Source organism: Etheostoma spectabile, chromosome 18, assembly GCF_008692095.1.
Source record: "Etheostoma spectabile isolate EspeVRDwgs_2016 chromosome 18, UIUC_Espe_1.0, whole genome shotgun sequence".
Lineage (NCBI taxonomy): Eukaryota > Metazoa > Chordata > Actinopteri > Perciformes > Percidae > Etheostoma > Etheostoma spectabile.
This window is the reverse complement of record NC_045750.1, coordinates 18,867,227-18,931,545: the sequence shown is the minus strand read 5'-3', so window position 1 is coordinate 18,931,545 and position 64,319 is coordinate 18,867,227. Positions and strand designations below refer to the sequence as shown.

The 64,319-nt window shown below is 41.2% G+C and overlaps 1 long non-coding RNA gene across 1 annotated transcript; it reads left to right on the top strand.

The window, feature by feature from the left end:
- The first annotated feature begins 10,572 nt into the window (after window positions 1-10,572).
- Window positions 10,573-34,812, top strand: LOC116706711 (uncharacterized). Its single transcript, XR_004336299.1, has 3 exons — window positions 10,573-10,584; window positions 10,750-10,756; window positions 34,673-34,812. It is a non-coding gene; the product is annotated as an uncharacterized LOC116706711 (long non-coding RNA).
- The last annotated feature ends 29,507 nt before the right edge of the window (window positions 34,813-64,319 follow it).

Below are 64,319 nucleotides of genomic sequence, written 5' to 3'. Positions count from 1 at the left end.
ACACACACACACACACACACACACACACACACAACACACAGACACACACACACATACTCCGATCTGAAGCAGACATTAGCAGCATTTAATTATTTTTTTACTGTCACATGACAAAGCTCACTGCTTCCTGGTTGATACATGGTGATTTGGAGTGATTTCTTATTTCAGTTTTAACTCTGTAGAGAGAGAGAGAGAGAGAGAGAGAGAGAGAGAGAGAGAGAGAGAGAGAGAGAGAGAAGAGAGCGAGCGAGCGAGCGAGCGAGAGAGAGAGAGAGAGAGAGACCTTATTTAAATCTAACAAGACACAAAACTTTAACTTGTAACAGGACAGAAATTGCAACAAAGGTTTTTATTGATGTTTCCGGTCTGTTTTTTTAGTGAAATGTTGGATCAGAAGACTAACTGAATAAAACGTGTAGAACTTGATCTGAAACTTATTAATTAACTATAGCTCTATTTTACTATGGTTTGAGCATGATGTCATTTCTGTCTACATATTACCTATTTTAATCTCACTTCTGGTAAGTCATCCTGAAGTAGGCCTGTGGGCCGCAAGGCATCATATTTTTTGACCTTTTTCCACCACCACATCAATAAAGGCTTTTAAATATTTTCTTCATAAGAGTGCCTTGGTTTTCATGCTGTTCTGATACTGTTGGATTACACCTGCACTAGTCTTGTTCTGCCAGACCTTCATCCACAGTGATGCGGACGAAGGTCTGGCTAGCTACATGTAGTTTTAGTCGTGCCACAGAAAACTCAAATTGGACAGATAGCTAGCTGTCTGGATTAACCCTGCAGAGATCTGAGGAGCAAGTAACCATAGTCTTCAGAAATCCACCAGAGGTTAGAACGCCAACACAAAGACAGAGAAAGGGGACGGACATTGGGCCAAAAATTTGAGATATCCAGCTGAATTTACGGCAGTACCTGAGCAATCCCGGAAGAGGAACATCGTGGATATAGCCTACCCCAAATAGCACCTTTTAAGACTTTTTCCAACCCCCACCAAAAGAAGCACTCCTTTGCTCTGTGTACAAACACAATGGTTAATGTTTGAGCCAAAGACATTATTGGATGGCGAGACACTTTCTAATCTGGGGAAGGTCACCTTAAGTAAAGGGAAAGTCCCATTGCTTAATTATCGCTCTGCTGCATGACAGACTTTACCATGAAGATGGAGCCGCCAGGGGTCTTAACAACAAACACAGATAAACAAAAAACACAATTAAAAAGTCTAAAGTTAATTTCCCACTTTCGTGGATGACTTGAAATATCACTTAAAAATGAAAGCATAAAGCGAGGCTCATTATCCCTGTATACATACAGCATTTGATGCAGGTCACTAATTCATCTCCATTACCACCCGACAAGAAAACACGTGTAATTATGGCCATAAATATTGATTAATAAACTGTGTACATAAAAATGGACAGAAGCAGACACTTCAAGGTTTATTTACCTCTGCTCCTTTTTTTTGTTGGTTTGTTTGTTGGTTTGTTTGTTCGTCCTGCTTATTATGTAAATGTCAGCTAATCCTTTTTGCCCTTGATACACAGCCGAGTCCTGCATCACAGTGTATAGTTAATGATTGTTCAATTCATCTGGATTAATGTCAACTTTATCAAAAAACATCTGTGGTGGCAGAATGTAACTATGCACAAAATATAAGAAGTTGTATTTACTTAAAAATATTAACTTTGTTAAGTGTGTCAACTTGATTTAAGTATATTTTACAACAGTGAAAGACGAGGTAACTTCAAATTAATTAGGTTACTTAATTTATGTATTTAGCCAACATTACAAAAAAATGGTTAGATTTTGTTTAACAAATTAATTCAGTACGTAAAAGCATGGGGTATTAAGTACAAGCAGCTTGATGTGATTGAGTTAGTTTTAATCAACTGAGCTTAATTTGTCCAATTTAAAATACCTAGTGATGGTGAATAGAAAAATATGCTATACAAGAAAAATCACAAAAATCCAGCACTTTTATTGCAGTCAATGTACAAATTTATCATCTTAGAATTGTTAACTTTCGGTATGCAGCCCTACTTTATACATTGTTCATTAAATGGCCTATAAAATAAACAAGAACAATCATAATGTTGATGCTCCAAGTGCAACCTCCTTAACTTAAGTACAAATGCTGAGGTACATCCTTGAGTATTTTGATTTTACAAAGTGAGGGTTTTGCACACAAAACATGTAGTTTATAAATCTGATGTTTATTATAAAGTAAACTAGCAACAATATAACCGCCTACAAGTCCAGCTGAGATGATGAGACCAGTAAACACACCACTGGTTGGATCCTTTACTTTTTCTACAATGGGAGGATTGGACATTTTCCTGATGATACTTACAGACTTTTACTTCAAGGTGCTCTAAGCGATGTTGGGTGACATTACTTCTTGTTGACGTCTGAAGTATTTTCAAACAAAACAAGAATAGCTCGACCCTTCCTCCTCATCCCGTCCCCTCTCCCTCCCTTCCGTGCACTAATACACTAATGAACAAGCAGATAGTGAGGAGATGTTTTTTACAGTGTGTTCTGGGGACAGGCAGCTAGCAAGTAGTGAGGAGATGTTTTTTACAGTGTGTTCAGGGGACAGGCAGCTAGTAGATAGTGAGGAGATGTTTTTTACAGTGTGTTCAGGGGACAGAATGCTAGCAGATAGTGAGGAGATGTTTTTTACAATGTGTTCTGGGGACAGGCAGCTAGCAAGTAGTGAAATCTTTTTTACAGGGTATTCAGGGAAAGGCAGTTAGCAGGCAGTGAGGAGATGTTTTCTATAGTGTGTTCAAGGGACAGGCAGCTAGCAGATAGTGAGGAGATGTTTTTTACAGTGTGTTCAGGGGACCAGCAGCTAGCAGATAGTGAGGAGATGTTTTTTACAGTGTGTTCAGGGGACCAGCAGCTAGCAGATAGTGACGAGATGTTTTTACAGTGTGTTCTATGGACAGGCTGAGGAGATGTTTTTACAGTGTGTTCTATGGACAGACAGCTAGCAGATAGTGAGGAGAGGTTTTTACAGTGTGTTCTATGGACAGGCAGCTAGCAGATAGTGAGGAGATGTTGGCTGTGTGACAAAAATGTTGTAGCCTAAAAAAACTTGTGACATCGCTTAGAGCACCTTTAAGAACAATTTTCAATGCAGGAGGTTAACAGTTTTTTACAGTGTGGTATTAGTACTTTTACTTAAGTAAAGGATGTGAATACTTCTGCTGCTGACTGTCCATACAGTATGACACTACATCACACTACACCAGTATCAGCAGTGTAGAGAGACAGGATTTCAGAGGGTAAACACATACATCCTCCACTGATTTGAGCAATCATGAGTGTGTGTTCTTCTCTCTCAGCTGTGACCGCCACGGGGAGATTTTCCCCTCTTTGGAATGTGTTTCTTAAAAGTTTAGGACAAGCTGAAGCTGAGCAAACATCTTAGTGGATGCACATACTTAAAAGATCATTCCACTTTATTACAAATAAGGCCTTGTTTTTATAATGTTGGTCCTCTTTCAAATTATTCAATACCGGTACCAAAACCGTGACTTTGATATCGGTCCTTAGAGGATGCTTTGTTCAATACTAATTTTGTATACAAACAGAACTTACAACATTAAGGCACAATTTTTTTTATTTATGTTCAGCTCCATGCTGCATACTGATTGGCTCACTGACGCTGATGAGATTTTTTCCTTAGGAATTGGAATTGGGTATTGAATATTGTGGCATTTTTTAATACTCAACACGTAATTCAGTCGGTGCCTAAAAAGTTTCAAATTTGATACCTAGCTCTAGTCCCGGGTCGGGTCTCGAGTCCTTGGACCCTTTAGGTGGACCCTTTAGGAAATGCTTTCTACACTACATTTTAAGGGTTTCAATCAAGAAGACCTGTGTATTTATTTCAGTATTGTTCTTTGGTTTTTATTGTGAAAGGCAAAGGCACACTTCCTCCTTGTAATCTGTTTTTAAAGTTAGAGAAGAGATGAAGCCCAGCAGACACCATGTCATTCCCTTAACACCCTGACAATCATAGCAATTCTCTGGTTGATTAATGTGAGCTATCTAACTAAATTGGATGCTGTCTGATCCGGTTTAATTCCTGTACAATAACCCAGCTCTTTCTCTAATGAGAACCTGTTCACTGGGTCCACCTATTATTAATCAGAGATGGGAAGTAACAAAGTACAAATACTTTGTTACTGTACTTAACTAGACTATTTATTTTTGTGGCAACATTTTACTTTTACTCTTTACATTTTAACCTTAATATCGGTACTTTCTACTCCTTACATTTAAAAAAATTGACTCGTTACTTTAGTTTTGTAGAAAGGTCGTCTGTCAGGTGTGATTCTGAGTGCATATCGGAAAATAGCCACACGGAGAAAAAAGTGAGAGAAAAGAAAAAGAGACTAGCTGCAGAGGATAATCAGCTGAGATTGTGTGTGTGTGTGAGTCCTTGAGATCGGTAAGTTGTAGAACTTCTGTTGTTAGCTCCTTTAAGCCTGTAGTTGTACTGGTCTGTAGTTCTGGAACATTTAAAGTAAGTTAGCTAGTGATTCTGTTGTTTGTTTTCTTCACATGTTTGTTAGCTAGGCTGCACATGGCTGTTCATTCGGATTCATAATGGAGATTGTTGATTGCCCTTGCTCACGTTTGTATTATTGGTGCATTATTTACATGCTACAGTTACACTGCGTTAAGGTCATGTAATTAATAGTGGCTTTATTGTTATTGTTTGGCAGCATCCTATGCATTGTGTATGGCAGTCCCTTACAATGTATTTGTTTATTGCAGAACCCACACACACACACACACACACACACACAACCACACACACACAACCACACACACACACAACCACACACACACAGCCATAGCAGAGGCACCCACTGCCCGTTTGTACTGTTACTTGATTAATAAAGAGAGAAGTTATATCTGTTCAACTTGGAAACCAAAATCAGCTTTAAATAACATCCTAATCTAGTCGTCTCTAACAAGTTTCAAATTATTTCACTGGAGTTACCGTTATAATGTGCTGCGTAATTCTAAAAGTATGGGGAACTTCTCAATTAATGTCTGTTTAGTAATTCATATTTTATCCTTTATTTTCTTTCCAGAAGCTGTATTTGAGCACACACACATACATGTAGATTCCGTTACATGTTAAGGGGAAGATTAAAAAAGAGAAACTGGATCTATAAATTCTCACAGGATCACAACTGAATTCATATCTTGCTGCTCAGTCAGAATGTTATTAACCTGGAATCCCAGTCTCTGTCACAATAATCATATATGGGATGTTTTGGGCCTATTGGCAGACATCCAGTTAAAATGTAAGCAATGGCATATAAAGAGCCTTTTTTGTCATTCACACGGCTACTTTTACTTTCATACTTTAAGTAAATTTCCAAGCCTGTACTGTGTTACTTTTACTTGAATAAAGAAGTAAAATCAGTACTTCTACTTTTACCTGAGGAAGTGAGTACTTTTGCCATCTCTGTTATTAAGTCATCATTCTCTATTTCAGAGCTTTTCATACTGTCCATATTGTAATAAAATACTGATATAATAACAGACTACTTATTTATTCCATCTTTCTTTGCACTATGCTCCGTAATTAAAATAATAACAATTTATCATAAAAATAATTTACTCCTGCACACATTGCACTAGTTCCTCAACCTGTCTATAGTGTTTCCGTTTATAGAGTGTATATATTGTTTGTTTTCGTTGTTTGTATTGTATGAGCAAGCACATTGTGAGTAATGTATAATCCAAAGCAGAATTCCTTGTATGTGTCATGTCTGGCAAATAAAGCTGATTCAGATTCAGATTGTAACAAACCAAAACATGCTCACTGTTGCCATGGCGTGGCGTCTTCTAATTAAAGCTTTGGTGTTATCCTGGTGTGGAAGTGACACTAATCATTAGAGGCATTATGTTCAGCGCTGACAGTAATGGAGCAGCCGCTGTCTTGTCTTGTTGTTGCCTAATTGATTGGCTAACAGAGAAAAGTAGGCGTGTGTGACATGTCAAAGTTCACTCGGAGGCGGTTAGAGTGTGACATGTTTGCGTGTCAGCGTGCACCAGCTCTGTGCCATGTGGAGCACCTTTTCAAACCCATTTGGGCTCAACAATGACAGTGGAAGTGGCTGGACGAAGACAGAGTTGTCTCAACAACATGTTACTGCAACCTGTGGTATGGACCCGGGGTTCTAGGATTCCCAGTTTATAGATTTATATTTTATTTATACTCCTAGTTTTGAGATATTAGTCAATATCTAATTTTATGTCCAGTGTAACACTTCACTTTGTTGTGTATTAATTAGTAATGCTTATCAAAATAAATGGATGTATTTAGACAACCAAGGAAATGTAACCATGTCGTGCTACTAGCTAGCTAGACACTAGCTAGCACGCTACAAGCTAGGTTAGCCTTATTGTTTGTTGGATTACCGCAAATAAAACTCAATATCTTGCAAAACAAAGTCAAGATCTCGCAAATGAAACTCGATATCTCGCAAAACAAAGTAAATATCTTGCAAAAGTGTTTGTCCCCCAAGTATTTTTTCTTTCGTCGTCCCCCCCCCCACATACACAAACTCACACTCTGTGACACCCCTGGGGCTACGTAATGATCTACATGGTTAAAGGCCAATAATTCCACTACAGTCAGTGGAGTAAGTACATACTGTATATAGAGAATAAGTACACAACACAGATTTACAATTTGTTTGCCTTACCATAGAAATGTGTTCAGCATTCATCCAGTGTCCTCATCTGCAGGCAGCACTTAACTCCTCTCCCAGTGTTTCCTCCCTGCAGGCTCGGATTTCACGCCACAGACAGTCACACGCTGCAGAGATGTGTACAGAAGTTGGAAATACTTCTGTACACAGTTGTATCTTGTTCCCATGCATCTCTTAGGCTGTGTCAGTAAGTAGCGAACAAGCCGGCGCCCACAGCCGGGGGTGAGGGGGGCGGGCGGGCTGTGTGCAGGCTGGTCCTGGCATCCAGGAGGCAGAGTGGGGCGGGGGGTGGGGGGCGAGACCCTGGAGGAAAAACACCACCCAGAGCTTTAATAGAGGCAGCCCAGAGGCCCTGTCAAATGGGGGTTTTGGTTGTGCAAGCAGGCAATTTGCTTCTTTTTATAGATCGGTAATATGGAAAGGCTGTCCCAGTGGAAATCTCAAGTGTTGAAAACTCAACGGGTATTGTTGTGGGGCAGCTCAAAGCCATTTGCACCTGACACGGTTTTGTTGATACAATCACATTCCTGCTGGAGTCTGTCTGCGACTCCGCCGAAGTTTTTAAAATGCAAAGCGCTAGAGAAAGACTAATCATTCCACACAAAAAAAGTGTTTAAACTCACATGTGCCTTGAGTCACAATTATGAAAATTGGTTCATCAGGAGACAAGGAAGTACATCAGAAAACCACATTTCTCTGTGATCCAATTAGGAAACTCAAAGAGAGAAGTATGCATCTGTATATATTAAGCACATTTTCTGTCTGGAATGTTGCTCTAGTTTTATACTTTTGTGGGTATAGCAAAAGTTTAGTGTGTTGTGTCTTAGTTAATGGGTCACAGAATGTGTGATATTGCAACTTCAGGGAGATCAAGAAGTTATTAGTAGTTTTTGCCGCAGTACAGAAATAAAATATATAATTTTGCTGTAATTACCGAAAGATCAGCAGCTAGAAAAATGAGGCACAAACAGAACTAATGGAGCCTCAAATGACTTAACATTCTTGTTATTCATAACACATAACTCTAATAATTGAATCCACATTAAAGACAACCACATGTAAAGACAATCCTTTTTCGTTCCAGCGTGATATTTCCATGCAAATTAAAATCAATTAAAGTGCTAATTAATTGGCCCTGCTCACATAAAACACTGCTTTTATAGTCCATTTCACATTATACAAGGATCACAGCTCTTCGTTTGCTTTAAACGAAGACAACGGCTTCACACAAAAATCACTTTCAGCTTACAAATGTCACAATGCGCCAGTGTGTTGGCAGGACAACTGCTTCACTTCCTGTCACAGCTCTTGTCAGTGTGACAGCGGGGTTGTTCAAATCATTGTTGACAAATGAGGATAGCCAGACATCTACACTTAGGGAAACATTGGGTCAGTTTCACTCCACATCATTCATGTGTGGTGACGCGACTGGCTCCTCCACCATCACTGTGTTGTTTGATTATTCAGTAAAACTTAAAATGGGCTCCCTCTTAGGCTTGATTATACACCGGAACAGGCGCGTGCACGGCCAGCTGCAGTCATCAAGTACACATGTGTTGGAAACCGTTTCCTATAACAGAAATAGTGCAGTATTTAGTTTAATTTAGTGATGGTGGAATTCCCAGACGTTAATTTAATTTACTATGTAGTCCACAATAAAATACCAACAATGTACAGCTTATTTGAGTGTACATACAATAAATGGTGGAAGAGGTATACTGATCCTTTACTTCAGAAAAAGTACTAATACCACACTGTAAAAATACTCTGTTAAGAGTGTTTGAAAATTATAATGAAGTAAAAGTATGTAAGTATCATCCAGAAAGTGTAGTTAAAGTAATAAAAGTAAAGAACAATCCAAACAGTTGTGTGTTTGACGATCTAATCATCTCAGCTGGACTTGTAGGCCATTATATTGTTGCTAGTTTGCTTTATAATAAACAGATTTATAAACTACATGTGTTTTGTGTGCAGAAATCTTAATATGTAAAGTAACTAGTAACTAAAGCTGTCAGATTAATGTAGTGGAGTAAAAATTTCAATATTTTTCTCTAAATTGTAACAGAGTAGAAGTAGAAAGTTACATTCCAACACTGCATAACACTTCATCCAGTTTTATATTCACAACAAGAGGAATGGGCTGGTCCGGATTGACTTGCCATTCGGTTCGGATGCAGACCTTTGAAAAGTCCTGTCTTGAGTGTCTTTTAGTTCAACTAAACGCTGAACAAGTTCTCTTTAGGCGACCAACATTTTACAAATAACTGTACTACTAATAAACATAATTAAAAGGCTCCAAAGCACCACATTTTAGAGCAAACTCTATTTACGTATCAATTTATGGGGTCAGCCCTATGTTCCCATATCCCAATGGTCCCACCGCCCCATGGTCCCCCAGCCCCATGTTCCCACAGCCAAATGGTCCCACAGCCCAGTGGTACACTGCCCAATGGTACCATAGCCCATTGGTCCCAAAGCCCTAGGTTCCCAGAGGCTTATGGTCCCACAGCCCTATGGTCCCACAGCCCTAGGTTCCCAGAGGCTTATGGTCCCACAGCCCATGGTCCCACAGCCCTGTTCTACAGGGCTTAATGATGAAAAAAATCTTAGAAATGTGGGAACATGGTCACACTCCCTTAAGAGAAACAACCAAATCACACATCCTATTAGTTACAAAAATTTAAAGGTTATGTCATTTCCGTAACACCAAGCAACCCTACAGCGAGCACAAACCTAGCTCTACCTCACCTTAACACTCAGGGCACATAACCTTGTGTCCAGCCTCTGCTGCCTTTGCTGCATGTGCAACATCGTGACTCAAAGAAATTCAGTTTGCATTTTGTTGGAAGAATGCCATTGTGAAATAAAAAGACTTTTGAATATAATTCAACTTTAACCTTTTTTACTTTGACAATACAAATGGTGACATTTCCAAAAATGATTTGAGCGTTTTTTGGTAATGTATGTATCTTTTTCTATTTATTTCTATGGTTACTGATACAGTCATATTTATTGATTCAGTATTGATCATTATGGTGTTCCATGACACTGGAAATGTCAAGGAGTATTATGCAGCCGCTCATTCAGCTATAAATCTCTTTTTATGAAGTGATATAGGATTAACGGGGCTCCACAGGGCTTGCATCGCCCTGCAGGTACTGTACACATCAGACTGTCAGGCATCCTATGTATCACCCCGATCCAAATGTAGCAACAGTGTCGACTTACTGAACTGTCTCCTATAAATGAACTTCCTTGGGTGAGAGCTCGGTGTTCGGGGTACAGGCTGAAGGAGTCAGTTAGAGTTTCCGTGGCTTGAAAGAGAAGATGGTAGCCCCCTTGAATCTGAAGGATGCTCAGCAGAAAGGTGTTTTATTTCACTGTTTCTCCAGCTGCCTATGCTGCAATGCTGACAGCATTCAGTTTGGGCAATGTTTGGCCTGCGTCTCCCCCGGGCAGTCTGTCCAACGGCTGTCCGCTGCCCAGACATAGACTTCAGCCATGCTGCCGGTCTGGCACTTAAAACCCCTGAGAAATAGATGTCCTCTTTTTTTTTAAAATTTTTTTTTTTACAATTGACTCTTTAATCAGCTGGCTGCACAATGGGCTGGCAGTTTTAACTGCTGAAGCAGTTGTAAGTATGGGAAAATTCATTTCTATGTCCAGCTATGCTATCCAACATCTGATTGTTACTGCATTGTGCCACTGGAGAAGAAGTTCATTTAAAATGCTTACCTTGTTTGTAACAACACCCAAAGGCCATTTTGAAATAACATTGTCGTGAAGCACACATACCGGTATTAGTATACTTAACGGCATGCAAGTATTTCAAAGGTCCCATTTTAGAAAAAGTAAAATTTCCATGTCTTTTTGGATTAAAAAGCAGGTTGAGTGAAGATAAGATAAGATAAGAAAAACTGTATTGTCTTTCACAAGTGACGGAAATTTGTTTTTGACAGGGCAGGCTTAAAGGATATAATATACATAGCAGACAGGTATTTTCAGACAGGATGAGATACTTAACGTTTTTTTTAACATTAAAACATACAAACATGTTCTAGTAAATACCCAAAATACAAATACGAACCTGCAGCCCTTTTCCTTTCTTTCTTTCTGTGCCAGAAGGCATTGTGGCAGTGTTATGGATATGGTTTACTTTAAAACGTATGTATACTATCATCTGTACATGTAATTGATTGCTATTTGCAGTTCATTTGGAAATCACTCGCTGAGGAAGGTCTTTTGGCTGTGGTGAAGACAACCTGAATAAAGTTAAAGGGATACTTTGCTTATTTGAATCCAGCTCTGTGTCATCTTCATGTGGGCAGTGTGTGTGTGTGTGTGTGTGTGTGTGTAGATAAACAGTGTTTGGCTTCCCTCGGTGGCGCCAGTGCACGGAGCTCAGAGCAGCCGAGATTGGCAGACCTCCACGCTGCACTGCTGAGCTGAGCTCCGTCTCCTGCAGCCACGGCGCAAAGCCACACAACGTTCATCTACATACACTGCCCACATAAAGAAGACACAGAGCTGGATTCAAATAAAGCAAAGTTTCTTTTTAAATCAAAGACCAATTAACCGAGATCAGTAAATAAGTGCTCTATATTTGAGTCATCAAAAAAAAAAAAAGCTGGAACCAAGATTCAATATTATTATCATTAATATATAAATGAATACAGAGAGCCAAAGTAACGCAGCTTTCCGGTGGACCTCATGGGACCTTAATGCGGACAAAATGTGAATGGTAGTGAACGGAGAGAGGCAAATTATTTTTTGATCCAGTAGTAGAAGGGTGTGACTTCAGCCTTATGTTATTATTATTTCCTATTATGTAAGATTCACCGAAGACAATCCATTATATTTAAACATATGTTACACCAGAAATCAACAGAAAAATAAACTCTGGTAACATATTGTAGCTGTAGAATATTCTGATTGTCTTCTTCCTATCCAGACACAAGAAGCATGGAAGGTGCTTTGGGACATTTGGGAATAGTAAAATTACCATTAGCAGACACTTTAGGAAGCAAAAACATGTTAACATTGTATCTTAAAACATTGTCAATGAGCATAATTCAAGTATTTGGTGTAGTTTGTTGTGTAGTTTATTCTGTATCCAGCATAAAGTCAACGGGACTATCCAGTGTGCAGTGAATGCTTGGTGTCAGGATGCCTGCTCACGGCACATTCTAGCGTTTCACCTAACCTCATTAATATATCAGTTTGCTCTATTTCACCTTTGGCAGACTGGGGCACGAGAGAACAGATGTCGGAGTAAATGAGTATGCTGCGCAAATATTGACTGTTTTCACTACATTCTGTTAAGTGAGGAAGAAGTAATGGCTAAGCAGTGCGCTACTGCCAGAAATTCTGCAGAATTAGTCTTTATATTTGTGAAAATTGTGAATTATTTTTGCTTTTGTAAATAGGACATTATGATAAAATTAAGATTAATGCGATTATATAATACACATTGTTTCTTTAATGGGAACAATCATAAGAGAGAGATTAAAGCAATAGTACGTAGTTTCTGTGGCCCACATGAGGATTTCTTAAGTAATGACAAAAAATTTGTCGGCGCCTCCACATGACACAAGACTTCCGTGGTCGCGCAACACCCCCACCCCTCCTCCACACAGTTGCTAGTAGCCAAGGAGGACCCAAGGGGGTTAAAAAAACATGATGGATTCTTCAGAGAGTCGCCGGATGACACAATCTTCTAAACATAGCCACACTGATAAAAATCCAGAGAGCGTTGTGTGGAGCTGATCGTCTTAATTAGCTTTGTAGCAACTCATTTGGCAATGGCTTGAATGTAATGGATTCATCATTAATGTCAGAGAGGATAAGAATATGTAATGTTCTTGCGTGATGCCGAATGACTTCTCTCACACCTTTAAATAATAATAATAGACATTTGGCCATCAATTGTAAAAAAAAAAGATAATTCATGTTCCATTCCACCCCTTTTGGATACCTGGGTAACTCAGAAAATGATTACTAGGTGTAGTACAAAAAACTGAGGAGAGTTTTGAGACCAGATTTTAGTACTATAGAGCTGCACTCTTTTCTCATTCTCTCATCCTTAAGGGAAAACAATCTTCATCTTCTGACGAGTCAGAGAAAATGTGTAGAATCCTCAGCTGTTTCAGTCAGGCCCACAGCGGTCCACAGCAAGGCGGCCTACGAAGAAACTCGCAATCATTATAACATCAATCGCAACTCGCCGCTCGTGAACTCCGTCCTCATCAGCACCACCCGTTTGAACTGCAGTACATCAGCTCTGACTGAGGTGGAATATGGGACCAGGTAGTCATCCTTTAACACCGGCTGCAGCCTGTGTGTATATATTAATGAGACGCCACTGGCTAGCTCCAAGCTTTCTGGCTCATCTCTGTCATTAAAACACCCCATTTGCACTTTTGACTCCAGATTTAGTTCTTGTTGCCCTTTAGGGAAACAAAAGGGATTGTGTAAGATTTATAGTGGTCGACCCACACCTAGCCCCTTCGCATCTTTTCATCTTCTCTTTCAGATGGTTATTGTTTGGAGGATATGCTGAGTGGATCATGGCTTTGAAGCCCAAAACTGACAGCACTTAGACAAAATTTGACCTCTTCCAAATTCCTTTTGTGTTGGTGTTTTGGTCCGATTTATATGCCTAAAATGCATAGCAAATGCATAGTCTTTGCATTTTTGCCCATTTTGTTTAGCCTAGTTAACATTCAAATACATTCTTCAAATCATACTTCAAGAAATACAATGTAGAAATACAGGATTGTGTGTTATTATGAAGCAATATTCTATAAGGATTTTTCACAGGTGTTTTTACCTTTTTAACAGAAATGTCTGGTAAAGGAAAAGAGGATATGCTATAAATCTACAGAATTCTTTTCATTTTTGGACTATGAGAAATTCCTGTAAATTTAACAGAAAAAGTTCTGGTAATTTTCTGCTTGGACAATATTTGTTTTTCTTTCTTACAGTGTAGTTAGCTGTGGGGAAATATACGTATTTCTTTTCTGTGAGATGAGAAGATTGATATTACTCTCATGTTTGTGTGTCATGTACAAAGCTGGAGTCAGGACCCAGTAACCGAAGCTTAGCATGAAGACAGAAACCTGAAGTAAAGAGTCAGGCTCGGTCCAAAATTGAGGAACAAACCTCTAAAGCTCATTGATTAACCTGTTAATAACCTGTCATATTTATTGGATTTGTAAGGAAAGATGAAGATGACAGTTTGTGTTTTGACGGAGAGTTACAAGGGTTAGCTGGACCTGAGCAGTGTCTCCAGCTAATGCACGTTGATCAGTGTTTTAAGCCCCCAACGTTGCCTTCCAGGGCACGAGGATTAGGCAATGGTTATGGTTAGGTTTGGGTTAAAACGCAACGCTCCAGATGGGCAATGTGAGGGAAACAAGGGGGCCACTCGTGTGAATAAAACTTAACTTTAAAAAAACGTTTGGTTATATAAAAGCTGTTTAAAAGAAGGCCATGTATTAAAAGCAGGTTAAAAGAACCACTGGACAGGTCAAACAGCGGGAGAATAAAACTTTAAATAAAAGGTCACCTCCACTCCTGCCCTGGTTTCTCTCCTGGATACATTACCAAATAAATAATTTAAATAAAATATATATAAACAATATATATAAATAGCCCGGCGTCCCAACACAAAAGAAATTCCATATTAAAGACATTATTTAACCTCAAAAAATAAAATAAAACATTTAAACTGTCTAAAATACTGTCTGAACTACCTGCCCTTACAAAGTACACATACCATTCAGAACTAGTAAGAAGTGCTGTGTTCAAAAGTGCCTCAAAGTAAAAAGTGCCACACAATAAATAAAAATAAATCATTATCATGTATTATCATGTTAAAATCTGGAGGCAAGTAATTCAATGTGTAATACTAATAATAATAATAAATGTTATCCATAAAGAAGCCCAATCAAATGATTAAAATATAGACATGTGAGAAGGTGAGTTATTAAGGACCATCAAGGCCTCTTTGTAAAAATGTTATTAAAAAAACGTTAAAACATTTAACATAATAGGTAGGACACCCTCTGCAAGTAGAAATTAATCCTCGGAAAGAAAAAAATTATAAAATCCTTGAAGCATGCTATAGAATGCATAAATATGGATATATTACAATAATACATTTGTTATCAATCATGAATAGGGTTTAAAGCAAAAAAAAAGTTATAGAAAATAGAAAAAAAAGGAAAAAAACAGGAAAAGAAAAGAAAGCAACGGGGTTAAAAGGTTGTGTATGATGCACTGCAGAGGAGGTCCAGATAAGACTAAGGAAGAGGAAACGAACGGCCCTTAAAGACGGCGGCCCCGGCGCAGCGGCGGGCATACCCCGCCCCCGGAAACCAAACCCCCGGGATTAACAAAAACAGGCAGCCAAACTTGCTGGCAAACAATTACAATCCCAGTGTCCCAAAGGGGCCCCCCCAAACCGGTGGGGCCCGGGGGCCAAGAAAGCTTCCCTGTTGGGAAATTTTTTTGGTTTTCGGTTTAATTTTATCAAGGGGTTTCTTTTTTTTTTTGGTACCTTTTTCCTTTTAAAACCACCAATTTTAAGGCTCGTTTTTTTAGTTTCCCCTGGAAAATGTCCGGGAAAAAGCCCGGAGGCCGGGGATTTCAACGGACCGCGGGGGCTCAAGCCCAAGGAGGAAAAAGGGGAAAACGGTGGGCCGGCAGAAAAAGAAAAGGGGCTGTTGCGGAGGGTTTGCAGCCCCAAGGGTAAAGGGGGTAACCCTACAGACCCCGTTCCAACCCTCCTGCCTCCCAACCCTTCGCTCATGGACAAAAAAATAGCCATTTCAACCGAGTTCAGCAAAGGAAAAGGGGGAATTTAGAGGGCTTTTTGCGCTTCCCTCCGACCCGAGAAATGGTTTCCCTCACGATCCCGGACAAAAAACCCCTTTGGTTTAAAGGGGGTAGTATTTTCCCGGGGGCCCCAAAAAAAGAACAAGAAAAAAGGGTTTTAAGAGGGGGAAGGGGGAAAGGGGGATCTTGGTTTACCCTCAACAGCAATGGTTTTTTAAAAATGCTTTTTAAAACAGTGCAAATTTTTTCCCCAAAGGAATAGAGCCCTTTTTTAACTGTGTTTGGGGCCCCCAGAACCATTTTAACCCGCCCAAAAGAGTTCATGTTGGTTTCCATCACAGCGGTTTAAAGGCCCCCGTGTTATACAAAGGGGTATGGGTTCTCTCGGAAAGTCTCTGGTTTTCAAAAAAAGGCCCCAAAAAAAAAAGGGTGTTTTATCAGGGGGTGGGGGGATTTCAAAGGAAATTGGGGAAAACCGGTTTCCCCCTCATTTTTCAAAAATGGGGATTTTGGGTATTGGGGAGAGGAAAACCCCCGGACTTAGTTTATAAAAAACTAAAAGCCGCATTCAAAAGGGAGCCCCCCCCCCCCCACCCGGGTTTCCCCAGACCCCCTTTTTGTGATGCTTTTCCCGCATACAGGCCCGTGATCGAGCAAAACCCCAGGGAAGCAGGGGGGGGGCCTGGGAAGGGGGGGCCATGGAGGCACCCCGGGGTTTTGAGGCTTGATTTGGGGAAAGTTTAAAACCGAACATTTTTCTAACCCCGATAACAATTTATGAGTCGCCCGACTGTTAAACCCACATCAACCAAATGCCCCGGGAGTCCCGCCAAAAAAAGGCCCAAACACCACCCGGGGCCCAAACCAAAAAGGGTGGATGACTGGGGGGTCGGCCAAGGGGTTTTAAAAACGGAATCCGCCTTGGTTTGGGAAAAGGAGGCACGAGGACGCGAGACCACCTTTAACCGCGGGCCTCCGGTTGCGAAACGGAAAAAATACCCCCAAAAATCCCGATTGTTTTCCCCGGGGCCCGAAAAACCGGAGCAGTGGGGGAAACGGCCGGAAATAAAAAAAAAAAATTCCCCCCCGGGGGGGGGAAGTTTAACGGCCCTTTCTAAAAAGGGCTAAAAAATTCTTTGGGGGGGTTCGAGGGAAAACGCCACTTTTTTGCAGTGAAGGCGTTCCACCCAGGAAGGGATGGGACCCGGCCTTTACACAGCCCCCCCGTGTGGGAAAACTTGAGAAAAGTCAACCCGCGGAAGGGACCAGGTCTGACAACATACCGGGCGGGTTTTTAAAAGGAAAAGGTTTAGGTTTGTGGCTGGTTTTGTCCCGACATTTTTAAAAACCCGCTGGACCAAACCCCAGTGCCCGCCGTTTCCCTCGCCCCCTAAACCCGGGGGCCAAAAAAAAACCCAAAAGTCACCGGGTTTTAATGATTACCCGGTGTTGCCTGGGTCCCTCATTGGGAAATGTTTTTTAAAGGGGGGGAAAAACCACATTGGGCTCCCAAAAACTCCCCCAAATTGCCCCTTTGGTTTGCCACCGGGCGAAACAGATAGGAGGGGACCCCCGTTTAGAAAGGGGGACAACCACAGGGGAAAAAAACCCCAAAGGGGATTTCATTTCCCTTATTTGTTCCCCAAAAAAAAGTGTTTTAATACCATCTCCAAAAGCACCCGGGGGGGGAAAACTGGGGGAAAAATTTGGGGTTTAAAAACACCATCCCGGAACGGGGTGTTGGGGGCTTCCCCCACCAACAGCTCAGTTTGGTCCGGGTCGGAAGGGAAAATCCCTGGGCGTCACACCCTTTAGCCCCGGGGTCCCCAACAAAAAGGGCTGCGGGGGCCCGACCCCCGGGGGTTTCCAAAAGATGGGCTAACGGGGGACTGCCCGGGCCCAAAAGGGTTTTCCCCTAATTTTTTTTTTTTTAAAATCGTGAAATTTGCCGGGGGCGAAAAAGGGGGGGGGCGGGTAGGGGACAACGACCCGGCCCCCCGAGAGGGGGGGAGGGAGCTGGTTTTCTGGCCGTGCCGAAGGGGAAAACGAAAGAGTCGGGCGTCGATTTAGGAAGAAAACCCCTCACCCCGCTCCATGACCTCATAAAAAGCCCCCAAACTGTGGGGGTGGGCAGAAACCCCCAAATTCCCTTGGGGGGAATTAAGACAATTCACCTTTGGGCTGAAAACACTTAGCAAAGGTTTAAAAAGGCAAAGAAGCGTCGTACTTTCTACGGAGGATGGGGGGGAGCCCAAACCCGCCAAATTCCCCTCCCCCGACCCCCTCCCGAAGCCCCCATAGAGGATTCTGACAGCGGGTTTTTCGGGGTGGGGTTTTGGGGGGCGAGCCTCTGGGGGAAAAAAAGGAGGAGGGTTGGGGAGAACCGCCCGAAGGGGTCAAATTTGGGGGGCCCCCCTCCATTTAAGGGGCACTTCATCACAGCGCTGGTTCCCCAGCCCCAAAAATAATCAAAACCCCCAAACCCCACTGGAGGTAAAACCGTGGCCCCTTGGAAGAGGTTTCCCCAGCATCCCCGCAGGGTCCAAAAAGGTTTTGAAAAAAGCTTTTTCCCCCGGCCCCCCCAGAATGTTGGGAATTTTTGACCATAAACTGAACTCTGCACTTTTTGCAAGAAAGGGGGATTTAAATGTGGGGAAAATTTTTCCCTTTAGGGGTTTCCCCTCTTTTTTTCTTTTTTACTCTTCAATTTGCACATGTTCTCCCCTGCACTGGGTTTTTTCCCTTTTATCACTGCGCCCCTTCTGTAATATTTTTAAATAATGGGGGAAAAGTATTCCAGGGGAACCCCCAATATCTTTCAATATTTTAAGCGTAGAAAGCAATTTTGGTTTTGTAGCACTCTGTACAAGAAGAACGTGGAAGGGGAAAATTTTGAAAAACTTGACTAGGGGTCCCGGGGGAAAACCCCTGGTTAGGGTTATGGGGAGGGTTTTTTGGTTGGGGGGTTAGGGGGGGGTTTCCTAAAAGTCCCTGGTCGGGGCTTGCCCCGGGGGGAGCGTTGGGGGTTAAAACACCATTTTGGGCCTAAAGCAAAGGGGGCCCCAAAATTTTTAGAGAGGAAAACAGGGTTTGTTTGGTTCCCTTTCCCAAAAAAAGGCCCCCCTGGTACCCAAAACCCGGCCCGCACTTCCCCTTTTAACCATTTTTTAATGGTATTTCCCTTCCCTGGGTTTAAATTAAGAAACAGGGAAATGTTCATTTATCTTTTCCCGTTGTTTAAAGGAAAAATTTTAAACCCTTTTTTCCCTACAATTATCGAACTATAATGTTTGGTTTTTCTTTTAAAGATTTTAAAAATAAACATATATCAGGTTTTAAAAGGGTTTAGGGAGGCATAATTTAAAAGTCAAACAGATGAAGTAAAAGGTTTGGGTGCGGTTAAATTTTTTTTGACGGCCCGATTAAATGGGTTTTTAGTAAAAACAAATTTTAATGTCCCTTTTGTTTTTTCAGAAATCCTGATTTACCCGGGTTTTACAGTGACCATTCCCGGCCCTTAAATCTTTTTTAAAAGGTATTTATTCTAGAAAGGGGTGACCCTTTTCCAATCACCTCCTGTCAAAAGGGAAGTGAATTGGGCTAAATTTTCAAATATAGTTTTATTTATGTGGGACGTTGGGTGTGTGGCATGCGGCCACGGCCCCCTTGGGATTTTGGGGCGCCCCGAACAAAACCGCTGGCGAACCGGTTTTAAACGTAAACCCATAGTAAAGATGGATGGAAAAGTGGAGATGGCTATCAGCTACGACCTATAACTACAATGCCGACTACGTGGACAAACAAGACTGTCTCTGTGTCCATCTCCATATGCAATGGAGGGGCACCCGCTACCACTTCTCTGCTGGTCGTCTTGTCAATCAACTTTGACTGGACTTTTACCCAGGAGACCGAGGTTCATGTCCCGTTCTTGTCACTCTTGCCACTGAAACGTGCATTTTGTGACCCAACCCACCATTTTTTCCTAACCCTAACCGGCGCCATTCAGCCGGGTCACTCTTCTTGTGTGTACCAATCTGACGGCACATTCTGCTTCGTGATGAATCATGCACAAGTTTATGGGATTGCATTTAACTGGAATCGTACCTTGTACAGTTCAATGTGACAAATAAAATTGATTGATTGATGACTTGATGTAAGATGCATTCTGAAGTTTCTTGTACATGCATCACTTGGATTGAACGCACTCACCTTTGAGACCCTCCACTGCAAACACATAGCCAGTACCAACAGTATATCATTGTCACTTAAATGTAGAGAATGCAGTTGTAGCAGTTTAATTTAGCCCTTGGACCATGTTTATATTGCCATTAATATGCCAGTGGCATGCTATGACTCAGAAAGAGGTCAGTGTTGCATGCCCGCTTCCCAGAGCGACTGAATTAGCATGTGGAAATATTCCCCTTGGTAACTTGTGTGACTTTGGGTTTTGCCTGGTTGTCAAAGCAAGACTTTTGTTTGTTGTTCTGTGATGCAGATAAAGAGGTGTGTGTGTGTGGGGGGGGGGGGGGGTGCAGAGACGCTCACAGTCTGAAAGATGCAAGACTGAGTGTATATGAGATAAATTGGTCCATGTTGTTTTCAAATTAGTGAAATATCGAGAGCATTCATGAAGACGATAGAATAGAACACAAGTGATGTCCTTGGCGGACTGGTTACTGTGTAAACAACAGAGTTCTTAAATAGGTTGAGGGGGAGGTTTTCCAGAGGTGGGTGGCTATATCTTTAGTTGTCAGGGTTAGTGTTAGTATCTTATGTGGTCACACAACTCTACAGACCTTTTGACAAGCGGCACCTGATCGACCTTGCCATCCTGCAGGCTGCTCCAAACAGTGATCTGCAGAAGATGTCAACGTAGTTGTTCCTTTGCTTGCATACAGAATATAAAAGCCTTGCAGAGTTGTATACCGTCGATATGCTTGTAAAGATTATGCGTCCATTTGTATTCTTCATTTTTGTAATTTAGGTCTTGAAAGTAAATGTACCATACTGGACTTGAAGAATCCTCATTCTCTCTTCCAATCATTCTTTTATCCCTCTAAATTATCTGACCTGACACTTGTACAGATTTTTAATCAGGTAGTAGCTTCCTCCCTCTCTCTGTTAGCCCTATATGCAGATTTTTTTTTTGTTGTTTCTGCTTTTTACAAAGTGTAAGCTTTTGATTTTATACAACTGATCTTTTACCTCAGTAACCTGTGCATTACTTGTGGCCTCCGCCCAGGGACTAGATAGATGGATGCAAACTAGCTTTAAGCCATATCTGATATGAATATACTGTATATTTTTTATCGTCCCTACTAAGCAAGCAGTAAAATAAAAACATTTAGATTTGGACATATTGTCCAAAGAACTGGTTTGATTTAACCCTGTTTTAGAGGTGATGGAAAATGATTTTTTTGTTGAATCCTGACAATTTTGTTACTTCCTTTTTTCAAGCCTTTAATGGCTATCTAGTCACATATGTTAGCCTGACGTGGTCATACTCAGATTCTAGTCAGAATCTGAATCTGATACTGCTCCTTTGGGCTGTGATTGTGGGGCATGTTTCAACCAAACCAGGAAAGGAAATGCCTCTGCATCCAACTGGATAGACCTACAACCAATATGAGCAACGGAGTATATTAAATCAATGCATAGTTTTCATTAGAACTCAACTGCTAGCTACCATGGATGTTTGGAAAAGCAGTTTGGAAAACGCTAATGACGTTACATCCACGTTATACAGGCTTTACGGCAAACACACATCCCTTGGATCTATCATGAGATAATACCATTGATGTATTAGGAGAACACATGGTGAATTTCAACTATTAGCTATATCCATTATTACAGCTACAGGACCTCGGGAGAACCGTCATATGAGCGTGAGCAGTGGGCTGATGTAACTGATAGCAACTTGTTCTCACTCCCATCTGGACAGTGGCTGTCAGCGTCTGATGCAACGAAAAAGGCGTGTGTGTAGAACGCACTGGGGAGAGCAGCATCTAGACGCGGTTAAATGAGTAGTATGTAAGGGGGAAATTCCGCATAGGGAGGTTGGCCGGGAGGGTCAAACTCAGGACTTTCACCCAGGAGAGAGGGGTTTGTGTCCCGCGTGTGTCCTCAACCGTCCTGTTCCTGAGAGTCACAGAACCGTAAGCCCACCCACAACCTTTTCCTTAACCGAACAGCGTTAAAAGGGACGCCAATAGTACCAGCCAAGCGCGTGTCAAATGACTAATAATAATAATATTAATAATAATAATAACAATAATCTTTATTTGTTGAGCACTTTTCAAAAACAAGTTACAAAGTGCTTTAACAAGTGTAAAAACAATAATACCCAGTAAAAACAATAACACCCAAATGCAAAAAGACAAAAGCATGAAAACATTGAAAAGACTAAAATACAGATAAATATAAAATTAGTAAAAGACAATAAAATAAAAGGGATAAAATAAAGTCAAATAAGATCGGGAAAGGTTCTCCTGTAATAACGACGAAGGCTCCTGACCAAGGGTCCGTATTTTACAAGATGGGAGTGAGAGTGTGTTAGTGATAGCAACAGATTGCAGAGTTGAGGAATGAACAATTGAGTGGGTGAGAGACAAAAACCTCGATGGTCTTTTAAAAAACAATTAAACTAGAAAGGCGAAAGAGCCAAAAAAGTAATGCAAAAGAGAGAACATTTTAATAAGCAATCAAGCATTAAACAGAGATTAAACAGGTACAGGTAATGAGGGAAGCAACAGATGAGGAGGAGAGCTTAGATTTTATATTCAGTCAATAAATTAATATGATTAGATGAGTTAAGATGCTGAGCTTGGTGGCAAATTAACATATATCATTATTTAAACATTGATTGTGAAATTCTTAAAGAACTACATGAAAGTAGAAAAAGGAGAGAGGAGAAACTTTTTCATTAACAAAGTTATAAAGTAGAACTGCAAAACGTTTGCAGCCCGTTTTTTTAAGTGTCTGATAGAAGGTGGGGATTGAAACGGCACATTTGTGATTATGTGCAATCTGTCGGCGTTCCTGCGAAGCCTGTTCATCTTCCAGGGTCTGCAGCTAGGTCGCCCACTCCCCTTGAAAAAGCGGACCAACATGTTTTATTACTTCCCTATAGTAAATCCATATGGATTCACACCTTTCAATCCATTACAGCTCGCTGTCACCAAACATATCCAGTGTGAAATAGTGTGAAGCCTATAACTTCCCATGTTTCATGCATAAATCTCTTCACTCTGCCAATAAGCATTTCCAGAAGGAAGCAGGATTATTAACAGGGTTATTAAAGAATGTTATGGGATGACAGGAAGGAAAGAGGGTTTACAAAATACAAGGCTTCTACCAAGGCTGTTGTTCTAAAATGAGAAATATGCTTTATGACTTGTTTTATCTCTTTGTTTAAACTTGATTTGAATGAGACCACATTGGGGCTCTCAGTGCAGAATAGTAGTTGGGATACTAAGCTATGATTGGACAATTGCTAGTCTATATCCACGACGTTCCACTTCTGAGATTGCTCCGGTGCCGCTGGAAATTCGGCCGGATGTCCTTCTTTTCGGCCGAATGTCCCGTCCCCTTCCTCTTTCTCTGTGTTGGCGTTCTAACCTCCGGTGGATTTCTGAGGTCTATGGTTACCTGCTCCTCAGATCTCTGCAGGGTAAATCCAGACAGCTAGCTAGACTATCTGTCCAATCAGAGTTTTCTGTTGCACGACTAAAACTACTTTTGAACGTACAGATGTTACACCAAGACAAGTTCCTTCCCGAGGCTGTTCAGCAGAGGCACCGTGGCTCTGTCCGGCTCTTAGCACCGCCCAAGACGATTGTGATTGGTTTAAAGGTCCACTGTGTGTTAATTTCTCCCATCTAGCGTTGAGATCATATATCGCAATCAACTCTCTTGCATCACGCAATTTTAAGTACATATTACAGATATGGTCCCCTTCATGCTTTAAAAAGCCAGTCTCCTGCTCTTTTCAATGTCCGTTTTCTTTTTCTGGGTGAAGAAGAAGACTCCTGTTCCTGAAATTTGGATTTTAAATACATGTGGTTGTCCATGTTTCCTTCTTCTAACTTGCCAGGGCCGGGAATCTACGATACCCATTAGCAGCATCAGCAAAAACGCTAAAGGCGGAGCTGTATATCCTGTATGTTCCTTACCGGCTAACGTATTTAAAGAGCATGAATATGGGGGGTCTACCCCAGTTCATGTGAATGAAAATGTACAATTTCAAGCCAATAGGAATACTTGGAATTGATGGAGGTGGTAAATATTCATGACAAAGGTTTTGAAAGTATTGAACGGGCAACACCGATTTTGATAATAAAAACTAAACATGTTACACACTGGGCCTTTAAAGAAATGCTAATAAACCAGAGCACGTTTTTCTCCCATCCCAGAGAATGTGTGAACTAACCAGACCCTCTTCCGCAGCGCTGTGGAGGAAGGTCTGGCATTGTGAGACTAGAAAATTTCTGATGGTGGTGGGTGGCTGAAGATGAGGGCCCCACAACGACATCCCTGGTTTAAGCCTTAGCAAACCTTCTTGAAAAGCTGGGCTTCAACCACAAAACAGCAGACCTCTTATTTGTTACTCTCATGGTCTGTTTGACTGAGATCAGATATATAGTTTTGTTTTATTTCAAAGAAGGACCTGAGGGGAGCAGACAATGTGGAATCAAAAGATAGAAGCAATAAAAAAGTGACAGTATGATTTGTGACTAAGAGGATAAATATGAGGACGTAGATACCAGACACAGGATGAGATATAGATACTGATCACTTTATGATCCAAAAGATGCTCAGACAGGGCAAAGAAAGCTTGACCAGAGTCAGGATGGACAAGACACGGCACCACACGAGAATTTACAACAATTGGAAAACCCATACTTCATACAATGCTATCAGATAATTAAATCTCTAAACAATTGTGCTTCACATCTTCTTACATGTCGGATTCAACATGTGAAATCGAAACTGCCACTCCGGCCCTCGGACGAGGGGCAGACGCTTTATTTCCGGCCGTATCACAACATCAGAGGGTTACAAGAGAATAAGAGAAGCACTAATTCTCTCTTCTTGAGAGCTTTGCTTAATAATAGACACCATATAACAAAGGAAGTGTGAAACGCACACTTTATGGGTTGGAGCTGTTGTAAAGTTATATATGCCGTTAAATTGAAATCCTGTTCCCTTGACATAATAGATACAGCATCTGAAATCATAATAAGTCATTTCAACAGCTCATCAACTTTACAGTAGCCGCTGGCGTTTGCGCTGCTTGACATTTCGCTGGCTTGAGGGGTAATGTTGGACCTGTCAAAGCTGCTGAAACATGAATGGCATCCGGTGACAGCTATTAAAACACATCGGCTCCCGAGCATCTCTCTCCACACAGGTTTATGAAGATGAGGCGGAGAAAACGCATAGTATTTTTTTCATTTCTTTTTTTTAATGCTCCATCTTTTCCCCATGGTGGTTTTGCAAAATAATTGTTTTTCCACACCTTTGGGCTAGTCATCAGTGTAGCAGCCACATCACCACATGATATTCATGATAATCCCATTAGTCTCTCTGCCGCAGTGTCTCAGAGTACAAAACTTGTATGCAGAATGTGAAGCAGTGGATACAGTGGTTTTAAATGTGTTGATTGCCTCTTTGGTTTCTTGTCAGGGCTTGGTGATTTTTCTAGATTTACAGCATTTTTTTGTTCTATATCTGATGACTTCAGGCAACAGTGGAGCAAGCTTGAATCTAAGTCCTGCACAGGCATGCTGATCAGAGAACTGCTCCTCCTCCCTCTGTGGTGAAGACATGTTTCCAAAGCATATGTATGCAGGTCACATCCTTCCAACATGGCTTTCCCTGCCCGCTGTGCCTCATATACACAGTAAAAAGACTGTTTCCCTGCTATACAGTTTACGGCAGAGAAAATGTGTGGCCTCCATTAATGTACAACTAATTGAGGTACTAGTGGAAGCACTGCTGTGGTTCATTAATACTGCAACACAAGTGTCAGCACTGACCACTGCTGGAGGGAACATTTTACTTTGTAATAGGGCAGGGCAAAAGTGGATATTATATCCACATCCATATCGTCTTCAATTATGGATATGGTAATATCAGGATGTGACACGTGTTGCCTTTTCCTGGTTTTTAAGGCTGCTTTACAGTAAACTGATGTATGTTCCCGCTGTGTGAAGGAGAGATCTGTTGACTTTTGACTCTGTGCAATATATCCTGCATCCCATGTGCCATTATCATTACATCCGTGCATAATTTTTCATTTGGGCAATTTTCAAAGTGCAATTTAATAATTCATGTGTAATTTATTGTAAAATACTGTTTGCTATATTTTGTACATTTATCTATCTCTGTACACTTACCTATCTTTCTCTTATCTTTGCTGTTGCAAACCGCAATTTCCCCCCTGTGGGACTAATAAAGGTTTTTCTTATCTTATCTTATTTTGAACTTACCAGGCTGTTCTAGCTGTTCTATTGTTTGCCTTTCCCCGCATAGTCATTGTATCCACACTATTGATGATTATTGATTAAAACTCTAATTTTCTTAAATATTTTGTGAAAGCACCAATAGTCCACCATACAATATCGCTGATAAATTGACATTGATGTATTTGGTCAAAAACATTGTATCGATATTTGACTTTCTCCATATTGCCTGTCCCTTCTTTGTAATACCAAATCGGGCCCCTTGCATGTTTTGATCCATCATGCACATCAATTTAGGTTTATGATACATTTTAGCCTACTTAGTTTTTGTCGATTATTCTGAAATTTTTGGTGCATTTTGTTTGCAACGTTTTTGTAACTTTTATGTCTAAAAGTAAACTGAACATGTCTGGCCCTTAATGTTATTCTAATTTTCCAGTGTGGCCCTTAGTGAATTTGAGTTTGACCCCCCCTACGACATAACATAAAGGCCCTAGATGTTATCAGTTCTTCACCAAAATCTTTTATTCCATTTCACCTTGGTGTCAAGAATGTTTTCATCAGAATTTCTTCTCCGTCATGATCGGTGTTGTCATTTGTCGTCTTTCAGATCCTGATAAATATCTCTCTCAGCATTCTTTCCTTTCATGACCGACACTCAAGCATGAAAGGGAGAGCTGTGAGAGTGGCGCTTCAACTTTTTGCGTCTTCGACTCCCAGAATTTACACACATAGATGAGTTTTCATCCTCTCTCCTGTCTTTCGTTGCAACTCATAATCCATGGTTTAGAATACCACATATCCCATGCTGACATCTGTCACATACAATCATCCATCTTTTTGATGTCTCGCAATATTAAGCAGTTCAGACATGCCATCAGATTCCTGTCAACTTTATTTTTACCTGCACTTTGTCAACGCAAGAATTAGAGCGTATGCTCAAAACACTGTAGATCCTCGAGCCTTCCCACTTTCTTTTTGGATTTCATTCAGTTTTCCTAGCAAATAGCAAAATCTAGTCTGCTGAGGTAGTGTTCAAATGTAAATAGGGACACGTATTTGCAAGCCATGGAATCTGGGAGGGGGAGGGAGAGAAATCACCATAAAGAACAGTAGTGGAATGCCCTGGTGGCTTCCTTTCTGGCCTGTTATTGTAACGTCTCTGTGTACGTTCAAGTAGTGTCAGTCAAGCGACAGAAAACTCACATTGGACATGAAGTCTAGCTAGCTGTCTGGATTTAACGTGCAGAGATCTGAGGAGCAGGTAACCCTAGTCCTTTAGAATTTAGATTTAGATAAAATAGTGTATATAATAGATATATAATGAGTTTAAAATTACATGAGCGACATCCGGTGGCACCAGAACAATCCCGGAAGTGGAACATTTTGGATATAGACTATCTCAAGAATAACTTCAGTGTCAGACCTTTGTTTAAGATTTTCCTTTATATCTCTGCACTGGAAGGTGTCTAATAAAGCTCACATCAGGAAAATAATCTTCGAAAGAGCTCTGCTCCAGCGGTTACAGAGATATAATCCTTCCCTCAGAAGCAAGTAAAATGTTTCTTTAATGAAACAAGCACGGAAATGGTGGCGGTTCAATACATCTGTCCATTCAAGTCTTTGTTTACGAGCAAAAAAATCTCAACAGCTACAGGCCAGATTGCTCTGAAATCTGAGTTGGGTTTAAATGGTCCCCAAAGGACAATTCTTAAAGAGGTTTGTAATCCCCCGAGCTTTTCTATAGCATCACCATCAGGCTCAAATGTCAAAGTCTGAAAGGTAGATCCAAATGACATTACTGGGCACATTCATACTCCCCAGAAAATGAGCCTAGAAGGATTAACCTCAGTGGGATAAACCCTTAAACTTCAATCACCTCATGGCATTTCCAGTATCAACCCAAGGAAAAATGCTGCATAAAGCTCCATGACAATAACAATCATCACCTGCCAAGTCCAACTACCTTAATAACATAATAGGTGGCTAATCTAGCGATTTCTGATCTTCCACATCTCAGCTTAATAATTGGTTAAAAAAGTTAATGCAACTAAAACTGGTTTATAGACAATCACGGCGAAAAATATAGATTATAAAGACAGTAGCATTCATGTTTGCATTTGGGCGCCATCTTGGAAAACAGTCATGACCAGTCGAACAACGTGAAACCAGTAACCAGTAACACAGCTGGGGTTTGACTGGTACTCGGTACACATGTGCTATTAACCCCTAGGTTCATTTTTAGACGGAATTGTCCTTTAAGGCTAGAAGAGTAGATTGTGGTCATGGTTAAAAGGAACAACCATTATGTTATGGTAGTAGATAGTTCAGTTCAATTCAATTTTACTTATACACATAACAACAGTTATCTCAAGACAAAGATAGAGTAGACTACACTCTATAATTTTCAAGGACAGATGATATGCCTAGCCATCTACCACTGCGCCTGCTGCAAGGCAAAATAGAAGTTCTTAATTTTGAATGGGCCGCATTCCAATGGAAGTATGATCCTGTATCATATTCCACAGGCTGCTGCCATCCACTTACTGAAATATCATCACTCAGCTAAGTACAGTGGGATGTATTTTGATGTAGAAGAAGTGGTTAGCAATAGGGCATGATTATTATGGCAAAGTGTGCTTGATATTATCAAAACATTTTATTTATTGACCCCCACTTGGAGCTGATGTTGCTCATGGACAATTTCTGTGGTCGCTATGGTCCAGATTGTCCAGACTCAGAAAACCACTGCCATAAAAAACTATAGATGAATTTTGCAAGCAACTCTAATGACCAATATTTACATTTGTTGTTAGCCAAATTATGGCCGTAGTAATCATTGCAGAAGCAAATGAGTAATTAAGGTGACATAGTAAAATAGCACTAAATTGTATGTAGGGAGCCAGGTTGGGGTGGTAGACAGCTCAACCAAACACAGGACTTGCACTCGTGAGACTGGGGTTTGTGTGTCGTAGGAAACCAAGTGTATTGTAAATAACTGACTTTTGTGGATCTTTGTCCAGTTACCTCCTCATTCTAGTAGTTTTATGTGACTCATTTAAGCCAATCCCTGATGATTTCCTAACCCTACTATAAGTATTTTTCTTGCCTAAACTTTCTTAGTTCTACGTGTTTAAAACTGTGACTGTAAAGAAATAGAACGGTCACATGATTAAAGCGGCCAGCAAGGTCACATGTTACAGTCACATGTTTTAAATATCTCTATAGATATAGCTATATATATATATATATAGATAAAAAAAACTCCACTCCAACCCCCTTCATCTCTTCCTTCTTCTCCATCTCGTTTTGGGAATCATCCATCCATCCATCTTCATCCGCTTATCCGGTATCGGGTCGCGGGGGCAGCAGCTCCAGTAGGGGACCCCAAACTTCCCTTTCCCGAGCCACATCAACCAGCTCCGACTGGGGGATCCCGAGGCGTTCCCAGGCCAGGTTGGAGATATAATCTCTCCACCTAGTCCTGGGTCTTCCCCGAGGCCTCCTCCCAGTTGGACGTGCCTGGAACACCTCCCTAGGGAGGCGCCCAGGAGGCATCCTTACCAGATGCCCGAACCACCTCAACTGGCTCCTTTCGACGCGAAGGAGCAGCGGCTCTACTCCGAGCTCCTCTCGGATGACTGAGCTTCTCACCCTATCTCTAAGGGAGACGCCAGCCACTCTCCTTAGGAAACCCATTTCGGCCGCTTGTACCCTGGATCTTGTTCTTTCGGTCATGACCCAGCCTTCATGACCATAGGTGAGGGTAGGAACGAAAATTGCCCGGTAGATCGAGAGCTTTGCCTTCTGGCTCAGCTCTCTTTTCGTCACAATGGTGCGATAAACGGAAGGTAATACCGCACCGGCTGCTCCGATTCTCCGACCAATCTCACGCTCCATGGTCCCCTCACTCGCGAACAAGACCCCAAGGTACTTAAACTCCTTCACTTGGGGTAAGGACTCACTCCCCACCCGAAGAAAGCACTCCATCGGTTTCCTGCTGAGAACCATGGCCTCAGATTTAGAGGTGCTGATCCTCATCCCAGCCGCTTCACACTCGGCTGCGAACCGATCCAGTGAGTGCTGAAGGTCACAGACCGATGATGCCATCAGGACCACATCATCCGCAAAAAGCAGCGATGAGATCCCGAGCCCACCGAACTGCAACCCCTCCCCGCCCCGACTACGCCTCGATATCCTGTCCATAAATATTACAAACAGGATTGGTGACAAAGCGTTTTGGGAATCATGGGCAGTTTATATTCTGTCATGTAGCTATGAAGACGTGTTGTATTGTCACAGAGCAAGCAGCGCCGACAAGATGAAAAACCTGAACTTTTATCAGCTCAGCCGACACCACCAAATCGCCATGCAGAGTGGTGGCCGCTCTTTGTCTCCTTGGTGGCACGGTGGCCATCTTGTTCACAATGGAAATAATGGCAGCAGCAGTGGGAGCGCTGCTCACTTTCTATGAGTATCTTAAAGTGGCTGTACTCGACAGTTCTTTGTTTCAGTAGCCACATATTAGTGCACAGGAGTGCCTTTAGCGCACAACAGTACCAGACACTGAGGGCCATGACATGAACTGCTGTGTAAGGCAATCGCAGACCAATCATTTTTCAGTATTTCAAGTACAGCACATTTAAGAGATTAACTGCCACTGTAAAAACCTCACGCTACTTTTGCCTTTGGCAGGCAGTGGTGGGATTTTTTTCTTGGATATCTACACCAAGTGTGGATGAGTAGTTGTCCAATAAACTTAAAGACTGATCAAATACCTCACCAACAGCATCCTCATGAGGAGACAAGAAAGGATGGTTACACTTTATTTGAAGGTCCTGTATCTACATGCAATGTTTAGCCCCCTAGTGGAAGAAGGAGGAATGTACTCTGGAGTTCTTCACCTGGTGCTTTGATTTATTTCCTCAGCAGTCACAAGAAAATGCAGTATTGCAAGGATGACTATTACTTTTGAAATTATCATCACAAACTAATATCAAACAAAATAATAAAAAGGCTAAATCAAGCCCTGACTATTTGGGCCCTAGCAACTGCACTCTTTCCAGCCAAAGTCGTTCTCTCTAGAGGAGCCTCGGCCTCTTTCCTTTATAGCAGAAGCCCCTCCTACAAGACAAACCAAAGTTAATTGGAAATCAATCAAACACCATTGTGTTAATTCAGCATTCCCAAACATTTATGGCTTCATGAATACACGCTATATCAACAATAACATCAAAAATTAAATATTACGTGCTGAACAAGCTTCTCAAAACAGAACTCTATGCACTCTGTAAACCCCTCTGCACTGGCTGACACTTGGGCCATTCCAGATCTTCCCCTCTATAAATTACTCCAGACTCTATCACTTCCTGTTTGCCAATTAGACCGAGATCCCTGCTTGCAATGAGAACAGGTGAATGAAACTAAAATAAATTACTTGAAATTAATTGTGTATGTGTTGCATTTATCCAAACATGATTCCTAGTCTTTTGACAAGTACTGAAATAAAATGACAAAACATGTGTTCATTGATTCAAGCCCACATGCTAATGGTAATGCTCACACTAACCGTCCCTTACTACTGCACATACTAAGGTTAGCTTAGCATGATACCACATGCTACCCCCAGTTTAAATAAAGGCATGGGCTAGCGCCATGACACTACACAAGAGTGACATGACACTGGCGTGAACGTGTCATAAATAGGATGAATGTCATACACGTTTATGACACATTGCTTCTTTTAGTAAGTGCCATTTGGTTTTGTCATGACAAGTTATGGTTAGGTTTAGGGTTCATGTGTCATGACTGTGTCAGGAAAGTGTTGTGTGTTCATGATAGTGTCATGTCACTCTTATGTAGATACCATAAAGTAAAGTGTTACTGAAAGGATTTATTGGATGTTACTCGGGATTACCACGGATTATTTTAAAACGGCCATCTGTGTTCAATAATTACCTGTAAATTCTATCACATTTAGGTTTGAGCATGTATTTATGTACAGCAAGGGTGCAGTTTGAGCTTCCGAGGATTTAAGCGTTTATTTTAGCTCATAGCTTGCAGGTGACAAATGTCATCAGTGTCCACATACACATGTTGTGCTGTTTGTGCCTGAAATAGCCACCCACAACATACAAGTGCATATACTCTGCACTCCACAGTGGATTCATGTGATGCATGAAATTTGGAATAGAACACCTCTGCCTTTGGCAACAAAATCAAGCCAGATTTTTAAATAAAGTTCTTTTTTAGCTCAGGATGAAGGATCTTCTCCAGGATAAAGGATCAGGATGTCAACATGTTTAATATTTGTGGAACTTTGAAGTATATGATAGAGCAAAGCAATCGATGATATGACAACATATGACTGGGAAGTTGATTAAAAATGAAAATGTCACTCCTCTATTGATATTTATATCACTTGTCTCTTTTTAGAAATCAAAAAAGAAAACTTTCCATGAAGTACACAATACAGTGGGGGGGGGGGGGGGGGGGGGAGGTGGACTGGTAGCTGGAGGGATGCCAGTTCACCTCCTGGGCACTGCCACGGTGCTCGAGCAAGGCAACCCCCCCCCGCTCAGGGTGCCTGTTCAGCAGTTGCAGCCCCCTGACTTTGACCTCTCTCCATTAGTGCATGCACGTGTGTGTATTTCAGGCCTGTGTATAATGTGTAATATCCACAGATTGTAAATTGTGAATTTCCCACCTGGCAAAGACGGCAGTTACCCGAACTCTCAGAGGTTCACAGTGGGGCAAGTAGTTTGTGGTCATGTAGTAATTAAAATTTTTAGTATAAAAGTAAAAGTTTTCAATAAGACACTAGTATCACTATCTAATTGTGATTACAAAAAGCCAAAATGTTAGAAAAAAGTGACAATGTGGTCTTATATAATCTCCCAAAATCGACATCTCAGGCTGACCAAAGTTGTGAGAGCACATATTAGGCTATTTGAAATGAAAAAAAACTAAAATACAATTGAGAATCAAATTCGAAGCAACAATTTCTGTTTTTGCTTACATGGTGTGTGTATAATCAAACTGATTACAAATGGCTGACTACTGAACAGTGTGCATAGTAAAAAAGGGTGGGATTGAGTGGCCATCCCCCAGGGCCCACTAATGGGTTAATATGTCATATTTCTAAATAATCAGTGTCTACTAATAGGATTCATAACCACTGCTGCATGATTATTGGTAATAAGACAATACAAAGATCATTATAAAACAGTGGCAATAACCATGTTCCTTTTATTGCTGACTGCTGGAACAAATCATAATTTTACTCACAGTTGGATCATTTTGCAGATGTGTTTGGAATTAATAAGTGCCGCAGAATAGGTAAAACTACAGGATTCACTTTGGAATTCCCCGCTCTTCACGCACTTATGAATGCATTACTTATACTTATCATTACTACCCACTTTGTGGTAAAATGATGGAATCTGCTATACTGTATAGCTGTAGTTATTAAAGCTCTCACACAGTGGTTCGTGTTGCTGCGAGGCATTTGGAGTGTGTCTGAGAACCAGCTTTCAGCCGCTTCTCCCAAAGCACTTCCTTTGTTTGTTTGTGCTGCAGCAGGTCCACCTATGGAAACCGGCAGCTGCCTGAAGGAGGGGAGCTGTTTATGGAACATTTGCTACAGGCCGGGAAGGAGGGGCTCAGTACTCACAGGACTTCCCTCCCCAGTTCTCCCAGCAGGGAGAAATGGACACAGCTCCGACGGGCTCAAATCCATGTATTTGTACTCAAGGCATGTGTGCGTGTGTGTGTGTGTGTGTGTGTGTGTGTATTTGTGTTGCTTTATTGTGAACATGACATTGTAAATATCTGTAAAAATCCCATGTGGATTACGTAAAGACTTAAAGGTTGAAATTTCCAGTGTTATACGTCCTATTTGCGTCATGTTTCTAAGAATGATATTAATATGCTAATATATTTATGAGTGTAAAAAAGTTTCATGCAAATATTGTTCAATTTTCGGCCGACCGACCCAATCAGAGGTTACTCACATTGGGACGTTCAGTCAAAATCAAGCACGGTTCAGGCTGAACCGGTCTCTCCCGGTGATCATGCTGGGAGCATGTTCCTTGAGGAAGAAAAGTTCATGCTGATTAAACAACTGGACTTTGGGGTCAAGTGTTGTCGTATCCAGCCCATGTCCCAGATGTGAAAGCCCCCTTACTGGACTACTGAAGATAATAATATCACATTACATTTTTTTTTTGAATTGTTACCTTCCACCAGAATTTTGTGATTTCCTTGTCATCAATATAGATGTTTTTTACCATAAATTGGTGCCTAAAAATGTATCAGAATGCAGGTATATAAGTCTTTTATCCTCAAAATTTCCTGGGGGAGGACCCCCAGAAACACCCTGCTTTGTGTTCCCCCAAAGGCCAATTCTGAGAGGAAAAATCCTTAAGTATAATCACAGACAGCCATAAAAACATATTTAGATTGCAGTTATAGAGTTAAAGCAGATAAAATTTACGGAGAATCAGACAAACAAATATGTGCAGTGTCAACAGAGAGAAACCGACTTACAGTGACAACAAAGAACAACATACTGTAGAGAATGACAGTACAGCATACACACAGCATAAATAGGCAGTATGTGTCAATTTGTTATAAACGTGTGCTCTTTTAAAAGTAGTAAACATTGTTTGCCAATTACTTACATTAAATGTTTAAAAATCAGTTACATAAGGTACTGCTTATATCATTTCACCATCTGTACACAAATGTAACTAGTGAATGCTACAGTGCCAGGGCTGAACTTTTGCCCCAGTCCACCCTTGCGTTGTATAGTGTGTTTTCTTTTGGTAATGTTTTTTTTTTAATATAAATATGTAGTCTTGTATAACTACACTTCTTCTTAGCACTGTGCCAGCACTGGAGTCTGACTGAACCCATTGTAACCTCGAGCCAAGGCAAAATAAATGTTTAATCCCAATCATCTTGGCCAATGCTAAGCCTAGGATACAACAACACTCCACTATTCAAAATAGGGACAGGAGGGAACTCGTTTTGGTGGAACATTTGCAGGTGGAAAGGTGAGCCCTGGCATTAAAACGGTTATATCCTCACAAAAGAAAATGCCACACAACAATAAAAGACAATGGGAAACTCCCATCAATATCAAACTTTTTCCTTAACCGGTGGGCAAACATGCAGGAAAGTCCCTGTTAGACAGCAAATGCTCTATTCTACACATATTCTTTGTAAATCTTTACAACCATTCACAGAAACAACTAAGCAGTCTTGCTCATATCTTCAGCCAAACTTTACAGTATGACCAGCTTGCAGTGTTGTTGTTTTTTTGTATACATACAGTTAAGCATTTCAATAGATTAAAGAAATCATCATAATTGAAAACTGAAGATACAAGTTTTCCATATGTTAATTACCATGCTGTAGCCACCTTGCGGCAGTGAAAAAAATGCCATGTGTTATTAATATCTCTGCAAGCATGTAAATACTTGTTTGTACAGATCTGGTGTTGTTGATCCGTAAAGCATGCCTCCACACAGCTGTTCAGGATCTACTGAATTAGCAGCACAGCAACACAGCCAGTGAGTCACGTACTAGACCACATTTAAAAAAAAAATAACACACCTTGCCTTTCCTGTTACATTATGTGTCAGAGCAAAGTCAGTAAGAAAGGGATTTCACTGTAGAGACACATCATGCATGTATCATCCACTGTGAAGTAGGAATGCTGGTCCACACTGGAGTAAAATACATAGTCAGACTTTCTGCAGCTTTACACCTTAGGAAAAGCTGACGTCATGTATTTCATGTTACTCAGATGTACTGTGGGGCATAAACAGGGCACGGCCGTCTGCTCATGATGACAGGCTGTGTGATGCACTACTGATTACAGTGCTTTAAAACACACATACACACAAATACAAACACACACACACACATCTGATGTGCAGCATTTTACCAAGCACTATCATTGTACATGGTTCTACTCTAGTCTAAATTCAAAGACTTAAATAATGAAACTAAGGTAATTCTTTAAGATTTTGGATGATATTTTATCTTCTTTGAAGTTAGAAAAAGGGTTAGGTTTGTCGAATAATCATAAGAAATTTGACCACATGGCAGCAAGCTAATAACACAGTTTATGTTTTATCAGAAAGTACATATTAATTCACAGTTGAGTTGACACATACCTCCACAAGTTGAAGCCATTTTCCAAATCTGTGGGAAATGTCAATGAACAGATTACATCCAACTGAAACAGGGCTTTTCATCTAATTATATAAAGAAGAACACTCTGGAGATACCAGGTTTTTGTCTGACTGACGCAATGATAACATACAGCTAAGACAAATGTATAAAATAACCCATAATGATCACTGAATTTGATCGCCAATGGTGCCACTCTTTCTTACACAAATAGCACTTAATCGCTGTGATTAGGCCAAGATTCTTTCATTATACACCCTGCTGTCCATTATGCGGGAATCAGCAGAAGAAGACCACTGATGTTCGTTAGCCCGCTGTCCAACATCAGAGGCTTTGTCTCGCTTCGTTCAATAATCCACCCTCGCCATGTGCACTGAGAAAATAATTGCATTTTGATGTTCCATTATTACTAAGTTTGTGCAAAAATAATAATAAAAAAAACATCAGGGCAAATCAGGTTGAAAAAAACATGATCAAATAAGTGGAAGGGCGTGCGGAGAAGACGTTGCAAAGATGAGTGTGACACTTGGGAGTATCAGTAAATCATCCTTCAGAGGCCCCAGTGAGGTCTGCTGATCCAGGAACTCCAGTCTCAAATCCCATTGGTCACGTGCCACTTATTTTACAGAGGATTATCACTAACCTCTGCGTACTGGACAAATTCCCCACCCGGCTCCCTCGTTGTCTCCACCTAATTATCCCCAAGTTTAATTGGCTAAATAAATCACTGCTTTGCTTTAACAACTTTGGTGTTGGCCACATGTCTTGAACTAAATAAGCAAATAAGGATATTGACTCCCGAGGTCTTCTGGACATATTGGAGAAACAGCAGGGTTAGCTATGTTGGGACACTGTGGTTTTGTCTAAAGTTTCAGCCAGCTATCATTCCCAAACCCCGAAGTCCCCATCCAGCTTGCAAAAAGCCAAATCAGGGCATGCTAAGATTGTGTTTGGCCAAGTGGAGAACTCATTGCATTGAGGTACAGTAATGCTATTTTGTTAAGGAATTTATAGTGTTGTAATAGTGTTTTAGAGATTAATCTGGGTTCCTCTATGCTGTGCAAAGGGCAACCATGATACATTTAGCTGTTAGCATTTCTTTTTGTTCTTTTCTACACAACAGTCTTGGGTGACGCTAAGCGCAGTGTCCTTTTTCAGAACCAAGTTGTAACAAACTGGAATGCTCCTTTAAATCGGGTCCTAAAATAAGTGCAACGCTCACAGCCTTTCAATTTTACGTGATCATTTGATTTGATAGCCTTTGCTGACAACATTCTTGGATCTTGGATGTAACAGGGGTGAGAAATGGAAGACTCTGTTCGGCACTGAGCACAAATCAAGTGGTAAATATGTTGTCAAGCATGAACCTGGTGTTCAAGGGCAAGATTGGAGGCACAAATCTTGTCTCATTTCTCTGCTGCAGTGGTGTAAACTCTGTGAATTACCCGTACCGGCAGATCTGGCGCTTGTGTTCTGAGAACATCTCTGAAATACCTTTCTAGATCTGTCACAGATGAAACCTGTGTTTAATAAAGGCAGTGTGCTGTCATCTCATAACCAAAGAGAGGTTTTTCACACCATAATGGCTTATTCAGGGGGATTTTCCTGCTTGTATGCATCTGCTTAAGAATCTTGTCCTATGCAGAGTATATGTTAGGGAGTAAATTGCTTTGACACACACTTTACCAACTGTTTCTTTTTGATAGAAACCAATGAATAAAAATCCAAAGCTGTCTGCTGTCCAGAAGAGAACGGCAAAGAACGGAAGAGGCTCTTTTAATCCTTGTAATGGGTTATTGACTTTGACCCCCGGGGGAATATATTTGCAGACACAGGATGACAATTTTTAACTTACACTAGAGTTAGAGCAACAATCCACATGGATCCACAGCTCTGTTTTCTCAACTTTACTCTCATTTGTTTAGGAGAGGACTAAAGAATGTACCCATTAAATGGTAATAATAGAGCATACTGCTGTTTCTACCGCCACTACTGCCTCTACTGCTTGCTAAGTGTTAGAAGACGCATTCAGAGTAATTGACAATAAACTGTGAGGGCCCATGCAAGCCATAATTCTCTCACATCCAGTCTGCTTTAACTCATACATACTGTATATAACATATTGCTCTGGATCTAATTTCTCTCAGAAAAAAAGTCTGAAAAAGTTTCAGCTGTTTCAGCAAGCCAATGGAGAAGTCATCTATAAACTATAGAACTAAAATGATCCATACTATTTTAAAGAAACGTTCTGTAAGCGTTGAGATCATATATCGCAATCAACTCTCTTTCTCTCTCTCGCCACGCAGTTCAAAGTACATAATATAGCTCAGCTTAAATTTTTTCCGGGAGACCTAACTATTAATAGATGCACTTCTAAATCAATTCAGCTGTTATCCTAATAAATGTATATGTCATCATGCTGTGCATAACTCGCATATCTGCAACTAGTCTCTCCTGATTGAAAGGTATCGCAGTGTAAATCCTTTCAGGAATGCTCATCAATGCTCTACCTAACTTGAATCAGCCGTTGGATGCGTTCCCCTTCCTGCTCAACCAATCAGAATCGTACACAAATCACAGAGTCACAATCCTGCTTTAAATAATTGTTTCTCTCTTTGCGATTCAGCTGTTGTTGCAGGCAAAGAGTGCTACCCTCCACCCCCCCTTCCACCTCCAGTCATCTACTCCTTTGTTGCCACTACCAGTGTCTAGATTCTATCTGATGGTTCTCTATCCCTATATATAGATATATGAAAGATTCGCATAGCGATGGAGTCTAATTGCTAACAACTTTGTACATTTTATTTGAGCTGTAAAAAATACCTTTTTTGCATATCTGCAAGCATGTCTCTCCTGATTGAATGCAGCTAAGGTAGCATGTACAAAAGGCCGTCTGCCAGCCGTGGTTGTTGGAGTGCAGGTCAGAGAGTGGCGCGGACGCACGCTTCACACCATAAGCTGGCACGCGGGCAGAAAGGAGAGAGAAAGAAAGAGAGACTGCAGCGGTCCGGTGGATAATTAACTAGTTGGGATTTGGTGTGTGCGTCCAAAGCAGCTCCAATGCTCACTCTTTTTTCTGATGACACCGGTCTCTTGCTCTTTTAAATCTCCTTTTACTTTTTCTGGGCAGAAAAGAAGTAAAAATATTATTGTGAATTAGAAGTAAAATTAGTGTGTGGTACTCCATGTTTCCTTCTTCAGACTGGCAGGGGCCAGTGAACGACGATACCCGTTAGCAGCATTAGCAGCACCTGTGAGTCGAAAACAAGAAAGGCGGAGCAGTATGAGGTGGAGAGAGATAGAGTCTGAAGAGAGGGAGCGCCCAGCAACGTTAGAACAAAGCCGGGACTGAGAGAAATTAAACGTGTTTTCGCCGATTCATCAGCAGAAGTGTAACTGTAGCAAGCATCTCACTATCACTGACGTCATCCACATTCATACACAGACCAAACAAATGATATATCCAGCTACAAAAAGATTGGAAGTCGTAAGTAGAACAGAAGTGCAATGAGGCGTCTAAACAGCCGCTTCCAAGAGATTGCCAGGAGAGTGTGTGATGTGTGACGTGATGATGGTACCATTACCAGAGCAGCCATTCAGCTGAAGGCCGTAGAAATATTAACCATTAATTTAATATAAAATGTATACATAATGGGTTGTCAGCGCAATACGGTACATCTAACTGGTGCCTGCAGCAGGAAGAGACAGCGGAACAGGAGCAGGTATTACAGTCCCCATCATACATCTATGAATGGAAGTGGATGGCTAGCATACACAATGCTCATTGAGCAGAAATAGAAATAGTTTCAAAGCCCTTCCTTAGACAAGATTCATTTATCTGTATTGCCATGCAACTAAGTTGCTATGAATTTCATGAAGTGACAGTCAATACCTGTTAAAAACACATATAGACACATATAGACAACCCCGCCCCCAGAAAGTTAGCACACTTCTATGGTGGTTGTGGAATCGTATTTATATGGATTATATATCAAGTCTTATCAGGAATTGTACAAGCAACGACATCAGCATGATGTAGCCAGTTTGGTGTCTACATCAACTCGTTCTCTCTCCCAACGCGTCCAAGATGGACGCTTGGTCCAACAGATACAACGCAAAAATCCCCCCTTCAGCGTCTAAATGGAAAATACCAGGCAGAGCAGCCGGTCGACCGCGGCGCTGTAAGATGATCTAGTAAGAGAGACAACGGTAGTGAGTATTAGGAAAGACCCAAAATGGTGAAAAGGTTGAGGTGGTGAATGGGTCAAAAAACACAGGACTTTCACCCAGGAGGCCGGGGTTCATGTGTCACTGAAACATACATGTTGCATGCCCACCCACCATCTTTTCCTAAACTTTACTTCTTGTACCGCAAGTCAGTTAAATTTACGTCCCGACCCAGAAAAGTGACGACAAGAATCCAGACCAAGAGCGTCTAAATATGACGCTAAAGGAGACTTTTTGTGGCAACAACAAACGCCAAAGGCCCCTGACCATGCGTCACTTCTTGACGCGATGAGAGTGAGAATGTGTTGTCTACCTACCTTGTTCTTTGTCATGTTGGCCATTTACCCGCTGGAGACCTAGGAGGGGTCTACGATGGGCCATAACACACCAAATTGTAGTCGTATGTTTCTGTTTTCAAGTTTTTATTCATGTATAACTCATCCATAACTGGTGAAACAGAAACAGATAATGATTGTTTGACGACATAATGACATGTCTTCATGAGTTTTGAACACTTACAGAACGTTTTAAACCTGCTAACAAAGATTTCATTAAAGGAACGTAATAGCTTCATAACACACATTTTCATTTTTGTGGAATTACACATGTTTAATCACAATGATGTAATACTGTTTCATGAAGCATTCAGATAAGGTTAATCAGTGTTGGGTAAGTTACTTTTAAAAAGTAACCAGTTACAGTTACTAGTTACTTTTTCCAAAAGTATCTAAATTTGATACTCAGTTACAAATTATAAAAGTAACTAGTTACTTCAGAAAGTAATTTTTGTGTTACTTTCAGGTAAATTTTTAAATGCTCAAATGTGACCCCACCTCCCCCCCACTTTAACGGAACATAAAATACATGTGCATGTTCAATTGTTTATGATAAATCTGAATATTATAATGAAATGGACACTTAATTCAATACATTAGTAACAGAAACAATGTACACTTGACTAAACTATTTTAATATTGCTGTGGGAGAAAGGGAGATTAGCCTCCAATCAGATGCCATGTACGTAGATATTATGTCTAGTGGATCCATACAAATAACAACGTAGATATTTTGGAACTTTTGATATTTATTTCCCCTCAACAGGCCGCAACTGGGCAACACTAAATAATGCTTGTTAAGCACTATAGCAAAAATAAATAACAAATATATACACTCTTTGTAGTGCAAATAACGTAAGTGGCCTAATGTTTATACTTTTGCGCTGGTGTGTGCGTCAAGCCGGCTTATATGTGTGTGTGTGTGTGTGTGTGTGTGTGTGGGGGTGGGTGATAGAGCGAGGGAGAGAGTGACAGTGATTATCTTTGGAGCGAGTAGCCACTCTAGAGTCATAGTGTTTGTTTTCTGACCACGGTGGGAAATCTTTAGCAAGAAAAGTCCCCCCCCCCCCCCTTTATTTCATAATGCCATAACTGTCTCTCGTTGACTGACTCACTAGTGTTGTTCATTGTGTCTTTGACTATGCGTGCTTATGAACAACCGCCCAACTCTACCTCCGATTGGCTTACCATGAAATTTGACTCAACCTCAGCCAATCGTCAGCATCAGGGTAGCAGCTGTCGCCATGGTCCCGCTACACGTTCTGTGATGCCATGTTCAACTGCTACACTGCGGTGCCCTGCTACGTCCTGCTACGTCCTGCTACGTCCTGCTACGTCCTGCTGTGCCTTGTAATGCCGCACAGCGTCCTGCTATGCCATGAACTACTACAAAGAACTGCTACAAACTACTAATTTTTCTATTTTTGTTATTGACACTCTTCATTCTAACCCCAACTGGCCCGTCAGACACCGCCTACCAAGAGCCTGGGTCTGACCGAGGTTTCTGCCTAAAAGGAAGTTTTTCCTCGCCACTGTCGCACTGTTGCTTGCTCTGGAGGAAACCACTAGAACTGTTGGGTCCTTGTAAATTCTGGAGTGTGGTCTATCTGTAAAGTGTCTTGAGATAACTCTTGTTATGAATTGATACTATAAATAAAACTGAATTGAAATTGAATTGAATTTATGCGCTTGTCTCGTGCACGGCCACCAACCAAGGAAGAAAAAAAGTCTCTCGGTTCAGAGATCTAGTTGGTCTGATGAAAAAAAAAAACTTCAATTATAGTAATGCGCCACATATTTTGGCAGTAACGGTAAAGGCGTTATTAAGATGGAAAGAGTAATCAATTATTTTCACAATTTTTGTTAGTGAAAAAAGCAACATGGTTAGTAACGCTGTTATTTGGAACACCGTTATTCCCATCACTGTTATTAATACACCAGTCATGGATGCTTCATAGGAGATTTGTTAAGTGGTTGACATGTACATTAACCCCTAAAAAAGCTATAACTGTTGGTTCAAGTCCACATACGGACCAAAGTATGGCGGTGGACTTGTAGCTGGAGAGATGCCAGTTCACCTCCTGGGCACTGCCAAGGTTCTCTTGAGCAAGGCACCGAACCCCCAACCCCAGTGCCCCATGGGCAGTTCCCTCACTCTGACAGCTCCATTAGTGCATGTGTGTGTGTAATTCAAGCATGTGTGTAATGTGTAATTTCCCCTTACAGGAATAATAAAGTATACATTATTATTATTATTATTATTGACTGCATTATAGTGTGGTACATAGCATTTTCTTAGTGTTTATATACTGCTAATGAATGCTAAATGGAGAGGTTGAAATAAAAATTTAGGACCTTTCTTAAATATTATAACACCTTGTGTGATTTTTTTGTAAATGTAACATGTTGACTCATCCTCATGTACTTAAAATCCCCAAATTCCCCAAATCAAAACTGAGTACATGACCTTGTTATGAGATCAAAACCATGCCAATGATAGATTGGAAATAGATGATATATTGATATAAAAGAATCCAGGAAAAAACCTTAGCCCAAAACATCACTTCATAATTCTGATTATTGCAGAATTATGTCTGTGTAAGGGGATAAATTAGCAGGATTGTGAGTATCTCTGAGTTTAACTTAAAATGAAGGGATATCATTCTGAATATAATAAGCAAACGATAAGTAAAACCCTCTTTTGTGAGGATTCCAAAAATACATCTCTACACTCTAAAGTCTCCAAGATGATGATTCTAGTTTGGCACGTGCTGCCCACAGCTGAAAGACAGAACGCCCATATGAAAATAAATCATCTGCGGACCGCCATCAGCTGGCTATTTTCTGTAAGTTGAATAGCATTCATGATTCTATTAATTGCGACAGTCACAATCCCATGTCAAAGTTTGTTTTAATTATAAAAAACAGGTGTTGCAGAGCAACAGACAGATAACAGAACCATCAACCGCATTTGCAAAACAATGAGCATAATGCAACAGATTTGTCCGTCTTTTAAAAAGACTGCATAATTTTGCTTCCGTTGAATAATTCTCCATAATTACTCACGCACTAATGCTCACCAAGAATAGAGCCGTGTGCACCAAACCGTCAGCGAGAAAGTATATCTGCTGTAATTGGCGTCCAGTCTTTTTAACCCCAAATCTGAAAGGCCAAATGTATTTACATCTGCACTGTTTTTCCAAATTGTGATTTGGATGCCACATTGTTGACAAAGTGCAGGAAATGATATCAAATCAAGCTAATGAAAGAGAAACCATTCACACTGAAGAGAGGTGGAAAAGGTGGCAGTTTGGTGGCTGCTTTCTCTTCTCTTTTCTTTTTATTCTTGCAGCAATTGAAGGTTTAGTTGGAGTGAAAGTGGATCGAAACGCCGTATGACCTGAAAGCCATTCATTACATACTTGAAAAATGCATTCATTCAATTGTTAGTTAAAATGTCAATGTTTTTTTCCCCTTAAAGCAGCAAAAGAGAAACTTAGAATTTATTTTTCTTGTCATGGGAAAAGATGGATTTGGGTTCTATTTGGCCTGGAGAACCTGCTTAAGCCATGGTCAAGCTCCAGTCAGTTCTAGGCAGCCCCACAGGGCCCACACGGTCTGGCTGAGGGCTTTTGAGCCTCGGCGTTGTCAATTTCTGATTCCTGTCTGGGAAAAGTAGAAGCAGACATCCCTTCCCCCCCTTCCCCTGTTCTCTCTTTGAGCAGGTGCCAACACCTGAAGGTAAACAACATCCAGGAGGGCAGCAGGGTCAGAGCAGCGTCTGGACTCAGCCTCTCCCCACAGACCCAGCCTGTCAGAGCCTGGATCTGGAGCAGAGCTGCCGCCGCACCACGGCTTGACATCACGTCAAGCGCCGGGGCAGGGACTGTCATGGAGAAAAGGGTGCTGCCTCCTATATATCCAGCTTACTTTTTTAGCATGCAGAGCCCATGCCGCAGGGCTCATGTTGTGGAGGCCCCTCCAAGTCAAAGGCCGACTGCGGCTTTGCGAGGCTAAACGGCTCGCCAAATGAACCCATAATCCCTCGTTTAAAAATGCATGGGCTAGGGAAGAGGACAGGGGGCCTGTGTATGGTTCATAGGGTGGTACCCGGGCATGTCAAGGTTGGGGACAACCGGAAAGCTCATATCAGCGGTCTCATCTGTAGCCCTGCAGGTACCCTCCCACACTAGCAGACTGCTGTGGGGGCATGCAGGGCTGTGTTCCTGCTGCAGAGTGGATAAACAAAATACACTGTCAAAATAGTCAGTATCAGTGTCAGAGTTATGGCAATCCATAAAACATATGAGAAATGAATTGAGTTGTGGGCAGCAAGAAAGTGAACAGGCACGGGCATCGTCATCGGAATAGAAATCACACAAATGTTTTACTATCAGCTATTCATCCAATCTACATCTACATCGCCTGCAAATCTTTCCTCTCTTCTTATTTCTAACCACTCCAGTCAGACACACACATTCTGACCTACTAAAAGATGTTATTTATTACATCACTTTAAGATAAGATAAGATAAGATAGACTTCATTGATCCCACAATGGGGAAACTCCCTTGTTACAGAAGCTCAAATGCACCACAAATACTGATTAAATAGAAGTTGAATAGATTGTTTTTATCTTACACTGCATTTATCTATTTTACTTAGTACATTCAAAGCTTATTTTAAACTATTTTGTCCTCAAAATATTTAATGTCATATGCTGAGTTAGGTCACTTCCCTTCCAGGGAACTAAAACATGTACCCTCAACAATTAAGCCTTCTTAATAAAAGCAATACATTATGATAACCATGGGAACAGTATTGTAAACAACAACAAATACTGATTAGCCAGCCCAGGTACCAGCCCATTATCCTTAACTATGATTGGCTGCCTGGTCAAACCTCTGTTTGATGAGTAATTCTGACAATCATTTATAGGAACATGGAGGTTTCTGGCGATTTCTGAGGACTATGGTTAACTGCTCCTCAGATCTCTGCAGGGTAAATCCAGACAGTTAGCTAGACTATCTGTCCAATCTGAGTTTTCTGTTGACGACTAAAACTACTTTTTAACGAACACACGTTCCACCAAAACAAGTTCCTTCCCAACTCTATTTTGCAGAGGTACCGTCGCTGCGTCGGGGGAGTTGCACCTCTTAAGATAATTGCAATTATTTTAAGAAAATGCCACTAAAACAGAGTATGTTTTTCTTCAAAACCGGACACAGTCACTTAGTCTGGACTAGCCAGACTAAGTGGTAGTCAAATTACAGTGTTGATTTCAGCTCACATTCAACTTACAAAATCCCCGACACCAGAGAGAGAATAGAAAGGAGTGTGAAGCCGTCTACAAACCATTTAAAGTTTTGAGAGACAGATCTACAGTAAATATTTAGAGCTCTTCAGTGTGCTTGCATAACTGCAGTGTGAAATCAAATGTATACACTGTAACAAAAACATTTTTTTTGAGAAAAAACGTATGAAGTGTAAAATGTACAGTATTTGTTGTCATACTTACCTGAAGCCAGCTGGAACGGAGCCTCCTGGCGGTGAGTTAACTTCTCTATTATGAAATGGGACATAACTGCATTATCCATTGAAAATGTTCATAAATGTCTTTACTTTGGTAAACAGCTCTCGACTTGCTCTTCTCTGTTCCGCTCAGTCAAGAATGAAATGCAAAACAAAACGGTCACAGACAGTTTCTTTTCAGAGCAGTGACTACACAACTCCAACCCACACACACAAAAACACATACAATATACACACATTTATGCAGTATGTCAGCAACTTGTGTCTCCTGGTGTTGCGCAACAAGCAACAAAAATATTTAACATCCACCTACTGAAGCATGTACATCAAATTCAAATTTATTACAATAATTTGTGAAGGTAAAGGTTATTTTATTGTAACATACACATACATTTAGCAAAATGAATTCTCTCCATTTAACTCATCCCTCAAGGGAGCAGTAGGCAGCCAATCACAGTGCCTGGGGACCAACTCCAGTTCAGAGCCTTGATCAGGGGCACTGACTGGAGAACCTAGCACGTTTTCTTGATGGTGGGGGATACTGGAGCACCCACAAAACATGGGGAAAACATACAAACGACTTGGATCCAAACCCAGAACCTTGTTGCTGTGAGGCCACGGTGCTGACCAATGGGCCACCATGTCTAGATGCTGCACACTCATTACACTTGATAGCTGTGCTAAAACAAAATAATCAATGAAGCTCCATACCTATTTTTACAGAGGTGTTATGTCTTGTTATTCCAACATTGCCTTTTCTAAGAGTGTGTAGGCATTAATCTTTTCAAAGCAGTTAGTTTTAGCTTGCACATTTCCTTTTTTTCACTTTGTTTTGCAAGTAATTGGTTTTAAACCAAAGTGATATTTTGACCTGATGGCGGAGCTAGGGGTTAAATCAGACAATCATCAACTTAGGATAGGATTCTTTTTCTTGAGAAAATGAATGTAGTTATATAGTTGATATTGTAGCCTGGCCCAAGGTGGTGGATCGCCAAACATCATGTCTAATACCTGTGTGGTTGGATGTGTGAACCAAAATGGTAGACCACATTGTTGATTTTCTGGAGACTTATACAAAATGCCTTAGACTGACACTGTGTTAGCGGTGAAACAAATCAAACTGCAGGTTTAGAGCTCCCCTTTTATTGAACCCTGCCCAGACCCGGAGGTTTCACATGTCTTCTAGAAGAAAGTGAAACAGCAGAGTTTCTAATCTCCCAGCTAGGTGGCCGGTAGCATGGTCTGATGGAGATCAGGGCTGCTTGTGTATCAGCTTTAACATAGAGGATCGGACAAGCAACTCAGCCTGACCTTTTCACATCCCTAGTGGGGCAATTGTCCTGGTAAACACTAACATGGCAAGGATTATGTTTGAACAAGAGCTTAACAGCTCAGGAGGCCTGCAGGACCGTACTTGATGACTTATTAGAACTAGAACGGGGCCTAGAGAAAAGAATAGCTTTGCCCACCATCCATACAGCTACAGATGGCTCCCAGGCTCACCCTGTTCCCATGGTACTTGATTAGTTTGTCATGTTGTAATACAGACGTGTGGGAATGCTGACAGCTAAAGTGTGTTAATGAGACAACTGGCTGTATCAAATGGGGTTTGGTTATCTTTTCAGTGAGAGTTTGCCCCTAGCTTTGGTTTGTTCAGACGCTTGAACCTTTTTCTCATCTGGCTTCATTTGGACAGACTAAAACAGTTTGAACTCAGTGAATGGGCTAATACTGAAGCTCTTTCACTCCTCTTTTGCTCTAGCCTTCAACATTTAGACAACACATCTACAGTCCCTGACAAAAGTCTTGTCGCTTATCTATTTTGTACAAACACCTGCTATTAACCTGACTTTTAATTAATCAATTGGTGTAAGAAATAGCTCATATGAAAAGCTAAAACCCTCCCAAATGATGTTCAATGCACTGAAATAAATTAGTTTCACTAAAAAAAGATTTATTATTTAAACAAGACAGAAAGGTTAAATTTTGGCAAGACAAAAGTCTTGTCGCCTATACATAAATTGAACAGATTTACTACAAATACTAAAATATGTCAGCAAATTAAATAGTGGTGCTGTAAGATTCAAATTTAGTATCTTGTATGACTTCCATGAGCTTGAAGGACTGCATCCATGCGGTTTGGCAAGGATTCATACAATGTATTGATGAAGTCATCAGGAATAGCTAGGAAAGCAGTCCTGCATGCCTCCCAGAGTTCATCAATATTCTTTGGTTTGGTCTTCCATGCTTCCTCTTTCATCCTACCCCACATATGCTCAATGATGTTCATGTCTGGTGACTGGGCCGGCCAATCCTGGAGCATCTTGATCTTCTTCGCCTTGAGGAACTTTGAAGTGGAGATGGAAGTATGCGATGGAGCACCATCCTGCTGGAGAATGTGGCCTCTTTTATGGTTGGGAATATAAGAGGTAGCTAAGATTTCTTGGTATTTGAGACTATTGATGTTGCCTTCCACCCTGCAGATCTCTCGCACACCCCCATACTGGATGTTACCCCAGACCATGATTTTTCCGCCACCAAACTTCACTGTTTTCTGGGTGAATCTTGGATCCATGTGGGCTACAGTAGGTCTCCTGCAATATTTGCGGCAACTGTGGTGTAATTCAACAGAAGATTCATCTGAAAAATCCACTTTCTTCCACTTCTCCAGCGTCCATGCTTTTAGCAGGCTGTGGGCCTTGGCAAATGCCACACGGTTTTTCAATTGTCTTTTGTTTAGTGCTGGCTTATGGGCACTGATTCAACCATGGAGGCCATTTCGAGACAGAATATGACACACGGTTCTGGTTGACACAGGGACTTCAGGGGACCAGGTCTGGTGGAGCTCTGCTGCAGTGGAAAATGGGCTGGCCTTGGATTTTCGAGCCAACAAACGGTCCTCTCGAGCAGTTGTCTTGCGGGGTCTGCCTGACCTGGGCTTGTCAAAAACATCTCCAGTGTCTTCAAATGTTTTTTTAATCCTCTGTACTTGACGCTGAGACACATTGAAGGTGTCTGCCACATCAGCAGTGGATCTGGTCTTCAGCCTCTTGATAATCCAAACTTTAGTCTCAGGGTGAATCTTAGGCATGTTTGCAGAGGTCTAGTTGCAGTTGATGTGAAGGTCTAGTGTACTGGGGTTGTTTTTATACACACCTGAGACCTAATTTATCCATTATTAGTCCCAGGTGAAGCTCATATGACAAGGCGACAACACTTATGTCTTTGCAAAAATTGACTTAATGGGCTTTACCAAGCTGTGAATATTAGAATACTTTTTGACAGTTTCTTTTTGCACTGAAACATTATTACAAAAGCTGTTTTAAAATGAGCCATTTCTTGTAAATAAATCTTGATTAGAAATATATTTTAGCGGCACTTCAGGTCAATTTGTACACAAGCGACAAGACTTTTGTCAGGGACTGTAGCTTTGCACATTGTGGCCTGAAAAGTCCACAGTGCCCTGCCATGCCATGAACTACTACAAACTGCAATTTTTTTTAGTCACTGTTCCATTTTCTTTTATTGTGAATGTTGTTGTCACTCTTCATTTCAACCCTAACCGGCAGACACCGCCTACCAAGAGCCTGGGTCTGTCCTAGGTTTCTTCCTTAAAGGAAGTTTTTCCTCGCCACTGTTGCACTGTTGCTTTCTCTGGAAGGAACTACTAGAACTGTTGGGTCCTTGTAATTATAGAGTGTGGTCTAGACCTACTCTATCTGTAAAGTGTCTCAAGATAACTCTTGTTATGAATTGATACTCTAAATAAAATTGAATGGAATTGAAAAGGTTAAGAGACGGTGAACAGTATTACCTAAACTGTCCGTTATTAACATTCATCACAATTTACATTGGTTCAATCTTGACCTAACCACTGTAGGTTTTTCTTGTACAATTATGGACTCTTATATCAACATTACACATATTGTGACCTTGAGTTTTCCCTCCAAATAGAGTGCAACATCATCATACAACAGAGCTGAGTCCCAAGTGCTCTCCTTTGAACAATGTCCAAAGGACTTTTCTTGTACCCAATTTTCCAATTTCCTCTCTAACTAATCTATTCACAAATACTGTCACTGAAACACTCTTAGGCTGTGGTTGCGTAACCATATTTCATTTTAGATTTATTGATTAGCTTGTGAGTCTTTGCATAGTTCCTTTTCAGTAATCAAATTACTTGAGTTTCCGTGGAATTGTTTCAGGATATTTGTTTCTGACTCTGTTCTGGATTAACCCGCTTTGTGAGAAGGTTACTTCCTGTTCTGCCATGAAGTAAGAAGCAGGAGAGAACGGGTAAAGAAGAAAAAAAAGAAATTGAGGCATTTTCAGAGTGTTGGGATCTTCCTCACCTAATGAAATCTTTCCCCAAAATACAAGGTTTCATGGGCATAAAAGAACACAATTTGTCATGTGATAGCAGCTGCTGCTTGAAAGGCTTAGCATAACACAGGGGGAACTTGGTGTAATTCCCAGTCTTGACTGATGCGTATAGTCAGCTATTTCTTAGAGCATGTTTAAAAGGTATGAACACCAGAGAGGGTAAATGGCCTGAAATAAGTCCATTATGCTTAACTAAGGTTACAGACTGTGATCAGATTTGTTTTGACGTCTCTTCAATGGCCAGACGGAGCTGGGGGGGTGAGGGCACAGACAGGTATTCTGCCTCATCAGCTCCATCACATATCTATGTGTTTCTCTGCCGAACAGCTGTCATGACTCTTCACGGCAGCTTCACGGCTCCAAGCACAGCCTGAAGATCATGACTTTTACCCTAATTTTAGTCTTGCACAGCCAGACCTTCATTTACGGTGCTGTGGAGGAGGGTCTGGGTAGTCCACACAGCATTCCTGGATGGGAGAAAAACATGCTCTGGTTTTGTGCTCTGGTTTCTTTAAACCATTCCAAGCCCGGGGCCCGAGCCATAGTCTCAGGAAGGACTTTTTTGGGAACATTTTAAAAGCCCAAAAAGTATTTTAAAAACTAAATTGGACGAAGCTAGCTTTTCGGTTTACCCGAGTCTGGGGAAAGCAGAACCAAGTCCCCGAATCCACCCAAGGGTTTAGAAACCCCAAAACGGACAGGGAGGGGAGGACACGGGCGAAAAAGGCCACCCGGGTAATTTTTTCCGGGCCCCCTAAAACCCCAAGTGGTACTCAAAATTAAAAGACGGGGTCTAACTGTTTCACAACAGGTGGGGTTGTTTGGTTTTTTTGCTTCACTTTTTAAATGTTTGGGGACTCGCGTAAAGCCCTTTGGGTAAAATTTATACACCTTGAGAGGGTCGGGTGTACTTTTAACGCTGCGGCTTTAAACGAAACGTAGGGCATGGGAAGGGGGTGGGGGGGGTTAAAAAAATGTAATTTCAGTGAACGCAGGACAAATGCCAACCCCCCTCCCCCCTTCCCCTACTCCTCCCTTATCTCTTACTTCTCATTTACACCCCGCGGTTGACTCTGCTTCCCCGTGCTTTCCAAAAGACCTGAAGGGGGATTTTTGTGTCAGTTTTTACGAGTGGGAGTGAAGGTGGGTTGAAATTTTATCCAAATTACAGGGCGGGCCAGACCCGTTCCGCGCTTTCGGTGGCCCTTTCCACTTGGACACAAAAAAAGTTTTTTTCTTACTTTCCCGCATTTGATTTTTTAAATTAAAATGCATGCCGTTCCCTTCATGATTTACCCAAAACCAAAAAACCAAATAAAAAAATTTATCCGCTTTGAAAAACTGATAAATTCTTTAAATTTCTGTTTGTGTCTCATATCAAAGCCCAAGGCATTCTTGTGCACTTTGGCCGAACCCTGTTTGGGCAGTATGAATGGTGTGATGGGGTTAAATTAAGTTTCGGGGGTTTTTTGGGTGGATGGGGGGAGGGGGTTTGTTTAATTTGGGAAACAAACCAAAAATTAAAGCAAAAAAACACCCTCCATATGGGGCTGTGCCGTGGAAAAAAAGAAATTTGAAAAATCGGGATTTTTTCAATCTCCTTTCATGTGTTATGACGTGTGACAAAAAAATATAGAGTAAGGAAAACCAACAATGCTTTACTTTAAAACAGTGAAATCACAATTCCCCCACGTTCCGTCATTGAGACGCAGCCACCACAGCACATAAACAGCTTAACTTTAATATGTGGATAAGCTTCTGACAATAGTCCCCTTTTTGTATAAATACAACTGTATTCCAATAGCCTTTTTCCCGGACCAAAAAAAAATCACATGGATTCCGAAGTGCCGGTGACAAGTCCCGACTTTCTATGGCAAAAAAAAAAAGGACCGGGGTTTTTTTTTGGGGTTTTTGGGTGGGGGTCTGAGGTAAAAGGGCCGATCTTTGCTGCGCCCTGAAGTCTCCATTTGGTTGGGAAACGCATAGATTTACGGGAGGCGGCCCGGCCCCAACGGGCTGGTTTGTTAGGTAAAGGGACTCTCGTGTGTAGAAGTGCCCCGGCACTGCACCCGACTTCTCTCAACACAGAAAACCACAACCGGTGCGCATGGCACAGTCACCTTGGGGGCTCAGCATCCAGCTACACACTGATTTTTACAGAGGAAAAAGGAAAAGATAGTAAAGGGAAATCCACACAATCAAAAGTCCTTTCACCCAGTACAACTGGGAAAATGCCCCTTTTTAATTTTCAAAGAAAAACTCATGCGTCCATTTTATTTTTATTTCAGGAAAAGAAATTTAACAACATTTTTGAAATGCCCAAATGGTAATTTTCAACTGAGTCCTATATACCCAAGCATGTTTTTTGGGAAAACCGAGCAAGCGGAGGAAACCCCGCAAAAAGGGGAAAAAACATTAAACCCCCCCAAAAAGCCCACGAATGGACGGGGACAGTCGCATCCCAAATTGCGGAGGCGAAGTGTAAAACTGACCACCATTTCATTTTAATTAGTCTTTACACAAACAGGAAAAAACATCCTAACCCAGACAAAAATGATTAAAAAGTCGACATTTTTGATCATGGGTCTCGTCTATACCGACAAATCTCCAAAAAAGTCATGTTTGTTTGCAAAAAAAAAAAAAACACTGGTTTATTTTTCCAGTAAAAAAGTTGGGGAAATAAAAATTTTCCAATAGCCTTTACTCTAACTAATAGGACCCAAATATATTCTTAGTTGAAGCTGCACTAAGCATTATTTAATATAATAACAATAAATCAAATGACTGTCTGTAAGGAGAAAGGTTGCTTGTGGTGATGAATACACAGAGAATTATGACAAACTCCGCAGTTCCATTTCTGGTTTCCAGGTGACAGATTTGTAACTGGCTGGTGAACAAAATGGAGAGCCAGGTGCTTATCTGAGTATTTGGAGGAGACCAAAGCAAAGCTAAAATCAGAGTTAATATTGGACTTCAGAAACACATCTTCAAATGACTGCTGATGTTGCTACTTGTCTGCTGGACATGTGAATGGGTACTAACTAACTGGTCGCTAACATCTTCACTGTAATCACTTTATAAGGGCATCATTTTGATTTTAATAATTGCCAATTGTGATTCTTCTTTTATGTTCCAGTTCTTATCAATGCTTGATTCCGATTCTTTGAGGGGTGAAGTTGAAACAGGTTCCCTGCTTATTTCACAGATAAGAAGGTGACCTTTTTGATTTAATGGTGACTTCCAGTTTTACCAAGTCTTTTCAAAGTAAAGAAAAGCCACACTTCAGAGCGCTGCTTACTGTGCTCCATGGCTGCAATGCAAACAGCGCCTGGAAGTACGTCGGCCGCGACAGAAACGAAAACGTGTGCATGTTAAATTTGGAACCGACAATCAAAATTGAAACTAAATTTTCCAAACGATTCCAGTAAAAAAAAGGCCCGTTGTGTAGATAAATACATATAGATCTTCTTCTTCTTCTTCATTCCATTGGAATCGTAATATTTCAAACGGTTCCTAGTTGGAACCCGTTCTTAATGTCCAATCCTCATAATATGTCTGAGTCATTTACTTTTAGTTAATTAATATTAATACTTAAACCACAATACATTCCTCTGATTATAGAAAGAGTGTACTCACTAAAGCAAGAGCTGAGATCTCAATACACAACATCCCTGAAAAGGAGTCATAAAGTGTAAACGAACAATTAAACCGTTTATTTCAATATATTTGATAATTCATATGGAGGTAAAACTGAGCACATCCAAAACATAAATATATAATGTCATAATCCTCCAGGAACAGGAAACCTTTGCAGTTTGTGTGTGCAATAATCCTTATGCTAGATTGAGGCTCTAGTGTACAACATGAAAAAATAAAAAAATAAACTAATCTTTTCTGTATCCATTTTCTATTTCTATGTATTCTACGGCAATTGAGATATATTGTTTCTTTCTTTTAATGAAATATTGATGTTTCCATTGTCTCAGGTGTTTGTGATTTCAGTCCTTTTTGGTTGCAGCATGTGCTTCCAGTACGGAGAGCTTGTTGTTTCATATAGTTATTTTGAAGCTTGGCAATAGTCCATAACTTGAAATGTTGCAGTTTTAATAAACAATAGACAGAGTGGGAATTCAACACTTTGTTAAACAGGGAGAATATGAGCAATTTTCTTATTTCTACCTTGAGCATGTCAGTTTATACTGGTTTCTAGTATGTGTTAAGACCCAGAGTGTCTACAACTTCAAATACAAGCATTAATTTTTTGGAGGCTGCACATTGAACACACAATGCTATGTGCTGTGAGAAAGAAAAAGAGACACTGGAGGATTGTACGGATCGGGGGCTGATCTGAATTATTGGCCACGCACATCATCAATGCAAGTGATTGGGAGCCGACTGTGAGTAGTCCCGCCGATCTACGCGAGCTGTGACGCAACGTCTCACCGGATGTCTGCCAGTTGTATATTCAGAGGATGGAACTGTGAGGCTGCATGTCAGAAAGCGGACGTCCACATGGCATCCCGGGGACGCGCAGGGCATACCAAAAGCCAGAACCTGAGCCTCTCGCAGGAGGATTGAGAAAAACTTCAGCGTCTTTCACGCTCCGCCGAGTTTTTGTCTGTTTTCTCAAGAGTTGCTCTGTGATTGAGCGTGGCTGGAAGGGGGGGGAAAGTGCATGCATGTCCGGGCCACAGGAAACATGAAAAACGGAGTTTGTGCTGAGAGCCGTGTTCATGTTTCTCACCCGATACTCTTGATGTGTTGCACGGTGATTTCAGCCATTCCTTTGCCTGTCTGCCAGGCCCCTCCTCACTAACATATGTCAATCTCTGACTTAGGAAGCATATGTTTATGTTTCTCTTAAGTCCCTCCATCCCAACATCAAGAGTGGAGATCAGCTATTGGCTGCCTCTGCCTAGTTTTGTTTTACGCTAACTAAATACACATGGGAAGAGAGATACCTCATTAACGGTGATTTTTTTAGTTTTTTTAAACAAACACCCCCTGCAGTCAAAATTGCAAATCCATGGTAATTGTCGTCACAAGGTAAACACTAACTGACGCTAAAATAAGCATGGTGTGACAGCATTGGGATTTAATCTGCACTTTTGGGGGAATCTGTGTGATTTCTCAAAATAACAGCAACGCTTAAGGCAGCAGTGGAAGGATTCATTCATGTCTGACACAAATGCTGTACGCCACGTTGAAGATTCGAGATGACTTTGTTTCCTAAGCCAAGCTTACACATTAATTCCCTCAGCAGTTTACACAGGACAACCAATTAACAGGTCTGCATGGCCAGGGCCGTGATGGTGGTGTGGCACCGTGAATACAGTAACACCCGAGTGTCTCACATCTACCAATGGCGTGAAGAGAACTGATTTGCTCGGAGGAGACCCTTCCTCCCTCACCTTGTCACTGTTTCATTAATATTCATTTTACTACAACTTCAGCGTCAGTAATTGCGAAGATCTGAGGAACACAGCTTAGTGGACACAGTCAGACAAGCTTATCTAAACCACTGGAATTGAACAGAAACTGCACAATGCTATGTTAAATGGCAGATCTGTTAAACCACACCAGGAAAAATGAAAGAATAGCATAGCTTCCAAATAAGTATGTCTGGATGAATAGGTGACATATATGGGTTAGCGGGAGTCCTGCCATAGATACCTATCAGGCGTAGATTCCTATTCATAGTTAAAGGTTCTGAACCCAACATTTAGCAATGGAGAAATGTTTTCTATGCAAAGATATAGTGGGGTACTGGAGTCCTGAGCAGAGAATGAAGACACAATCCTTCTGTGTGTGTAATGTGAGCTTCTTTGTTTGTTTGTGAGTACCTCCCATTGTTGTCAGTGTCCAATGACCCGGGAATGGAAACTGGATTGTTGAAACTGTTTGGTCCTCCCTTGGTGTTCATGTCCCACTGGTTCTTCCACCATCTGTCCCTATCTTGGTGATCTACTCATCAGCAGTGACCTCCGTATGAGCACCGATCTCCCACGGAAGCCCGGCCCAGGTAGTGTGCAGTGCAGAGCAGCGATGGGCTATGCATTAGGAGCACTGCTGCTGTCCAATTAAAATAATATCACATTAGAGGCGAAACAAGATCATTTTTGACAAAATTTTATTGGCCACGGGATTAAATAGAGGCTTCAAAGGACAGTTGCCTTGATTTTTTTCTTGTTTGCTACTCTGGCAGAGGCAGGGATTGCACCTGCTGTTGTGAATGTATCTTGAAATGGTTTGCAACGGTCAAATCACAAGAGAAGTAGCTTTCCAATGATGTGTGGCATGAGAAACAACTTGAACATAGGAGTTGTGTAAATAGCAGGAGGCGTACAAGAAGAGGCTGACGTGGGCGGGCCGTCGGAACACCTAAGGGGTTTAACTGATAGAAATGATGGCAAAACTACAAAATAACACCAACTTCCAAGAAATCTGGAATCAACCTTTATTACACATGTGAGTTTCTAAAGTCAACACCTTTCCCACCAAAACATAAAATAAAATATTCAAGTTCAGAAATGAGGAAGAGACAAAAACAAGTGTGGGAAACCTAGAGATCTCGTTGTGTCATGTCAAATGTATCATACGAGGCTGGAAGCTCTTGCTAACATTTTGCATAACTGAGAATTCTCTATTGTTTGTTTGAACTGCAACTTCTGAACTCTCCCTTCGTCCATTCCCTCAGCTCTCAAAAAACCGGCATAGCTGCTCCGCCATTGTGTTAAATTACACTGAAGTAGAGAAGCCCGTCTCGGCATGCTGGGACACTCCGTCAACACTAAGACTAAAGTCAATGGATGCCAGGGTATCTGCAGGTTTCACCAAGTCAAATTTAATAATAATAATAATAATAATAAATTCCATTTATACAGCGCTTCTTCATAGACACTCAAAACGCTTCGGGGGGGGGGCTACTCTCTAACACCACCAATGTGTAGCACCCACCTGGGTGATGCACGGCAGCCTTACAATGCCAGACATTCACCGCACATCAGATCAGAGACGGAGGGGAACATATTTTCATAATTTTATTTTAACATGCAGACTCCACAAAGGCCCGGGACGACAACCTGGGTTTGAACCCGGTACCTTCTTAAAACAAGACCTTTTTAAGACCATTATAAATAAAAATGTTCGTTCAAATTCCTTTTTTTCAAGCCAAAACTTGCACTTTCCCAAAGCTGTAGAATAAAATCTGTTTTATGTACGTGGATCATATTGCAATATCAGTCTAATTAATCGCGATAAGATATTTTCCTAATGCCGTGCAGCCCTTGTTTCTGTCATTAGGAATGATGTTTAAGACCTTTATCACAACACCAACTGAGCTCTAAATTCAATTTCAATCTTCAAGCCAAGTATCATTAAACTTGTACTTCCCCACAGCTGAAGAATAAAATGTGTTTTTTGTCTGTGGTACAATCTGAAAGAGACTTGAGCCAATAACACCAAAGCTGATTGGCTGCAATATAAGTTGCATGTTGGTCTCATTTGTAGTCGTAATACTGCAAAATTATATTTGGACTAGCGACAGAAAGAACTCCTACATCAAAAAATTATAAAGAAAGAGAGCATTAGAGATAGATTTGCATGGACGTAGGAAAATTAAGACCGGTTTTAAATAAACTAAGAACTTAGAACACAATACTTCAGCAAATTCAAGACATTTTAAACCCTGCAGGGTTAGGGGTTTGGATTAAGGGTAGGGGTAACCCTAACCCATGAACACATGCTGTTCATTCCAATTTCTGCCTCCCCTCCAGCTCTGAGCCCGCTGCAGCGCAGACCCTGACCTCTTACCCCACTGTAGGAGGGTAGAGAGATTCCCCACAGGGATCAATAAATTATCACATCACTCTGAATCTAACACACTTAACGACAATTGCCTTGACTTTATCTGCCTGTACGCCTCCTGACCTTGTGCCAATTACACTTTGTTTTCCCTGCAGCTGACAGCTGCTCTTGTCTCCTTTAAGTAGCATCTGTGTCATTATCAGGGGACAGAGACATACCTTGGATAATTATCAATTAAACGAGCATTAGGGTTTATAGGAAAAATTGTTTTTATTTTTATGGATTTAGATCTGGGACCATGATGAAATAACCAAAAAGAAGACACACAGGGCCAATACCATGAACAGTCAAATGAACAGACAAGTTTAAAAGGTACACCCAAACCTATTAACACTAGTCCCACAGAGCTCTTTAAGGGAACTCTTTCCTCTGAATCTGACACCCAGGAGAGTCTATATTTTTTCTTGGCGCTGATGGGCCATTAATGCATCATCAGACTCTCTCTTTCTCTCTGTCTCACTCTCTCTCTATAGTGCTGCGTTTCCCTCTCTTAAGCGCATTGTAACACAATAGCCCTTTCACACAGAGATTCCGCAATAGCACCGCAATGAATTCACACAGTACCAAGCAAAGATTTTATATAGCATGCCGGCATTTAGTAAAACGGAAGTAGGGCGTGTAACACAACAGCATTAACGTTTAGTGTGTGTGAGCCGCGTCGTTAATCACCGGCGTGAACCCGAGCGGACTTACTTTATGCATTATTGAAGCAGAAAGTTAAGTAGAGGGGACGGTAGTCTAGATCGACAATATTTCATTTAAGGGATTGTTCCAGATGTCCCTCCTTTTCAGCAGGATGTCCTTCCCTTCCTCTGTCTCTGTGTTGGTGCTCTAACCTCTGGTGGATTTCTGAGGACCAGGTAACCATAGTCCTCAGATCTCTGCAGGGTAAATCCAGACAGCTAGCTAGACTACTTGTCCAATCTGAGTTTTCTGTTGCACGACTCTTTTTGATCTGCCTGTAGGTGGACCTGTGTATGATACTATATGTAGTCCCGCCATGCCGGTTGTCCCTTTCACAAAGATGTCAGTTCGGCTCTGTCAGGACTCTGTGCCTACTTTTACTGCCGGCTTAAAGGTGTAACAACGCTGTCCTCCCATTCCATCCTCATAACTTTCACACAGCAATGAGGCAGCTTAAAGGCACATCAGATGCACCTTGACCAGGCTGTGTGAAAGGGGCTACAGGCTGTGCCAATGTTTCCGTCTCTAAAGTGGACACACACACAAGCAGCCCCCACAAAGCTATTTTAACATAAAACAATAAAAAAAAAATACCCAACCCCAGTTTGAATTGACAAAAGAAGATTTGAGCACGGCTCAGATTACTCTGATCCAACCCTGGTTGTTGGTGTGAAGGAGCAGACTGCATCAGGCTGGCTGTGGCAGCAAACTGCGTTACTCGTGTAGAGTACCAGTGATGAGTGCTATCTTATAACATCAGTGCTGTTCACCTGATGTGACACAGCTGTAAGTGGGCCAATCTTTTAGAAGAATATTGCAAACAGCTGATGCCAATCAGCCAATAAAAGCGCAACTTCAGGGTTCTGCACTGTGCTATGCTTCATTAAGTAGACCTTGAGTCGAGATTATTTGGTAAGACTACTTTTTTTTTTTAAGGTCAAGGATAAGCTTGCATACTCAAAAAAATATGTCCCATTTAAACAAACCATATGAGCGTTCTCTGACTTCATTTGACCTTAAGTCAAGATTATATGTATGTCAGATGTAGTTTGTGGTTTAGTTCAGGGGTCTTTTGACATGTTGTCAGTCTGATTATCCGACAGCTTGTGTGTCTTTCTGATGGATTTTGCTTTTACTCGGTCCATGTTGACCATATTCCTGGATCTCAGATTACTTTAAGTACTATGTTATCATAGTTGACAGAAATGGTGACCAACAGTCCAAAAAAAGATAATATGATTCTTAAAATAAGGAAAATATAAGGTTGTCACCCATATGGCTGTGTTTTTAGGTCTATACACATGTGCACCAGTGAGAGTGCTTCTATCTTCCCCACTCCTGTGTGTGTGTGTGTGTGTGTGTGTGTGTGTGTGTGTGTGTGTGTGTGTGTGTGTGTGTGTGTGTGGTGTGTGTGTGTGTTTTACGGGCCACCCTGGGAAGAGAGGTTTCATTAGGCACATTTCATCCCAGTGATATCACAAACTCCTTGAACTCCTTGACCCAGCAATCTCCCACACAGGCTGAAAGCAAACCCAACACACACACACACACACACACACACACACACACGCAGCACACACATACACATGCACACACACACAAAAGCTCCAAGACTGAAATGAATAAAGTTCAAACCTGGTTTACTGAAGATCAAAAAAGTTTTCGATGTGGTTCTATGTCATTGTTACACTGTGTTTATTTCTTAACTTGCTATTCCAATGCAGAGAAAATCAGAAGATTCAAAGAATGCTCATCAGGTCCTCTTCCCTCTCCAATAAATGTGTTGTCTGTGGTGCAGCAGACATTTATTTCAGAATTTCATGAGGCTGAAATTCAGCCCGGGGACAAAACTTCTTCCACACACACAGGCTCGTCACACAGCGGTGTTAAAGTGATTGCAGGAAAACAAAAGGTACGAAGAAAAGGCAAAGTTTTTTCTGCTTTTACAAAAAGGACAAACTGCAGTGTTTCATTTCAGCCTGATAGGCGATCCTCCAGAGGCACACAATTAATATTTAACTTGATAGGCAGGAGAGGCAAGCTTTGAGCAAAGTGAGAACACATAACAATAGAAGCAATTTAAGCGTGCAAAACGAAACTATTGAAAACCGCGGATCATAAGTCATCTGTGGGCGATTGAAAGGGCCAATGTGCTGGGTTGCGGACTCAACATTCAATTAAAAATGTGTGTGCCATTTTATCCCCTCTCCCATATCTATTGCTCTTTGTGAAGCAGCCGTGTTTATATCCATTACTCATATGGGAAGGGAGGCTGCATGCTGCCTCAGTGTAGGGCATTACCCGGCTGTCAGATTCACTCAGGGAACTTTTTATTGTTTGCAAATAAGTGTAACGCTTGTAATTCCTCTTTAATTGATTATTCATCCTTTGCTGACCTCTGACCCCTTCTTTTCTTTCAACTTCTCCTGAGTGAAATCCAACCATATCCTCCAAATTATTCTTGGAAGCTCCCCCGGAGAGTCTGACATTCTGCCCTTTCCATACCCAGTGATATGGGGAAGTATACATTCCAGTGAATGAAGGACACTGCATTCCAGCGTTCAGGTTTCACTCAAACAGAGCTGCAGTAAAATGTGCACATATGTACACAAAACATGCACACCATCGTGTTTTTGCACAGGCCAAGTTTTGGAATTCTTTGTTATATACTGATATCTGGTTGGTTTTCCTAATCAGTCAGATGTCAATAACTAAATACTTTAGAAGATCACATATTCTGCAAACCTCTTGTGCAGGTGTTAGAATTAGACACAAGGACATGATGTTGCTACGCTCAAGTCCAAGGTATTTTTTCAGTAACGTGCATTGCAAAAATGCATTATCTCCATGAGACATGGTTTCAAAACACTGTACAACAGCGAATTCAATATAAGTTTGGATTAAAAATACATTAACATCATTGCAGATATACGGGTACATAAAAATTAAATGAAAAGTGGTAAAAGGGTGAAAACAAAAGAGAGAAAGTCATAATGATGGCCGATAATGTTTGGGAAAAAGAAATGTTTTGAGTTTTGATTTCAAAGTGGTGATAGAGCTGGCTTCTCTGACACACAACGGAAGGTTATTCCAAAGGGACGGTGCTCGAGAAGAAAAGGCATGGTGGCCTGCCAATATCTTTTTGACCGTAGGGATTTCTAAAAGATTGGTACCCGGGGAGGGGAGTGATCGTGCAGGGGTAGAGGGGTTAATGAGTTCTGCTAGGTATGAGGGTGCAAGGCCATTCAACGATTTGTAGGTCAAAAGGAGGATTTCAAAATCTGCTCTTGCCTGTATGGGTAGCCAGTGGAGCGAGGTTAAGACGGGAGTTAAATTGGTCATATCTCCTGGCCCTTGCCAGTACCCTGGCTGCTGTATTTTGGACAAACTACAGGGAGGCCGGAAAACAGGGCATTGCAGTAGTCTAGCCTAAAAGACACAAAGGGATGAATCAGAGTTTCTGCATTGCGCGTTGTTAACAATATCTAATCTTTGCAACATTTCTCAGATAGTAGAAGGCAGTTTTTTTGGCAGACTTTAAGTGGTCTCAAAAGTTTAGCTGAGAGACGAAAATAAAACCAAGATTTTTAAAGTTGCCCCTCCACACGTATTTAATGTCTTTGTGGGAATGTCTGAAGTTCTACCATGGACTCTGCAACTTGGTTACCTTAGTTACCTTGTTTCAAGCCATTCTAGCGTGGTATAGAACGCTTGCAGGAAGGCTCAGCTCTATTTGTGCCAGTTCTCATTAATATTCAACTAGCTAAGGTGCTTGACTCTGATTGGCTAACAGCTAGCCAATGAGAGCCTGGCTAGCAATATGCTCAGGCAACATGACGTCAGACTGACCAGCTATTGTAATTGGCCTGATTTCTCCTCTTTGTTGTGGTTTCGTGTTTTTTATCCTGTTTTCTTTTCATTCTCCATGTTCCCTCCCTGTTCTTGTGCTCCCCTGAGTGTCTGTAGGAACTGTTTCCTGTTTTATTTTGAAGTCTGTTTTTTGTCTCGTCTTGTCTTTAGTTTTCCTTCCTGTGTCTTCCGGCTCTTGTGATTACCTGATGTTTTCCACCTGCTTCCTTGCCCTCTTGTCACCTGCCTCTCGTTACCTCATTACCTTGTGTATTTAATGTTTGTGCTCCCCTCGTCTCTTGTCAGATTGTTTTGGTTCGTCTCGTGTTCCTTTGTGCTGTCCTGTCTCGAGTTTTCTACGTGTTGTTCCCATGCCTGTACCTCTTTTTTTTCCCCGTGAGTTTTTACCTGCCATCATTCCCTGTTTTGGCTCAGTTTTCCCCCCCTGGACATTTTTGGATTGTTTTTGGATTTTGGGACTTTGTGTGGCTTTTGTTGTATCCTGTGTTTTTGTGGACTTGTTTTTGTTAAATAAAGCCTTGTGAAGCTTCCCCCTGCCTGCTGCCTTCTCTGCTTTTGGGTCCTCCTTCCGCATCACCGTCACGCTCTCATCTCTTTTCAGTGGCTAGAGCTGACAGAGGAGGCGGCAGTTCATTTTCACATTCACCACACAACACAAACACATGTGGACCTAACATATTAAAAATAAAATAAAATAAAAAATAGATCCATATTTCAAAGTAAAAAATGGTTTTGTGTTGCAGGGCACCTTCAACAGTTTTGCACTCAATGTCCCAACCATCCATAAACACTAAATTCTTCTGAGTTCTTGCACTTGGGAGGCCTTACTACCAGGAGCTCTATATGTGTGTACATATATATTATATATATATATATATATATTAACCCTTTTTTTTTCTCCTCCGTTCAAGCCTTTGCAAATCCAAACTACTAAGACTAGTTTACAAATATGCTAGAGTTCTATACAGCATGATAAAATGTACATTTATTTATTTAGGAGAGCATAGATTAACAAATCCTTCTGAAAAAATTATGCAGAGCATACATTAGTTAACACTATGATTCTTAAACTGCAGCAATAGCATTCTCATACACAAAATACAAAAGGATTGAACACAACGGCGATGTTACATTAGCGTTAGCACCACGCTTCACCCAGCT